At 38.4% G+C, this 72,089-nt stretch overlaps 1 pseudogene; it reads left to right on the forward strand.

The window, feature by feature from the left end:
• Positions 1-11,269: 11,269 nt before the first annotated feature.
• Positions 11,270-57,970, forward strand: LOC149168591 (DNA topoisomerase 1 beta-like; annotated as a pseudogene).
• Positions 57,971-72,089: the final 14,119 nt, after the last annotated feature.

Below are 72,089 nucleotides of genomic sequence, written 5' to 3' on the forward strand. Positions count from 1 at the left end.
ACAACCTCCGATCAGTGATTGCCAATCTATCGGGTCGGAGGAAGGCAAGCGATCGGGGCGCGTTATCGGAACCGGGCAGATGCGATTAGCGATTACGATCAACGATTGAAGGAGCGATCATATCGGCGATCGACATCGGCATCGACGATCGGTGAAGAGCCTGGGCCACAACGATTGTGATCGGTCGACGCCGATATCGGTGATCGACGGTTGGCAATCCCCACTGACAGGACCTTTGCTCCAGTAATGCGTTGATTGCGATATGGGGGCCGGACCCGACGGGTATATCAGCCCGATTTGATAAATTTGAGGTCTGGGTCTTAAGGTTTCGGTCGGGTTTTTTAGTGTTTTACGGGTATTTTATGTATTATCGTTTAAAATGATAAAAAGGCTATTTTTAAAGGGTAGTTGTGCCCGCCGATCCTTCACTCCACCGACTTCTATTCTAAACTAAACAACCCTTGATTTCAACGGCCTTTGTCCTAAAGAAGATTATAAAAGCCGATGATTGGAAAAGGCATGGGGGAGAGGATTTTCTGGCACACAGTTTGAGGCAACAACTTGTAGGAGGGTCGATTGATCATTTTGTCTGAATTGGGAAAAGTTTACATGGTTTCTGCCCCTCTCGACGCCTCGAACGTAGTGGTGCTGTCCATTTCTCCATTTGAGATATTATTTTCTCATCATTCTTTCAGAATGGAGGTATAAGCTTCTTTTTATGTAGGAGATGGTTGTATTCTCTCTTTTCATGCCATTTAATATATAAATGCCTCCCCATTGATCGAGCAGGGCCCGGAGACATAATTCGAGTTGGAAAAACTCCATTATCAAGTCTTTGTGTCTTCCTTCATGCTTTTATGTGTTTCTGCCTCTTTTCTTGTGTACACATTAATTTTTCTATGTTAAGATGCAATTTTTACATGTGATTCTTTTCATACATCTATAAGCAAAAGTATCCTAGATCATTAGATTCCCACATACCTATTTTACTAGCTTGGTTGAGGTATTGGTCTCTGTATCGACAGTAAAGTTTTAAAGGGGATTCATGGACAGAGGTGTCCTTGATTTGGAAGTCTTTATCAGCAAGAGGAAGGTGGTCCAGGTCTAGGTGAGGAGTGATAATTGGCTTGACATCCATGGCAATTGGGGCAACCATTATTAGTTCTTGTGGATTTAAGAAAGGAGGGAAAGTAAATTTTCAGTTTTTGAGATAATGGGGGTTCAATTCCAGGTGGGTTTTATGTTACTAAAGTTCCCTTTAATTTCAATTAAGAAATATTAGAGACTGGTTCGGAAATTAAAAGGGCTTTCAATGGATTCTGGCTTAAATACCTGGAATTGAAAAAAACAGGGTGTAAACCAGGTAACTGGCAATTTTGAACGGTTGAAAAGGCTTCAATCAAGCTGGAAGGCAATCTGGGAGCTTGTGGCGTCTTCAGAGTGAAAGTGTACGTGGGTTGACGGCTTTCAACGTTCACAGGCACGTGCATGGAAAATTACAGTTAAAACGATAAAAACAATGATTTGGGGCTTTTTTGGATTTATGCGCAAAAAGTCAATTTGGCGGGTACAGGTGAACAGTGACCATTTGTCGCGTAGCGAGATGAACAGTGACAGTTTTGGCGGGCAGCGGACTGGCAGTAAGCGGTTTACTTCGCACAGCCTTTGGGCGTTCAGCGGTATTGGGGGGAGGCCGCCTGATTCCACTCATCGAGCGCCACGTCGCCTTGGGGGCCTGACGGAAAACAACCCATTTCAGGCGGGTATCATTCGGACTTCGGGCCCTTCCGAAATCAACATGGGCCGTCGGATGGGGAGGGGGGAGATCGTGCAGTGGTTGGGCACGGGAGTTGCATGGAGGGTAATGGAGGGGCCTGGTGGGCATTTAAACACGATGGTTTTAATTAAATGAGGGGTTAATGCGGGGATTAAAATATCAGATGAGATTTGATTTGTTAATGGGTTGACTTTAATTAACCGCAGATCGATTAATTATGTCATTTGTCGGGGTTGGGTAATATAAAGCTTATATTTCAAGCTTAGGGGTAAGGATATTAATATTAAAGGGGTTTAATAAAATATATACGGGAAATGGTTTATTTTTCGGGAATTAACATATAAATAATGTTAAAGTTAATATGAAAATTGCGGGAGATAAATGAAGCGCGCTAAGCATAACATGTTTTCTTGTAATTCATTTGCTTTTTACATAGAAACATTACAACTTAGGCTAAGTGCATTTTTGTGGGTTTTTCATAAAAACGGGTATCCATGGGGTGATTGCTTTTCCTTAGGAAAATGGTGTTTTAACCTTAGGAAAGGGATTTATTAGAGGAAAATGAATGAATTGAAGGGGGTGAATGATTATGCGGGGATTTTAGTACTTAAAATCTATAAGTCATTGGGTCGAGGGTCCGGTCCCCCAAGAAGTCAGAGAAATGATCTGAGCCCTTTTGACTTAAGATTTTGGGTACTTCAACCTTATTGTGGGAAATTAGTTAAATAAAGGGTGAAATGAATGAGGGGAAATTAATCAATTTGACTTTGTGAACTTTATGCTAGTCCAATTTCTCATTCATACTTAGAATTTTTATGATGAGGGTGATAAATATGTTTTTGTCTAACAATCATCACAATTCTACAACCTTTCTTCTACTTACCCATCTACTCATCCTACCTTTTTTACTTCTTTTTATTAGGGTGCATTTGAGCTAGCAAACCCTTATAAACATTTTTCTTTTCTTTTCAATGGTAATCTAACTAAATCTAACCTTATTACATCCAAGGGCTCAGATTAAACAATTGAGATATTTTTTTATTTACATTACCTAATCTACTTATCTTCTAAGATTACACTGTTTGGTCAGATTTTTATTCTCTATCTATAAACATGAAATTGAAAAATGAAATAGCCAAGTTTAAACATTTTTACCATCATGGATTGTGGCATAGGTTACAAACTACACACAATCATTTATTCTGCATAAAAAAGTAAATAGTAGTGGCATTTTGACTAGCACACTTTCATGGTCTTTTATTTTCTTGGGGTTCATATTTTTTTTATTTATCTTTTTTGACCTTTTTATTCTTTTTCTCCTTTGATTTTTCTTTTAGGACATACCCTCTTTACATTTTTTAATTTTTTGAACATGGAAAACATTTGTAGAAAGCAAAGGTATGTACATATTACAGGTTTAATCTCAGTCATTAAAAAATTATGACTCCTATTGGTATAGGAACCTAACACCCACCACTGTCTCTTTTAGTTTTTCAGTTTCCTTCATTGTAGCAAAATTTACTATTTTTGGCAGTTTTTTGAGTTTTGAACTTCTAGAGTTGTTGTAATGCCCTAAACGACGTTTTTGGGAAAACTGGGGCAAACATGACTCCTTAGCTAATGTTTTCCATTCAAAAGTTGTATTCCTTGGATAGATATTTGTAACGAGGTATTATCCGCATCAAACGAAGATTGTATGCCAAAGTTATGACCCCATGAAGTTGATGTACCAATTTACCCAAATGGGGCCCATAGTTTTGGTGCTTCATCTCCTAGGGTTATATTTTTGGATGTTTAGGGTTCTCCATTGTTTATCAATAATAAATAGGCCTTCGAGTCTCATTGTAACACAGTTCAGAGGCATGTAGCCACCACATCTCTTCTCAGAGATAAGCTACCATCACCCAAGCTAGTTTATTTCCATTTTGTTTGTAAGCTTATTTCAGTATTTGAGATCAATGAAATGAAGTGTTATTTCTGCTGCATCTCTGTATTTATGGTTACATCTATAATTTGTTGCGTTCCTGTTTAATTTTGGATCATTGGTATCAGAGCGGTCTTCTCTTTTTCAATTTTTCTTTGCATGTGCCCAACGAGGTTGGGATATAAGGAGTTAGGGCTCGAATTGGTCGAAATTTTGCAAGACTAACCTCACAAACCCCGACGGCCTCCCATGGCGGAAGAAAAGAAAGACTAGGGGATAATAGATCCTTTCGAAATCTTGCTCGAAGAAGCCATCAAGTGATAGAGGAACGCGGTGATGGAAAATTTTTCCCAGATCCTTCAATGACTACCCAAAGGCGATGCATCTCCTTCCAACATCTACTTTGGAAGTGCCATACCCTCACTATTTTCAGTGGCACCCACTGGGAATTCATTCTAAGACACGATTAAGGAGCAGTACTACCATGTTGGGAGCTATGAAGATAAATACATAAAGTGGACCTTGCTGTGACAGGGAAGGGACCAAGACATGCCATAATTTACCAATGTTTTTCATACCCTTCACATAAAGTTGGGTATCAAGGATTCTGAGCGGTATTTGGTACTCAAGTACCGCAACTATCTACACAGGTACATCCAGGATGAGATGGAGTTCTTGGACATCTCCTCGCTCGGTACGACATACCGATATGCAGTCAAGATTGAGCCTAAGTTTAAACAGAAAAAGAGAGACTTTGGATCCGTGAATCCGAAGTAAGGGAAAGGTGCCCCAAAACTATAGATCAAAGGACAAAGCCAAGGCGGGGTGACCCAGGATAACCTGCCAAATCCGCAAGAAAATAAAAAAACCATGAAGACAAAGAAGGACATGGGAAAGTGGTGTGAATTCCATAAGAGCTCCACTCACAACACAAGTGAGTGTCAGCCCAAGTAGTCACTGGTGGCCGAGGTGAAGGCTTCTGAATTAGATGCAGGTTCTGACTCTGAGACAAACCTGACAAGGGGAATGACAAAGGGAAGCAAATCATTGACATGGAGCCCACTACGACCATCACTAAGATCCAGAATATTGAGCCTAAAGATCGAAAGGAGGGGGAACACCTCTTCCACTCACAAATGTGAGTGAAGGGTTCTCTGCTGCAGTTCATTGTCGATAAAGGGAACCAAAAGAACCTCATTTCAGCAGAGGTCATGAAGCGGTTGGGCCTGCCAACTACAACACATCCAGAGCTATACACCATTGAGTGGCTGCACCAAGGATGAGATCCCTGCATCATCTAGAAGTTCTGCCTTTCGTACATTATCAAGCCCTTCACGGATGAGGTGCTGTGTGATATTTCTCCTCTTGAAGTTTCTGATGCATTATTAGGACACTGATAATTGTGGAAGTGGAATGTTGTATATGAGGATAGACCTCACTCTATTATTATTTCTTTGGGTAATAAGTTATACAAGATACTAGAGGTAGCCTCGCCTACCACCATCTCTTTGATCTTTGTTAAGAAATGCAGTAAGATCATCTCCCAGACTTGGGATTTTTTTTTCTTTCTGATTCTCTCTCAAAGTAAGGGGAAGACCGTAGACACATCCATGGCCCACTGGAAGGGTTCCTCCACGCAATAGAAGCAAGTGTATAGGGTTGTGGAAGAATACAAGGACATATTCTCCTCACCTATAGGGGTATCCTTGCATTGTTAGGTCAAGCATTCGATCGATCTGGCTCTCGGAGCACCTCTACCCAACGTGCCAATATATCACCGCTCCATTCTAGAGAATGAAAAGATCAAGCAACAAATCCAGGAATTACTGCAAAAAGGGCACATACGACCATGTTACTCGCCTTGTGGGAGCCTGATTGTACTTATATAGAAGAAGGATGGTACCTGGAGGCTCTGCATTGATTATCGGGCACTAAACAAAATCAACGTCAAGAATAGGTATCCAATCCCAAAGATTGATGACCTTCTAGACCAACTCAAGGGGGCCAAGTATTTCATCAAGATCGATCTGAAGTTTGGCTATCACTATGTTCAAATAGAGCCCACAGATGTATGGAAGACTGCCTTCAAATCCAAGGAAGGCCTTTTTGAATGGTTGATTATGCCCTTTGGGTTGACAAATTCCCCTTCTACTTTTATGAGGCTAATGGATGAAATCTCGTGGCCGTTCACCAACTCATTCGTGGTTGTTTATCTAGATGGCATCCTCATCTTCAACGAGAGTTAGGAAGAACACTTTTAACACATTTGGTAGGTCCTTCAAACCCTTCGGCAACACAAACTGTGTGCCAACTTGGAGAAATTCACCTCTGGCATGAGCCAAGTCCAATATATGGGTTACATCATAGATGAGTGTGGCGTTCATGTGGATCCAACTAAGATCCAATTCATTCGGGATTAGCCAACCCCGACCGCTCTAATAGAGCTTCGCAGTTTTTTGGGCCTTACAAATTTTTATCGGAGGTTCGTGTTGGGATTCTCCCTTATCAACTGGCCTTTGAGTCAGATTACTAAGGGTAGGGCGAAAGCAAAGTTTTCCTGATATGAGTCCCAACAGAAAGTGTGTGTTGAGTTGAAGCACCGCCTCTACTTTGCACCAATACTCACACTGACAGACCTGCAACAACCATTTGAAATTGAAACAGACGCTTCTAACTATGCTATTGGTGCAGTCCTTACCAAACAAAGACATCTAGTGGCCTATCAAAGTGAGACACTTTCTGATACAATTCAGAAGTACCCCACCTATGATAAAGAGATGTATTCTATTGTGCAAGCTTGCCGTCAATGGAAGCATTACAATATGGGGAAGGAGATGGTCATCCACATTGATGACCGACTTCTTCAGTTCCTACAGACATAAGGAAAGTTGCAGAACAATCACCATTAGAAGTGGTCTACGTATCTACAAAAATTCCACTTGAACATTAAATACAAAAAGGGAAGCACCAATCATATTGCAGACTGCCTCAACTGACCCCCATTTGGAGCACTGACTATTTTTCTAACCTCTTTTGGCCACGAGGCCTCTAGATGGTCACAACCATACAAAAATGATCCATAGTTCACCTCCAGATACCAGATGCTAGTAGATGGAAAGAAAGTTCCCGATTTCCACCTCGAGGTTTGAATTATTATGTTACTTAGGCCACCTTTGTATTCATTCAAGCGAGCGTGCCAAGCTGATTTGGGAGGCGCACTACAGTCGGGTTGCATGACACTTTGGTGTTGAGAAAACTATGGTTGTAATACAAAAATACTTTTATTGGCCAAAACTCTGACTAGATGTTGGGAAATATATCAGATCCTACACTGCCTGCACTATCGCCCAGCCAATCATCAAGAATCAAGGTATGTACACTCCTTTGTCTACTCCCAGCTAACCGTGGGAATCCATATACATGGACTATATGTCTATACTCCCTTCTATCAAGCATGGTAATGATTATGTATTTGTAGTCGTGGACAAATTTTCTAAGATGGCTATATTGGCAGCCTACAAGTAGAGTATCACAATAGAGAACATTGTGAAACTCTTCTTTAAATGAGTGTGGGCACATTTTGGGATCATGTAGACCATTATATCAGATTGGGATAACAGGTTCTTGAGCACATTCTAGTCAAGCCTCTAGACACTATTGGACACCAAGGTCACCAGTCATTTGCCTTCCATCCCCAGACTAATTGCCAGAGGGAGGTTGTCAACAGGATGATAGTGCACATACTCCGCATGTACACCTCCAAGCATCCACAAACCTGGTACGAGAGTCTTCCCTATGTGCAACACCGTTATAATAGGGATCTCCATAGCTCGAATAGTCGTGGTCCCTTTCAAGTAGGTCTAGGATTTCAACCATTGTGTCTGATTGATGTTGCATTTCCTTATGTGACTACAAAGAAAAAAACCACGTGTATTGTCCGAGGCTGATAAAGCGACCAGATTTATTGAACGCATCCAACACATTCGCCAGCAGGTTCACGACATCTTGGAGAAGTCAAATTTGAAGTACAAGAAATGACATGATCCACATTGGGTGCCACACAAGTTTCATGTGGCGACAAAGTATGGTTACATTTGCACAAAGAATGCCTTATTAGAACCAATCGTAAGCTCAGACCACTCTTATATGGTGCTTAGATTATTACCAAGGCTGTGGGAGATAATTATTTTGAACTCAACATTCCCCCATTCCTTGGCTTGCACCCAATGTTCAATGTGGACCGCCTTCGACCATACTTCCTGTTGTCACCCTCTGCATTATTTGTTTTTTGTTGTCTAAAGCATTCAAAAGAGAAGAGAGGTTTTCAACCATATTCCAAGCCACTTAAGTACTCAAAGCTAAATCATACCCCCTCCAATGGATAGTTGCTCGGAACTAGCTTTCCAACGGTATACATAATTCCTCAAATTGACCCCAGAGTTATAAGTTATAGCAGATCGAATTTGCCCTTGAAAATTGGAAGCCATGGAGAAAATGCCTTAAGGGAAAATCCTGAAATCAGAGGTCTCGAGAGTACATTAATCAACCAATACAAAGAAATTATGGGGGAAAATAGGGTGATAGGGTAAAACATCGAGAGTTGCCTTGAAAAATGTGACAAAGGAATTCAATGCAAAACCAAGGGTGGATGGGCCTTTTCTCTCTCCTCAAATTGGACACGTGGCTGCATAGGGTTAGCTCCGATAGGTGACACATGGTAGTATGGAGGACATGTGGCATGCTAATATGGAATTTTTAGGGTCCTATGGGGGCATATCTAGGTGACATGTGTCACCACTCACGAAGCGACATGTGGCAGTGATGACGTCACCAATCGACAATCAACGATCGATAGTAGAAACATATTGTGCGTCAAAAGGAATTCACCGATAATGAATTTGCAATTGGGGGGCTCCAATATGGGATATGGCCCAAGGTTACAAGAAGAGCAAGGAATCAAGGGCTAAGAAAAAGAGGTGATCAAAAATTGGCAATTGCAAGTTTTTAGAGGTCATACCAATGGCATGGGTTAGAAAATTCCAATTGTGATATTCCATGTGGGCCAAATTGGCGATCGGTGATCACAAGTTTTTAGAGGTCATACAAATGGCACAGGTCAAAAAGTGTCTATTGCGACATTCCAAGTGGGCTGAATCGATGATCGACATGCACAATGTCGCAGAGGTGGTCTAGTGTAAAGGTCGATGATTTCGCTGATAAGCGGGATTTCATGTAACAAAGGAAAGGGTCTCTGAAACACACATTCAAAGGCTTTATCTCCCCAGGACTAAACACTTGGTTATAGCCCCCAGTCATATGATGAAAAAGGGGAAGGGATCAAAGAACAAGGGGGCTAAAGGGGATCATAATTCACAAATTTGCAAGGTTTTTCAGTGTAAAGTAATAGTGCGGGGAAATCCCTGATATTGCACCATGGATGTTTTAAAAGGCAGTTGGGGCTCCGATAGTGTTATACAGGGAACTCGAAGGGATGAATGAGTCAGAAACTATGATCCACGAGTAGCACAGAGACCATCATGATGATCGCTCTCGGTCCCTACAAGTGGAAAACTAAAACTGTTAAGACTAAAAGTGACATCGAACAAACCTAGAGTGGGTAGGACATGATGCAATAGAATGTGGCTAGATGAGAGGCCATCTGAGGAAGTGGAAAGGAGATATTTTCATGAAGCAACATTTAGTTTTCATGATTGTTATTTAGTTAGTTTGGAAGTTTGTCATTCTGTTTATTTGTAACCAATAATATCATTATGTTGTAATAATTGAAGGTGTTAGAGCATGCACATCGAGACAATTAGTCATTCAGACAACTGGATGCTCAGGATAAGATATTTTTGTAATGGATTTTCAAGCTCTCCCTTTCCTTATAAAAGGGAGGAATAAATACTTAGATAAGGTTCAGAATTTTGGGAAAGACAACTCTTCTACGAGACCTTTCCTGTTTTCATAAAGGCCTTCTTGAAGCTTGTTGTATTTTGGTTTTCCTGAAGAGATTAATACAAAGTTTATGGTGATTCCAACTTATTTGGATTGCAGTATGTTCTTCTCTCTTTGTTTTTCATATATGTTTTTAATTCTTCACAGATTGCATGTCATAGTAGCAAATAGCTGTGTTTCCCTTTAGATACAGATTCATTTAAATCAGAAACGCTAGTGGATAATGCTTATTTCAAGGTGGAAATCAAGTCTTTAAAAATCGTTCCATGCATCTCAACAGTTCATAGAATCCCCTCTTTTCTGTTTCTCTCTGAGTCTTGATATATAGGATTCTTATGTATTAAGCCCTATGTGATGGATTCCTCCATTATTATCTCCCTCCATTTACATATGTTTTAACCACTAAAGCACTGCAAGCTCTAGATCTTATTTAGCCACCTTAAATTAAATATTATTTTCTAAGTACTCCTGTATATCAACAGCATTCCATTTGGTATCTTTAGGAATGGTTCTAGATCAAATTCATTTGTATTTGTGTGACATAAATGAAGTGCCACAAGCCTCTACTCTAAAATTTGTTGAGCACTCTCTTAAGATGTCCTAGGCACTAGTCTACAATCAACCCAAAGTTTGTCTCTAGGAAGATTTTCTATTTCCTGAAGTACTTGTGATCCTAGTCTTAGAAAAAGATACAACATATTTTTGGCGCCGTTTCCGTGGAACGAATTAGAATATTTTTCCCTAGGTATGACAAATATTTTCATTCCCTCTATTAGGTGAGCAAGGTAAGAATGGGTTGAAGATCTCTCACCTTGGCGACTTCACTGTTTCAATATTATGATAAATACCTTAGCGACTTCACCATTTCAATATTATGGTAAATACCTTGGCGGCCCCACTGTCTGAAATTCTAGTTAATCATTCTGGCGTATCAGAGACCCCATACTCGCTCAGATACCTCACTATAAGGTACTCCGTCCATATCTGACCCAGAAAGAATAATCTCTAGAAGAATTTGGAAGGAAAAGACTCCAAACACTGATATGACTATCTCTTCATTTCCTAAAACATTTTCATCCAGTTCATAGTGGGCAGTAATCCATTGTACTGAACTTCCTCCTAGAATTCTGGTATATCCTCCAGAAGGTGGTCATTTGTTTAGTACTACGTCCATAGAGGTCAAAGAAGAAGTTGAGGAAATAAAAGACACACTCCAAAGCAGCCTCACCCACAATGTGAACAGTTCCTCATTCCACTATCAGTCCACTGTCTTACCATTGTTTATCCCTCAAGCTCCTTCATTAATTCAAGCAACACCTCCACCTCTAATCCAAATGGCTGTCCCAGGCTTTTTGTTAAACACGTATGCACCCTTAAATATACCTCAACCCCTAAATTCAATGCCACAAGACTATCTCAAGCTCCTGCCTAGGTATAATGAAGAGACCATCACAACACAGAGACACATAGAGATATTCAGTGCCTTTATAGAAAATCAAAATGTAGAACATCATGATGTAGTGCTGAGACTCTTCATCCAATCCTTGGACAAAGAAGTTAGGAAGTATTTCAAATCCTTGCCCAATAATTCTATTACCACTTGCGAGGAGATGGAGAATTCCTTTCTTCAAAAGTTGGGAGAGAAGAGAGACCACGGATACATCCTCACAGAGTTTAATGCTATCAAGAAGAAATCTGGTGAGGATATCTATGATTTTATTAAAAGATTTAATAAACTGTATAACAATATGCCTGTTGAAATTAAACCCCCACAGGCCATTACCAGAGTAGTCTTTGCTGGGGATTTTGATTCAAAATTTGGTTTCACACTAAGAGAGAGGAAGTCTCCTTCCTTAGATCAAATTCAAATTGACGCTCTCGAGGTAGAAGTGAATTATACCTTGACCGGAAAGTTTAGAGGCAGATCCGATCTGGGAGAGAAGAAAAAGGGGAAGGAGGAGACACCTTCCTCAAGTGGAAGAGAATTCCAAGAACAGAGGATAGAGGAAATGGATAAGTTGATAAAGAACTTATCCAACAAACTGACAAGGATGGAGTTGGAGAATAAAAGCCTTCAGAGACAGAACTTCCCAGCTTCCAATCAGGGATACAATCCCCAATATAGAAGGCCTCCCCTATAGTTAATGTAAAGGGAGAGGAAAGAGCAACAAGATCATATTCATCCTCCATTGTACATAGAAGATGATCCGGAGGAACCATCACAGGATGCAAGCAATTTTCAGGGAAACTTGTACTCCTCTTTCTCTGATGAGGAACAAGAACTCAAGACATATGAAGAGGGGAAGAGATTCATGCCACACTGGATGATGAGGAGATCGATGACTACTGCAAACAGTTCGCTGACTTCATGCAGGCTCAACTGCACAAGAAGTATGATCTATGATCATCTAGAAAGAGATCAAGAACACCAGATCAGAATGAAGGTAATTCTTCCCAGGAGCCCCCTAAGTCTGCTGACAAGGGAAAGAGACATATAGACCCAACTATCTCAAGAAAGGAAGAGTCCTCTGACCCAAACAACTGTCAGCCTAAAGTCATTAAAGAAGGTAAGTCACCTCCTCCCACTAAACCTATTGCCGAAAGAGGAAACAAGCCTGTAGAAACTAGCATGGGAGAAAAAGGCCATGCACTCTTTAACCTTTAGAAATAATTTTAAAAGGTCAAGATCCCAGTCCCATTGTCTGAGCTCTTGAAACAACCCACTTACAAGGCCCAAGTCTCTTAGTTTTTGTTTCCTTCCACTTCAATCCAACCCCTTGACAGTCTAAACCTGTAGGAAGAAAGGCCTATGGTAGTCTTTGGACCACATGTTGAGGAGAAAGATCCTTCCACCCCACCTTTTTATGTCACTCTGGTAATACATGACCTCCTACTTCACAATTGCATGTTAGACTCCGAGGCTTCTCATAATTTGATGCCATTATCTATAATGGAGTAGCTGGGTCTAGAGATAACCAGACCCTATAAGGATCTCTATTATTTTGACTCTAAGAGGGTCAAATGCTTGGGGATGATCAAAGACCTAGTGGTAAATTTGGCCCAGATCCCAACAAAAAGTGTGGTAATGGATATTGTAGTTGCTGACATCCCAGCAAGGTTTGGTATGCTGTTGTCCAGGTCCTGGGGATCTAATATTGGAGGGTCTATCAAGTTGGATCTGACTTATGCCACCATTCCTATCTTTGGTGGAGAGGAAAGGAGACTTTATAGAGAATCCATATTTGTTAAAACAGTCACCAGAGCTGATTGTTCTGACAATGCACCTATGTATGGGACAAAAAGGGACATCTCCTACTTTATGATGGAAGAAGATGAATTCATTATAGAGGAAACACAGATACAGCCTGCAGTCCAATCAGGCTGATATCTGAAAGAATGTAGCAAGGTATGGAAGTTGTATTTTGATGGGGAAAATTCAAAAGAGGGAAATGGGGTAGGGGTATTATTGATATCCCTAGAAGGTAACTTAATTCCTCTTTCTTTCAAATTAGATTTTGAGGCCACCAAAAATGTGGTAGACTATTAAGCACTGTTGTTGTGCCTGCAAGCGGTAAAGAATCTAAATATTGAATTCCTGATCATATTTGGAGATTCTGAATTGGTAGTCAAGCAGATCAAAGACCAATTGCAAACCAATCACCCTCGGCTGAGGGCTTATAGAAATGAATTTTGGGACTTGATCGACAACTTCTTCTTGGAATTTAATGTCCAATTATTTCCAAGAGAAGGAAATAGAATGGATGATTCTTTAGCTATAGCTGCTAGCAACTTCAAGCCACCCCAAAATCCTCTGCTCAGATATGAAATTGAAGTTAGACACAGACCCTCGGTGCTTGACAATGTGAAACACTGGCAAGTGTTTGAGGACAATGAGAAAATCAAGTGATTCATGGAGGTCATCGGGGAATTCTCAAACTCTGTGATTGATCAAGAGGAGGAAGAAGTGACTGAAGAATAAACAACTGCATGGGAGGAAAGTATCGTCGGACACAAAGTTCTACAACTGAAGGGAAATGCTATCCCATAGGGACTAGTTCCTTTGGAGAGGATTTTCAAATCAAATGATGTGGCTGCTAAACCTACTGAAGAAGACAATGAGGAACTGGTGGAAGATTGCAACATAGGCTCAGAGTATGAACCAAGAATGATGAAGCTATCAACAAAGATCCCTCAGCACTACAAACAAAGGTACTTAAATCTCTTGAAAGCCTATAAAGATGTTTTTTCTTTGTCTTATGATGATTTTAAAACTTTTGATGTAAATATTATGCAACATAAGATCCCTTTGAAGAATGATATGAAACCATGTAAGAAAAAGATAAGACAGATTAAACCACTTCTACTTCCATCCATTGAGAAGGAAGTGAAGAAGTTGCTTCAAGCTAAGATCATTATACCACTGAGATACTGAGAACGGGTTTCCAATCTAGTTCCTGTTAGAAAGAAGAATGGAGAAATCAGGCTGTGTGTAGATTTCAAGAACCTGAACAAAGTTTCTTTGAAGGACAACTACCCATTGCCTAAAATGGACCACATTTTACAGAAGGTAGTTGGCTCTTCTAGGATGTTAATGATGAATGGATTTTCAGGGTATAACCAAGTGGCAGTGAAACCTGAGGATCAAAATAAAACTACATTCACCATTCCATGGGTGACTTTCATGAACACAAGCATGCCCTTCAGCTTAATAAACATAGGAGTAACATTCCAGAGGGAAATGGATATAACATTTGTGGGGGAGAAAGAGAAGTTTGTGGTGGTTTATCTGGATGACATCACTGTTTTCTCCAAAACAAATGAGGAGAAAATCAAACATCTAAAACTTACCTTTGTAAAGTTGAGAAAGTATGGACTGTCGTTGAATCCCAAGAAATCCTAGTTTGCTTTGAGCGAAGGAAAGTTATTGGGGCACATCGTGGTGTAGGAAATGGTAAAGATAGATCATAAGTGGGTGGAGGCTATCAATTAGATTTCCTTGCCAAGGAATAAGAAGAAGGTCCAAGTATTTTTGGAGAAAAATAATTTCTTGAGAAGGTTTGTACCTAACTACACTGAAATAGTGAAAGGTATTATCGAAATGTTATAGAAAGAGAATGAAGTCAAGTGGAGCCCAGATTACCGGGAATCCTTCTCTTGAATGAAGAGAGCTTTTGCAGAGGCTCCAATGCTAGCCAACCCGGACTATTCGAGGCCATTTTATATCTTTTCTTTTGCCTCCGCCCATACTGTAGATGCAATGTTACTTTAGAAAAATAAGGAAGGCCATCAGCAACCCATAGCTTTCTTCAGCCAGGTGTTGCAGGATGCTGAGTTGAAGTATAATATAATGGAGAATCAGGTATATGCTCTAGTCAAATATATGAAGGCTTTCAGAGTTTATGTGTTACACTCGAGCATCGTGGCTTGTGTCCCAACAACAACGATGAAGGACATATTGGTACAAGGAGACAATGATGGTAAAAGGGGTAAGTGGATTTCAAAAATCCAAGAGTACGACATGGAGGTAAGACCCAATAATCTCAATAAAGGACAAGGATTAGCAAAAATCCTATTAGATTCAAATTTTCAGGAAATGGGGATCAATTTGTTAACAAAAGAAGGTGAAGAGGGGACACAACCCATGATCAAAAGTGTAGTCCAAAAGATTCATATCAAATATGAAACTTCGGCTTGGTATCAAAATGTCACTCACTATTTGTTGTTTTTGAGATGCCCAACAAAGGTGGAAAAATCCACGTACAGAGCATTGAGGGCCCAAGCCCAGAAGTTTGTTATATCTAATGGGAAACTGTACTGAAAAGATATAGTGGGGATTCTGCTATTGTGTTTGGTGGAGACTGAAACTCAAAGATTGACGAAGGACTTCCATAGTGATGTTTTTTGGGGGCACTACAGCTGGAAGACCACTACACATAATATACTGAAAGCAGGGTTCTATTGGCCCACGCTATTTGGAGATGTTCATTCTTATGTTAGGTCCTATTAGCAGTGTCAAGTGTTTGCTGAAAAGAAAAAATTGGCTCCACTCCCCTTGATCCCTGTTATTGTAGAAGAACCCTTCAGACAATGGGGACTAGACTTCATCAGAGAGATACATCCTCCTTCTAGTGTCCAACACAGGTGGATCCTCATAGCCACAGAATATTTCACCAAATGGGTGGAAGAAATCCCAGCTAGGAATGCAACTGTCACAATGGTGATAATTTTTTTGGAGGAGAATACCTTGGCCTAGTTTGGATGTCTTGCAAAGATTGTGATTGATAATGCCCAGGCATTTAAGTATGCAAAATTCTACACTTTTTGTCAGAAATTCAATATCACAGTTGGTCACTCCACTACTTACTATCCTCAAGGAAATGGGCTGGATGAGTCTTCAAACAAAATGGTGGTGAGAATCCTAAAGAAGGCAAATGCAGAAAGTTATAGGAACTAGGATTCTCAACTTAAATTTTCACTATGGGTGAACAGGGTCACTCTAAAATATCCATAGGTAAATCCCCTTTCGATTTGGTTTATGGAAAAGCTGTGATATTCCCTATTTAGCTTGCTATGCCAGTGGCTAAGATGATACAAGATGCAGAAGAAGAACCCAACTCCCTAACTAGAAGGATGCATCAATTGGTGGAGCTCCAGGAGACCTAAGAACATGTAAATCACTGGTTAGAAAACTACTAGTAAAAAATGAATTCCCTATTTGATAAGAAAGCTAGGGACAAGCCTCTTCAACTAGGAGATGTAGTCATAAGCTAGGATGTGAGGAGAGAAGACAAAGGGAAACATGGTCAATTTGATCCCTTATGGTTTGGACCCTTCAAGGTTAATAAGGCTAAAGAAAACAATAATTTTATGCTAGAGAACTTGGAGGGTGACATGCTTGATTTGCCCATAAATGGGCAATTCCTCAAGCTTTATTTCCAGCATTAAGAGGGTCAATTCTCACCCATTGTACATATCGGTGAGTTATTGTAAAATATTAGTAATGATTTCAGTTCTTTATATTTTTGTTTTTATTTTTATATGCATGAACAAATGAATCCATGCCCAATAGATAGAAGGCTTCTAGACTGCAGGTTCTCGACACCTTACAAGCAAGGCATTGTTCCTAGGTGGAGCCAATGTTGTCACTCTCTGCATTATTTTTTTTGGTTGTATAAAGGATGTAAAATAGCAGAGAGGTTTGCAGCCATATTCCAAGCCACATAAGTACCCAAAGCTAAATCAGACCCCCTCCAATGGATATTTCTTGGAACTATATTTCTAACAGTAGATGGAACTCCTCAAATGGACCCCAGAGTCAGAAGTTAGTAGATCGAAGTTTCCCTTGAAAACCAAAAGCCATGGAGAAAATGCCTTAAGGGAAAATCTTACAATCGGAGATTGGAGGTCCCGACAGTATGTGAATTGACCACTATAGAGAAATTGCAGGGAAAAACGGGCCGACAGGGTAAAATGTCGGGAGTTGCCTCGAAAAATGTGACAAAGGAATTCAATGCGAAACCAAGGGAGGATGGGCCTTTTCTCTCTCCTCAAACTAAACATGTGACTGCATAGGATTAGCTCCGATAGGTGACACATGGTGGTATGAAGGACACGTGGCATGCTGATATGGCATTTTTAGGGTCCTATGGGGGCATATCTGGGTGATATGTGTCACCAATAAGGAAGTGACATGTGGCAGTGATGACATCATCAATTAGCAATCGACGATCTGTGGAAGCAGTGTATTGTGCATCAAAAGGAATTCACTGATAACAAACCTCCGTTTGGGGGGGCTTCGATATGGGAACTGGCCCATGGTCACAAGAAGAGCAAGGAATCAAGGGCTAAGCAGAAGAGGTGATCGACAATCGACGATTGCAAGTTTTTAGAGGTCATACTAATGGCACAAGTTAGAAATTGCTGATTGCGGTATTCCAAGTGGGCCCAAACAAAAATCAATGATCGCAAGTTTTTGGAGGTCATACCAATGGAATGGGTCAGAAAGTTTCGATTGTGATATTCCAAGTGGGCCCAATTGACAATCATCTTGTGCAGTTGTTGTGGCATTTTTTGGTTTTGATAAGATAGAATATTTGAAAAAATGTTAAGTTAGGATATGGACATAACAATAGTGAATAAAATGTTAGTGAAAAAATCTTGATGATGATGTCCATATCAAAGAAAATGTTAGGTTGGATGTCCTAAAAAATCAAGACAAAAATAAAATGTTAGGTTAGAAAGAAAAGAAAACAAATAAACTTTGAAAGTGAGCAAGTCTAAATGCCACTACTATTGTTTCCGCAAAATAATGGTTGTGTGCAGCTTGTCATAAATTCCACAACCCATGACAGTCAAATAGTTTAATCTTGATTTCTTCATGCTTTAAATTTGATGTTATAGTTAGAGAATAAAGATCTGGCCAAACTGTTTAATCTTGGCAGATCAATAGTTAGGTAGAGAATAAAAAGGTGCTCATCAGTTTAATCTGAGCCCTTGGATGTTATAAGGGTTGATTTAGATAGTTTGCTTTTGTAAAATAAAAGAAAGGAAAAGGGTTTGCTAGCTTAAATTCACCCATTAAGTGAAGAAAAAATGATAGGATAAGCAAAGGGTAAGTAGAGAAAGGTTGCAGAAGTATGATGACTTTTTGGACAAAATGTACATTTATCATGTTTTATCATATGTTTCTATGTCCATGAGGTAATTACACAAAGCAAATGAAGGTCTACAAGATAAATTAATTAACTTCCCATTCATCCTCATTCATCCCTATATTTGCTAATTTCCCCTTCCTACCCTCATACATTCATATTCATTCATTTTCCATAAAAACCCCTTTTCCTAAGGTCAAAACCCTTTTTGCCTAGGAAAAGTAAAAACTCCCATGTAAAATCCCTTTTTACCGTGTTAAATCCCATTTTACCCACAAAAAGGTGTTTAGCCCAAGTATTAAAGTATATATAAAAAGCAAATAACTCATGATAAAGATTTATACTTCGTATATTTCCCTTCTTCTGCTCATATTTCGTATGATCGCTAACTTAGCATATTAAACCCCTAAAAGTCCCTTTTCCCGTATATTATTAACTCCCTTTAATAAAATACCCCGAAACCTTAAGTTTTATTATAAAACTATGTATTTTCATTAAAACATCACATTGGCAGATCATAAGCCTTTTAACATGAATGCACCCTCCTTGCATTGCGATATGCGATTGCGATGGGCCCGGACCCGACGCAATATATTTCATAACTCATTGCCATTTCACATCCGCCCTCATTGCAAGTCCTGATTGTATCACTCAGGTTGTTCCCTTTGACTCCCAAGTGAATACCGCCGAGGTAACCACTAACCAATCTTTTAGCTACAGGTCCTAGCGTACCTGCAACCAGAGAGGGCTCTCTCTTTATGATTTAACTTTGTTTTGGTGTAATTTTAGGCTAGTTATGGTGTACATGGGTTTTGTTTTGATTTTGGTGGGAAGGATGATGTTTTCAAGCAGAGTTGGGATGCATAGTGTGAGAAGTTCAAACCATTGGGCATGGAGTCATGGATTAGGGCTTGCTGTTGCGTTTTCTTGGTCACAAGAGGAATACAGAGCAGGATAGCTACACATAGAACAATATCAGGCTGGAATAAAGATGGAATGAAGGTCAGAGATGAAAGGAAACTAAGAATCTTTCATTAGCTAACCGAGAGGGAAGGTGAATGAAAGTTTGTCTAGGAGCAGTCAAGAATTCCTAAATAACAGTCATATGTGAAAGAAACAGGGTAAACATGATCATTTAAGTATGCATATTCATAACCATTTCTGAAGAAAACATATAGAAATAACAAGAACTGAGCATAGAGTGCAGTCAAGCAAAGCCTAAGCTATTCTTCTTTCTTTCTATTTAGATGGTAACACAATGGTGGCGTAAACATATATAAACTGTAAACAGAGGTAAGAAAACACTTATTGAGCCATGTAGTAGCACAAGAATTCCACAGTCACTCTTTGGCCATTAAATAACACAATAGACAGTTCTTCATCCAAAGCATTCCAACAGTCTTTGATTATAGAGCTCTCAAAGTATACAACGCAAGTCTAGAATGAAGATTATCAACCAACCCCAAATACTTTCTATGGGGAGGTATATATACAAAAACAAGATACAAAATATCTAGGTAATGAGTCTTCAAGCAATAAATTACATCACCAACTCTTGCGAGGGAGTAAATGAAGAATTAAACACTGCAATTAATATTGGCTTGCTAGCTGTCTATTTTGTCAGAAAACTTTGACTTTCTGGGCTGAATGAGTCGGTTGCCTGCTGCACATTTATTCCGCGTGTGTTGCCCTGATGCTGGTACGCTGCCTGTTGCTGTCTGGGTCTTCATCCTGTGTGCTCGGCTTCTTAGCATTTTGATGAGCTGTAGTTATCATTTCAATTCTGCATTACGCTGATTTACCTTTGACAGGTGTATCGTGCCATCTGTATATGCTGAACTGTAGCTTGATCAAAAAGAATAATAAACAAAATCACCTGAGCAATGTCTCTATCATCCCTTTCCACCAATCCTCTGTAGGTAGCTGATGCCTTTGTATCTTTATCAATGTTTCATAAGCTTCTGTGTATCTATGAAAAGTGGGCTGGAATTCGAACAGGTGGTTTATCTCATGTGCAATGTAGAATATATTTTCTAATTTATCAAAGACACTCTGTTATGATGGAGGCCCTGTCTCTTCTAATGCGCTTGAGGAAGCTGTGATTTGATTAGCAGCATAATTGTTCACCCTATTGGCATAATGGTCATGTGACAGCAATCTTCTAGCACTGGTTAATAAACTTGGTAGCCCTCTGCTATGTAATGCCATGATCTTTGTCTTGAACTCATCCAACTCTGTTTGCATTTCTTGGCATTTTCTGTCCAATGTCTGCACCAAATTCCTAAGGTTTAACACCCTTTTTATTAGCAAGATAGTTTCAGTCCTGTTCCTGATTCCTAATGCTGCCAGCTGCCCTTTGGTGCGAGTATTCAAAAATTGGATCATTCTATTTGTTTGCTCGGGCATATTTCCTAAAGATGCTCTAGCCTTTTGGTTTTCAAACTGAGCCAAGTTTATCAAATCCATTTGCTCATGAATGGTTTCAATGGATTTCCATTGGTTTGTAATGGATTGGCCAATTTTGGCCCACAAAATTTTCTTGATATCTGCTAGAGTTTTATCGAAGGTAAGCTCCTTCTCCAGCTCCTTTATTCTTTTTTCCAAGGCTTTGATTTCTCTTGTCTTCTCAGCTACATCCTGCTTTGATTTGTCATATTTTCCCTCAATTGTAGCCAGCTTTTCCCTAGTTTCTTTCAATTCTGCCATTTACAATTCCAGAGCTTCTATTTCCTTCATCATATTGTCCATTTTCAAGCTGGTGCCTTGCTCTGTAGGTGTTGAAGTAGTGGCTGAAATTGGTGCAGAGCTTGAAGCGCCTGCTTCTGATGTTGTAACAGTGGGAGGGACTGTTGTGGTGGGCGTGGGAGGAGCAGCTATAAGAATCTGAGCTGTTTGAATTGGCTGAGAGGCCAACTCTCCTTGTCTTCCTTGTAATGATGCCTCCAAGGCACTCTCTGTCTCTACCAACCTTTTATGTAAGGTTGTAAGCAAAGCTACCACATCCTGCTCCTCTTTTTGTTGTGCCACCTCTGTAGCTTGAGGATGCAATGTGGGTGACAACCTGATTTGTCTTCTTAGGGCAGCTATGTCTTCATCCTTCTTTTTTATCAAAGCTTGTACACCCTTGGGATCAGAGGGATCATGTCCCAGCTCTATGATAATCTCCTCCAAGGACTTGATTCTATTGTCCTTGGCCTGTGACGAAGCTTTCTCCAACTCAAGTTGGGCAGCAGTGTTGTGCAAAGAGTTTTGCAATCTGTGGGCTAACAATGTCTTATCTGCTAGAGTAGAATATACCATCTCCCCAGTCTGCTTGTGCAATTCAATCTGGTCCATCGGATGGATATTCTTGGCAAACATTTCCAGATTAGTTCTAATGTAATCAACAGCTGATTGGGGTTGCTGAGTTGTAGGTCTGAAGTGACCGAGGGTCATTCTTCCTTCCTGGATGTCATAGGCTGCCATTAGCCTTTGTTGATTGGTAGGGGCCATCCTTATTAGCTGGTTGTACAGCTGTAGTCTCACTAGTTCATTCCTAGCCTTGATATCAGTGAATGCTTTTTTAATATCAGAGGCCTGTCTGCCCTGTTGCTTTGTGGATGTTACTTCCACCCCCTGCTATCTCTCTTGCTCCTGCTGGAAGGAGCTGGCCAATGTCTCCATGCTTGGGGGAATTTGTTGTTTTGTGGGCCCCTCTGGCATTTCTTCCTCTGAAAAAGGATTTAACGCTTGTCTCTTCTCTCCTTGCTGCTCGGTAGATGTCCCTGGAGGGGTCTCTTCCTGCCTATCTCTCTTCTTTACCCTTTCCTCACTAAGAGGTGTTTGTAGCACAGGAATTTCAGTCAATTTTGCTTGAGTTAAGGGGTCTTGCCCTTGACTTTGTCCATCTATAGAAACCGGTTGATCTACCATTGTTTCTTGTTGTCCAAAATTGTGCACTTGTTCTTCTGAATGGTGCACCTCTTTTCGTTTATCTGTTGCTGCAGGTGAGGTACTTACTTGGGCAGGTTGCTGGTGGGCCGTGGCAGAAGAGGTGCCTTCTCCAATGTGCCGAGGAGCTGTAAAAAACACCTGTCCACAAGATTCCAAGTCAACAGATTTTTCCAGATTCTTGATTGCTTTTTCTGTTATTTCTTCTTCAGTGAATTCTTCAACTAGAGTGCCCTTTACCCACTCTTGTTGATTAGCAAATTGCTCAATTTGAGGGATAGTGCAGTGTTCATATGCTGCAAGCCTGTATTTGATTCTTCTAAGGCTTATAAAGTGATTGGGGTCATATGGTGCCCAATAAAAGCTTGTTTTTAGCTTGAGTTTCTCCCTTAGAATCTGGTCAACATCCTTCCATGCTTCTTCCCTCTTATTGAAAATAAAGGGACCCAATTGATGTCTGATTTTTAGCTGTGCCTTTTTGCTTTTGCCAAAGAAATGAATCATATCTGCATTACCAAATTGCCGAAAGTATTCTAAGGCAAATAGTCTCATGGGGACATATTTGGGCAGTCGGTAGGGAGCTAATTCACAGCCATAAACCCTGATTACTGTGTGGTTTTGGTAAAAATACCAGTCACCAATGCTGTAGCTTTTGGAAAGCTGTAGAATCTTTTGCATCTCATCAGTGATTTTGGGAGGAGGATCTGCTGATAATAAGAAGGTAGCTGGATAGATAAAAAGGTCAATGAACTCATAGTATGTGTATGGGGAGTAACTAATATGATGGAATACTGATGACCAAAATATGACTGACCTCCTCTTCCCCATAGCATCCAATTTTTTGAGGAAAACTGGGAAACTTTCAAGCTGATAATATAGCAGCAAACGATAGATGTATGAGGTGTATTTAAATACCCTTTCCCTTTCTAGGCTCATGAATTTCTCATGGATCTTGTCAGTAATGAAGGTAGCATAATCATACTGGACAGCAGGGGGCTGTCCTGGAGTGAAGATAGACATCAAGGCAAAGACAGTGCTGTCCACAATCTCACTTGTTCTGAATCCCAGGATGTAGGAGATCATATCTATAAGCATTTTTCCCTCCTCAGTGAATGCAACATGGAGATAAGGAATTGTGAATCTGGAATAACAGTCTGGGGGCATAAAAAATTTAGCAATTCGGTCAATCTCTGCAGGGGGCAATTTTGATGCTTGATCTAGCAGATTCTTCATGGAAAGGGGCACCAAAGGCTGAGTTGGTTTGAAGTGCAACATCTCATTGATAGACTGAGGAATAATGTAGAAGAGGACTTTACCAGCAGGGCTCATCACTGCCCTCTGAGAAGGATCATAATTGGAACAACAGTGATGGATAAGGTCAGGAAAAACATTTACTGAGGGCAAGTAGTACATGGGCATGTTGGACTCCCATATTCTTAATGGATCAGTTTTGTTTCTGAACTTATTCCTTATCTTACAAAAGGCTTGAAGATGAGGCTTCACTCCTTCCATATCATCGATTTGATAATCTCTATTTGCCAGTGGAAGCCATTCTAGCTGTCTACGGGGTGCATTTAGTGGAGCAATGTTAAGGGCAACTGGGGCCTCCATGTTTTGACAATGATTACAGTTGGATTAGGCTTGTATTTCAGCAGAAAACAAAGTTATGATAATGGTTTTCTGGGCAAGGAACTCACAGTTTCAAGTTTTGTGCAGAGCTGTTTTTGAGGAGTAAAACTTAATGAAATGAAGACTGTGCAAGGCTCTGCAATTAGTACACTGGAAAGGGAGAAAAATAGATGGTTTTAGCAAATTGTCCTTAGTGGTTCTGCGAGAAAATTGGAGCTGGAATTCGAGATAGAAATGGTAATTTTATCAAGGGGGCAGAGATGCTGGGTTTTGGCCATAAATTGGGTTACACAGTGAGGCAGAGAGGAGAAGCTTGTGAGTTCCAACATTTTTCAAGTGAATTTTTAGGATTATTGGCGATTTTTGCAGAGAAACTATAAAAACCAGGGTAAGGGGTGCTTCTTCGGGTAAATACCTGTTATATTGAGAGATTTCTGTGGTGGATAGCTGCAGGAGGAGGCCGAAGAGGTTGGGTTGCAGGTTGAATAGGCCTTGGTGGCTGACGGGCACGTCGAATGCGAACTGGACGTGAGTTGCATGCAATCGCTTGCACCATTCATTTGCATAAAAAACAAACGAAAACGACGTTTTCACGATTTTTAACACAAATTTGGGCTTTTGCGGAATTTTGGCGCTTTTTTGTTGTGACGTCATCGGCGGGTCCCGGGTACGGCACGGTGATGTGGCAGTTGACTGGGCCGACGACGTGGCACAAGACACAATGGCAGGGTGGGGACGCCCGAGGATGAGGTGGCAATGACAAGGGGCGAGAATGGGTCGACGCAAGAGTGACGTAAGAGGCGACGTGGTGCTGACGTCGGGGGCGGAGAGACAAAAGGCGGTTTGTGGTTTTATCGGACCGCCTTCTGTACGGGGGCGGTATTTGTCAGAGGGGCTCCGATACAATCGCGTGGAGACACGCGTCTTTTGTACGGTGGAGAAACCGCTAGGCTATCAGAAGCTAACTGTCGGATGTCGGGGCGGCTCCGAAATCGGTGAGAGCCGTCGGATGGGGAGGGCCCGATCCGACGGTGGACGGAACTGTGAGCTGCGGGTACGATAATGTACGGGGGCCCGCTATATTATATTGATTTATTTATGTGGTGGGGGTTCAAAAACTTTGGGTTTATGGGTTAGGGTTTTATATGGTTTATGCGCCGGTGGTTATTAATTTGACCGAATATCAAATTAATCCCAAATAACATGTATGCGTGGAGGATATTGCTATAAGGTTTATGTGTGAGAGGGGGGGGGGGTTTAATTTGACCGAATGTTTAAATTAACCCCAGGTTTGGACTCAGAAGGGCTAATAGCAGTCCCAAATGGACTATTATTTCCCAAGACTTATATTATATGGCTATAGTGACAAGGGGTGGGAATAGTTACTATTTTGGGTTTTTAATATGACTTTTGTAGAAATAGGGACGGGGAAGTAGTTTTAGGGAGCTATATAATAGAATTAGGGGTTAATATGAGTTTATGGATTGAAACTGAATGGATGAATGCTAAGTCCATAGTATGAAAACTTAGAGATAGGAAGATGAAAGGAGTATAGAATGATTTTTACACAAGAAATGTGGCTTCTTTTCATTGAAGAAAGTCAAAGCTTGACTTAGTATTTTTACAAAAATGAAGTGATAACAGGACTGGTTGGGCAGATCCCAAGGTCCTTCAGGGGTGTTAGTAAGAAAATTTTGGGGGGGGGGGTGAAAGGGAGTTAGACATGCTTCCATAATTCTGCCATCAAACAACTGCTTTGGCATTTCTTTCATTGATGAGACAAGCTGTAATTGACAATACATCAGGTGATCAAAACCTTGCTTTCTGCAACCTCAAACTACCTACCTAGCCTAATACACCTAACATTTTTCTTCCTTTTGAATTGGTGCACTTAGACTTGCAGACCCTGATTATCCTCTTTTCTTTTGACTGCCCTCCTATCTAAATCTACCCTTATCTCTTCCAAGGGCCCAGGTTAAGCAGTTGGGCTCCTTAATTTCTCTACCTAGCTACTGATCTACCAAGCTTGAACTGTTTGGACAGATATTCATTCTCTAGTCTAGAACAAGCAATTTAAACCATGGCATGGTCCAGATTGAACTGTTGGGCCATCCACCAAGCTAGCAGTGGCATTTTGGCTAGCCACTTTCCTGGTCTTTCTTTGGGGTTCATTTTTGTCATTTTTTCTGACCAATTGATCTTTCTTGCCCTTTGATTTTTCTTTTAGGGCATACCCTCTTTACATTTTTTAACTCTCTCTAATTCTTTTACAAAATATGGAACCTTTGCAGCATGAAAAGATGAACATATTTGGCACTTCCCAGGTCAATCATGAAAAATGAAACCTATTGGTATAGGAACCTAACAGTGGCTCCACTTGGGGATGGCCTTTCCTTGTAAAAGGCCAAGAACAACAGGTCAGATTTCCTTGTTTTTTTTTTTAATTATTGCTGTAGCCTGAAAGTTCCTTCTCTTGAATATCAAGGATCTGAACCTCTGTATCCTGTATATAGTCCTTATGAGCTGATCTGCTGTGAAATTATAACTCTGTATTTGCTGATTTCTCTGAGTATTTATCATCATCTTCATAGTTCCCAAGTGCTTTCTCTTGATTTCCAATGATAGACTCAAAACATATATCAAAAATGGTGCAGTACCCTGATTTTTCTCAAAATTTGCTTCACTTGCTTCCTTATCTAACTGCTGTAAATAAAAATGCTGGAATTACATATATTTATGTACAATACACAGTGGTGTTATGCTGATTACATGGAATCAAAATAGTGCTTGAGAATTCACCCATTGACTAGGCCTTCTTCAGTATTTGAGCCATCCAAACTCTTCAGAAAATATGTGTTATTACCTTGTACAACATGAATGACATAAGGTCCTTTCCACAAAAAATCAAATTTGCCATGTTTCCCTTTGTCCTCTCTCCTAGAATCCCATCTCAACACTTTGTTTCCTATGAAGAAATCTTCAGCCTTGGTTCTTTTGTCAAAGATCTTCTTGAGTTTATCTTGTAGAACCTGGGTTCTTTGATATACTTCTTCTCTTGTTTGCTGCAAGTGGATAGTTTGATTGATCCTTCTTTGAATATCATTAGGCTCTGCTTGTATTTCTTGTAGTAGCTTGATTACAGGGATTCCCAAAGATGAAGGGAACCTTGCTTCCATTCCATAAACTAGTTCATATGGACTTGTACCAATGGATCTTTTAGTGGTCAATCTGTCTGCCCACAGTGCATTTACCAGCTTCTTATGCCAATTCTTTTTGTTCTCCTCCAAGACCTTTTTGATGATGTTGATAAGGCTTTTGTTGGAGGACTCAGCTAGGCCATTGCCTTGAGGGTAATAGGCTGTGGAATGGCCTAAGGTAATATGGTACTTATGGAAAAAGTTGATCATTCTTTTGGATTTGAAAGCAGCAGCATTGTCTGTAATGATCTTTTCTGGAAAGCCAAACCTTGACAAGATGTTGGTTTCTAAAAATTGCATAATGATTGAGTCATTGGCCTGCCTACAAGGGATGGCTTCTATCCATTTGGTAAAGTAGTTTGTGGCAGTCAAAATCCACCTATGTTGGCCGGAGGATGAAGGGTGAATTTCACCAATGAAGTCTAGACCCCATTGCTGAAAAGGTCTTTTAGTTGAAATAGGTTTAAGTGGTAAAGGTAACAACTTTCTCTTGCCTTCAAAAATTTGGCACTTGTGACAAGACATTACAAATTTTTTCACATCAGTAAACAAGAAGGGCCAATAAAATCCAGCCCTTAGGATTTTATCAGTTGTTGATTTCCAGTATAAGTGTCCTCCATAGTCACCTGCATGAAATTCCTTAAGGACATTGTCAGTTTCATCTAATGTTAGGCAATTAAGTAAAATTCCTTCATGATTTTTCCAAAACAAAGAACTATCTATAATACAAAACTTTGATGCTTTCATTTTCAAGAATCTCTTTTTGGTTCTGGACAACCCTGGAGGAGCTTGCAGGTTTAACAATACAAAACATATGTCAGCATACCACGGGGATTGTAAAAAGGCTTGATTGATCTGTGGAGTCGCCATCTCCTCTTCGTTGTCCAGTTCATTGATGTCAAGGGCTTGGAAATTGGTTTCAGTCATCAGTTTGGCTAGCCCTTGTCCTTTTATCAGTTTTGTAGGCTTGATTTCAATGTCATATTCTAAGATATTGGCAATCCATTTGCCCCTTTTGCCTTCAATTCCTTCTTGGGTTAAAATGTCTTTAACCACAACATTTGGGACATAGGCAATCACATGAGAGTATAGAATGTAAATCCTGAAATCTTTGATGGCCTTTACCAGGGCATAAGCTTGCTTTTCCATAATCTGATATTTTAAGGGAGCATCTCTAAGAGCTTTGCTGAAGAAGGCAATGGGTTTCTCACACCCTTGGTCATCTTTTTGTAATAGGACAGCAGCAATTGTGTGCTCAGATGCAAAGGAAAAAATGATGAAATCTCTATCAAACCTAGGACTTGTGAGGACTGGTGTGTTTGTCAAAGCTCTTTTGATGTCCTCAAAGGCTTGTTTGGCTTCCATGGTCCACTTGACTTTAGAATCTTTCTTCAGCATATTGTTTAATAGTCTTATGAGCTCGGCCAAATTAGGAATGAATCTTCTCAAAAAGTTAATCTTCCCTAGAAAAGCTTGTAGTTCTTTGATGTTTCTCGGATGAGGCACTTGAAGGATAGCTTGAATTCTGTCCGGGTCGATCCTAATGCCATCTTTTGAGATTATATGACCTAGGAGCTTGCCTTCCTCTAGGCCAAACAGTGATTTCTTTGGATTCAAAGATATGCCATATTTTCTGCAAATTAGAAACACTTGCCTTAAATGTTCTAAGTGTTCTTGGTCTGATTTTGAAAAGGCAGTGAGATCATCAAGGTAGACTACTAAGAAATCATGGATTTCTTTGGCAAAGGCTATGTCCATTGCTCTCTGAAAAGTAGCCCCTGCATTTTTGAGTCCAAAAGGCATTTTCACATATTTAAAGGTTCCCCAAGGAGTTGTAAAGGCAATTTTGTCTTGGTCATCCGGGTGTACTAAAATCTGATTGAATCCCGAGAACCCATCTAATAATGAAATCCTAGAGGCTCCCACTACCCTTTGTAGGACATGATCCATTTTTGGTAAGGGGTAATGGTTTTTGAGAGAGACTTTGTTCAAATTTCTTAGGTCAAAACACAGTCTAATTTCTCCCGTTTTCTTCCTAGTAGGCACTAGATTTGAGATCCACTCTGAGAACCTGATTGGAGCAATGATTCCTGCTTCATACATACGTTTAACTTCTTTTTCAATTAGGGGAAGGAGGACGGGATTCACTCTCCTAAGCTTTTGTTTAAAAGGTTTTTGATTCTCTTTCAAAGGTATAGTGTGTTGGATGACTGAAGTATTATAGGACTTGAGGTCCTCATAACTCCACACAAAGATATCTTGGAACTCTTTGAACAATTCAATGTATTTCAACTTCTGATCAGCGGGTAATGCCTTGGATAGTTTTACCATTTTGGGATTTTCTGTGGTTCCAATGTTGCAGTCCTCAATTTCAGCATTTAGTGGTTTCATTTTTGGCTTCCTTGAGATATCATTTCAATCGAATAAATCCTCCAAAGGGGTTAAACCTATGGGCAGAAAATTATCTTTTAGATCAATTACTTCAGCTTCTACTTCATCTATTTCATCAAAATCTATTTGCTTCAGCTCCTGTACATTGTTGTGATCAAAAGTAGTTGGATGCAACATCAGATTTGCTGTTTTAGCTGATATGTTTTGTTCAATTTTGTGCTTTTGTTGTTGGTCGTCCACAGTGCTTGTATCAATGTTCATGTTGGAGAATTCCTCTTTCAAAGTGAGGAAGTTATTTATCTGTGTATCATTTTCAAAGATCTGCCAATTTTTAACATTATCAGGGACAATAGGTCTATGTTTGATTTCGGCAGTGAAACGGTGGTTGGGTTCTAAAGGTAGCTTGCAAGTGCTGGCAAAGGTTGCCAAGCTATGTGCATGTAGATTGAGCTTTTTGGAAATTTTAGTTAACTAAGATTCTGAGAAGGTGTCAAGTATTTGAATGGTTGCCCCTCTGTAAGCCCTAAACCTAAGATCATTTGTGACAAAATTTCCCTTCATCTGCTGTATGATCAAATCTGAATCCCCTAAAATTGAGACTTTGGTTGCACCTAGGTTTTTGATGAGTTTGAGACCTAACAAGAGGGCTTCATACTCGGCCATATTGTTTGTGCATCTGAAGTTTAACCTATATGCATGACCTTTAGCCTGGTCATTTTGCATGTTGTGAATCCAAACCCCTGCCCCTGCTCCTAATTTGTTTACAGATCCATCAAACTCTAAATACCATAAGGTTTCATGATCAAGGTTTGCATTGAGAGTTTTAGAAAGTTGCACCATGGGCAGATTGGGTTCTTGTAAGTCATTTGATGTATCATTCTCCTTTGTTGTATCAATCATATCAATTTTTTTTTTATTTTGAGCAGCAGATTGTTCATTCAAACCCTCTGTCTGTGCTGCTACTAGTAATTTGGCATCAGTTTTGGTACACATATCAGCATTATATAAGATGAATGAGTCCATATCAGAATGTATTGAGTAGATGGGGAAGTTTTGGGGCTTTTCTTGACTACTCACCACGTATTTCATTAGTGTTTCTCGGTATAATCTCTTTGGTTGCCCAAAGACTGAAATAGTGGCATAGGACATGTCTAGTTGCAAGGATCCTTGGAGTTTGGCCCCCCATGATCTGGATAAAAGCATACCATATTTGGGTGGAATATCAGCTACCACCACATCCATCAAAATTGTTTTGGTTGGGTATTGGACCAGGGAAACACACAAATCTTTAATTAGGCCTAGACACCTGACTTGGCTTGAATCAAATGAGAACAAATCTTTGTATGGTCTTGTGATATCTAGGTCTAGTTTTTCCATCACAGATTTGGGCATTAGGTTATGTGAGGCCCCGGAATCAAACATTGCATTGTGTAACACCTTGTCATGAATGTTTAAGCTGACATAAAAGGGTGGAACTCCTCCATTTGCTGTCTTTCCGTTAACCTCAGGACCAAACAGTAATTCAGGTTGATCATCTAGAACATTCACAGCATCCCTATTGTCTGATATTTGGAGTGACCTATTGATTTGTTGTCTATACACTTCATGTTTGGCCAATTCAGAAAGAGGAACAACTATCTTCAGCTTACCTATTTCTGTTTCCAAGTTGAAGGGTTTCTCTATCTGAGTCTTTGTATTATGGGCAATAGATTTTTCCTTTTCAGCTGAATTTTCAGTAACCTTTTCTTCATCATAGGTATGATTTTGAATTGAATCTGTTTTGAATTTATTTTCAGGAATGCTGTTTGAACTTGATTTTGAGGGGAGGGATGAGGATGGCTGATTTTTAGAGGGTTGTTCATCTGATATATCCTCCACAGTGACTTCTCTTGGGTGTAGGTCTGTTTTATCAGAGGATTCTGGGAGAACAACTTTGTCTTTTGCTTTCTTTGGTTGTTTAGCATCCTTTGGTTTGATAGTTTCAGGCACATCTATAGTTCTGCTCCTCAACTTGTATTGTTTGTGGACTTCATAGACTGCTGCATCATAGCCTTCTCTAAAATCAAATGACTCTCCTGATTTGGTTTGAAATTGGTTGCAATTATGGGCCTCTTGATCCTCTTGTGTTAAAAATACTTGGTGTTCACTGTCCAAACCCATCAAGTTGATGTGAGGGTCCTCGGTTGGTTCACTAGATGTTGAGGCCTCGGCATAATTTTCTTGAAAAGGAGGTCTGATGTTCTGATCAGGACCAGCCCTTCCAACATTTGGATTTTGATTCTTTCTAAAGTTTGGGTTTCTAGCAGCACTTGGTTGACCTTCCCATGATGATTTTCTCTCGATGGTTTCCACCCTATCCCCAAGTCTATCCATACCTTTGATGATTGCATCCAATTTTTGTTCAAATGCTGAAGGTTCTTCTTTAAAAGTAGTTCTTCTCTCAGCTCTTGCCCGATTTCTTTTAGCAATAAGGTTTGCCTCTACACTAACAACTATGTTTTGCATGTCTGCTAAGGTTGGCGGGGCTCTTTCCCTCAGTTGATATGCCATGTCAGAATCAAATCCATCAGGGAATTTGATTAAGGCTAAGTCAGGTGGAGGTCTAAGGTTTTGAGGGATGGCATTGTAAACATTGTTGAATCTTGCACAGTAATCTAGGACAGTTTCTTGTGGGCCTCTTTTTATGGTGTCATACTCAGATAGAATGTGCAGTGGATCTTTTTTCTTTTCCCATCTGTTGAGAAATGTTTGGTAAAGAGCATCTGGATTGGCTATGGAATTTGCAGCAAGTGCTCTAAACCAAGTTCTTACTTCACCTGTTAAACTTTGGACAAAGATTTTCATTCTCACATCATCATCGTCTATCTCATAATTCTCAAAGTAGTCTTGCATTTTCTTTGTATGCTGTAGGGAAGTATAGGTACCTGTACCATCAAAATAAGTGATCTTACTTTGGTAATCCTGAGGCATAGCCCCTGGATTTGCAGGTAGCTGCAAAGGGGCATATCTATTTGCCATATTGACAGGGATAAATGGGACAACAGGAAGGAATGGAACAGCTGGGATAGCAGGGACATCAATGGAAATTTGTGCAGTGGATGGAGGTGTGGAGAATTTGTTTTGAGAGGTGGATGAGGAAGAAGGGGAAGAAGGAGCAATGTGAGGACGAACTGAAGGTTTAGCAGGGGTTGGAATATAGTTTCACGGAACTGTTTCAGGGCTTGAATCAGCAAACTATTCTTGTTCCTCTTGCTTCCTAAGGATCTTTGGGATTAAGTTGGGATTGTCAAAAACAGATGGAGGGTCTGGGTCAGGATTTGACCTGGTATAACGAGTTTTCTTCTTTGGAGCCAGCTTCCGAATTTGTTTTTGGTATTTTATGAGAAATTTCTGTTTTTAGGAAGGAACTGATAAATTTTTTGGAACATCTGTTTAAAGCTTAAAACTAGAATGAAGATTGACTGAAGCAGATTTTATTTAATCCTGTAAATGCAAAGCAAGAACAGTTTCAAAGGCTTCCTGGCTGACATTCAGGCTTCATCTGTAGTTTCAAGGAATAGACAGCAATTGAAAAATTCGTTCTGTCCCCAACAGAGTCTCCAATGATGTTATCACTCAGGTTGTTCCCTTTGACTCCCAAGGGAATACCGCCAAGGTAACCACTAACCAATATTTTAGCTACAGGTCCTAGCCTACCTGCAACCAGAGAGGGCTCTCTCTTTATGATTTAACTTTGTTTTGGTGTAATTTTAGGCTAGTTATGGTGTACATGGGTTTTGTTTTGATTTTGGTGGGAAGGATGATGTTTTCAAGCAGAGTTGGGATGCATAGTGTGAGAAGTTCAAACCATTGGGCATGGAGTCATGGATTAGGGCTTGCTGTTGCGTTTTCTTGGTCACAAGAGGAATACAGAGCAGGATAGCTACACATAGAACAATATCAGGCTGGAATAAAGATGGAATGAAGGTCAGAGATGAAAGGCAACTAAGAATCTTTCATTAGTTAACCGAGAGGGAAGGTGAATGAAAGTTTTTCTAGGAGCAGTCAAGAATTCTTAAACAAAAATCATATGTGAAAGAAACAGGGTAAACATGATCATTTAAGTATGCATATTCATGACCATTTCTGAAGAAAACATATAGAAATAACAAGAACTGAGCATAGAGTGCAGTCAAGCAAAGCCTAAGCTATTCTTCTTTCTTTCTATTTAGATGGTAACACAATGGTGGCGTAAACTGTAAACAGAGGTAAGAAAACACTTATTGAGCCATGTAGTAGCATAAGAATTCCACAGTCACTCTTAGGCCATTAAATAACACAACAAATAGTTCTTCATCCAAAGCATTCCAACAGTCTTTGATTATAGAGCTCTCAAAGTATACAGCGCAAGTCTAGAATGAAGATTATCAACCAACCCCAAATACGTTCTATGGGGAGGTATATATACAAAAACAAGATACAAAATATCTAGGTGATGAGTCTTCAAGCAATAAATTACATCACCAACTCTTGCGAGGGAGTAAATGAAGAATTAAACACTGCAGTTAATATTGGCTTGCTAGCTGTCTATTTTGTCAGAAAATTTTGACTTTCTGGGCTGAATGAGTCGGCTACCTGCTGCGCATTTATTCCGCGTGTGTTGCCCTGATGCTGGTACGCTGCCTGTTGCTGTCTGGGTCTTCATCTTGTGTGCTCGGCTTCTTAGCATTTTGATGAGCTGTAGTTATCATTTCAATTCTGCTTTATGCTGATTTACCTTTGACAGGTGTATCGTGCCATCTGTATATGCTGAACTGTAGCTTGATCAAAAAGAATTAATAAACAAAATCACCTGAGCAATGTCTCTATCATCCCTTTCCACCAATCCTCTGTAGGTAGCTGATGCCTTTGTATCTTTATCAGTGTTTCATCAGCTTCTGTGTATCTATGAAAAGTGGGTTGGAATTCGAACAGGTGGTTTATCTCATGTGCAATGTAGAATAGATTTTCTAATTTATCAAAGACACTCTGTCTTGATGGAGGCCCTGTCTCTTTTGATGCGCTTGAGGAAGCTGTGATTTGATTAGCAGCATAATTGTTCACCCTGTTGGCATAATGGTCATGTGACAGCAGTCTTCCAGCACTGGTTAATAAACTTGGTAGCCCTCTGCTATGTAATGCCATGATCTTTGTCTTGAACTCATCCACCTCTGTTTGCATTTCTTGGCATTTTCTATCCAATGTCTGCACAAAATTCCTAAGGGTTAACACCCTTTTTATTAGCAAGATAGTTTCAGTCCTGTTCCTGATTCCTAAATCTGCCAGCTGCCCTTTGGTGCGAGTATTAAAAAATTGGATCATTCTATTTGCTTGCTCGGGCATATTTCCTAAAGATGCTCTAGCCTTTTGGTTTTCAAACTGAGCCAAGTTTATCAAATCCATTTGCTCATGAATGGTTTCAATGGATTGCCATTGGTCTGTAATGGATTGGCCAATTTTGGCCCACAAAATTTTCTTGATATCTGCTAGAGTTTTATCGAACGTAAGCTCTTTCTCCAGCTCCTTTATTCTTTTTTCCAAGGCTTTGACTTCTCTTGTATTCTCAGCTACATCCTGCTTTGATTTGTCATATTTTCCCTCAATTGTAGCTAGCTTTTCCTTGGTTTCTTTAAATTCTGCCATTTGCAATTCCAGATCTTCTATTTCCTTCATCATATTGTCCATTTTCAAGCTGGTGCCTTGCTCTGTAGGTGTTGAAGTAGTGGCTGAAATTGGTGCGGAGCTTGAAGCGCTTGCTTCTAATGTTGTAACAGTGGGAGGGACTGTTGTGGTGGCCGTGGGAGGAGCAGCTGTAAGAATCTGAGCTGTTTGAATTGGCTGAGAGGCCAACTCTCCCTGTCTTCCTTGTAATGATGCCTCCAAGGCACTCTCTGTCTCTACCAACCTTTTATGTAAGGTTGTAAGCAAAGCTACCACATCCTGCTCCTCTTTTTGTTGTTCCACCTCTGTAGCTTGAGGATGCAATGTGGGTGACAACCTGATTTGTCTTCTTAGGGCAGCTATGTCTTCATCCTTCTTTTTTATCAAAGCTTGTACACCCTTTGGATCTGAGGGATCATGTCCCAGCTCTATGATAATCTCCTCCAAGGACGTGATTCTATTGTCCTTGGCCTATGACGAAGCTTTCTCCAACTCAAGTTGGGCAGCAGTGTTGTGCAAAGAGTTTTGCAATCTGTGGGCTAACAATGTCTTATCTGCTAGAGTAGAATATAACATCTCCCCAGTCTGCTTGTGCAATTCAATCTGGTCCATCGGATGGATATCCTTGGCAAACACTTCCATATTAGTTCTAATGTAATCAACAGCTGATTGGGGTTGCTGAGTTGTAGGTCTGAAGTGACCGAGGGTCATTCTTCCTTCCTGGATGTCATAAGCTGCCATTAGCCTTTGTTGATTGGTAGGGGCCATCCTTATTAGCTGGTTGTACAACTGTAGTCTCACTGGTTCATTCCTAACCTTGATATCAGTGAATGTTTTTTAATATCAGAGGCCTATCTGCCCTGTTGCTTTGTGGATGTTACTTCCACCCCCTGCTGTCTCTCTTGCTCTTGTTGGAAGGAGTTGGCCGATGTCTCCACGCTTGGGGGAATTTGTTGTTTTGTGGGCCCCTCTGGCATTTCTTCCTCTGAAAAAGGATTTAACCTTTGTCTCTTCTCTCCTTGCTGCTCTGTAGATGTCCCTGAAGGGGTCTCTTCCTACCTATCTCTCTTCTTTGCCCTTTCCTCATTAAGAGGTGTTTGTAGCACAGGAATTTCAGTCACTTTTGCTTGAGTTAAGGGGTCTTGCCCTTGACTCTGTCCATCTATAGAAACCAGCTGATCTACCATTGTTTCTTGTTGTCCCAAATTGTGCACTTGTTCTTCTGAATGTTGCACCTCTTTTCCTTTATCTGTTGCTGCAGGTGAGGTACTTACTTGGGCAGGTTGCTGGTGGGCCGTGGCAGAAGAGGTGCCTTCTCCAATGTGCCGAGGAGCTGTAAAAAACACCTGTCCACAAGATTCCAAGTCAACAGATTTTTCCAGATTCTTGATTGCTTTTTGTGTTATTTCTTCTTCAGTGAATTCTTCAACTAGAGTGCCCTTTACCCACTCTTGTTGATTAGCAAATTGCTCAATTTGAGGGATAGTGCAGTGTTCATATGCTGCAATCCTGTATTTGATTCTTCTAAGGCTTATAAAGTGATTGGGGTCATATGGTGCCCAATAAAAGCTTGTTTTTAGCTTGAGTTTCTCCCTTAGAATTTGGTCAGTATCCTTCCATGCTTCTTCCCTCTTATTGAAAATAAAGGGACCCAATTGATGTCTGATTTTTAGCTGTGCCTTTTTGCTTTTGCCAAAGAAATGAATCATATCTGCATTACCAAATTGCCGAAAGTATTCTAAGGCAAATAGTCTCATGGGGACATATTTGGGCAGTCTGTAGGGGGCTAATTCACAGCCATAAACCCTGATTACTGTGTGGTTTTGGTAAAAATACCAGTCACCAATGCTGTAGCTTTTGGAAAGCTGTAGAATCTTTTGCATCTCATCAGTGAGTCTGGGAGGAGGATCTGCTGATAATAAGCAGGTAGCTGGATAGATAAAAAGGTCAATGAACTCACAGTATGTGTATGGGGAGTAACTAATATGATGGAATACTGATGACCAAAATATGACTGACCTCCTCTCCCCCCTAGCATCCAATTTTTTGAGGACAACTGGGAAACTTTCAGGCTGATAATATAGCAACAAATGATAGATGTATGAGGTGTATTTAAATACCCTTTCCATTTCTAGGCTCATGAATTGCTCATGGATCTTATCAGCAATGAAGGTAGCATAATCATACTGGACAGCAGGGGGCTGTCCTGGAGTGAAGATAGACATCAAGGCAAAGACAGTGCTATCCACAATCTCACTTGTTCTGAATCCCAGGATGTAGGAGATCATATCTATAAGCATTTTTCCCTCCTCAGTAAATGTAACATGGAGATAAGGAATTGTGAATCTGGAATAACAGTCTGGGGGCATAAACAATTTAGCAATTCGGTCAATCTCTGCAGGGGGCAATTTTGATGCTTGATCTAGCAGATTCTTCATGGAAAGGGGCACCAAAGGCTGAGTTGGTTTGAATTGCAACATCTCATTGATAGACTGAGGAGTAATGTAGAAGAGGAATTTATCAGCAGGACTCATCATTGCCCTCTGAGAAGGATCATAATTGGAACAACACTGATGGATGAGGTCAGGAAAAGCATTTACTGAGGGCAAGTAGTACATGGGCATGTTGGACTCCCATATTCTTAATGGATCAGTTTTGTTTCTGAACTTATTCCTTATCTCACAAAAGGCTTGAAGATGAGGCTTCACTCCTTCCATATCATCAATTTGATAATCTCTATCTGCCAGTGGAAGCCATTCTAGTTGTGTATGGGGTGAATTTAGTGGAGCAATGTTAAGGGCAACTAGGGCCTCCATGTTTTGACAATGATTACAATTGGATTAGGCCTGTATTTCAGCAGAAAACAGAGTTATGATAATGGTTTTCTGGGCAAGGAACTCACAGTTTCAAGTTCTGTGCAGAGCTGTTTTTGAGGAGTAAAACTTAATGAAATGAAGACTGTGCAAGGCTCTGCAATTAGTACACTGGAAAGGGAGAAAAATAGAGGGTTTTAGCAAACTGTCCTTAGTGGTTCCACGGGAAAATTGGAGCTGGAATTCGAGATAGAAATGGCAATTTTATCAGGGGGGCAGAGATGCCGGGTTTTGGCCATAAATTGGGTTACACAGTGAGGCAGAGAGGAGAAGCTCGTGAGTTCCGACGTTTTTCAAGTGAATTTTTAGGATTATTGGCGATTTTTGCAGAGAAACTATAAAAAACAGGGTAAGGGGTGCTTCTTCGGGTAAATACCTGTTATATTGAGAGATTGCTGTGGTGGATAGCTGCAGGCGGAGGCCGAAGAGGTCGGGTTGCAGGTTGAATAGGCCTTGGTGGCTGACGGGCACGTCGAATGCGAACTGGACGTGAGTTGCATGCAATCGCTTGCACCATTTGTTTGCATAAAAAACAAACGAAAACGACGTTTTCACGATTTTTAACACAAATATGGGCTTTTGCAGCATTTTGGCACTTTTTAGTTATGACGTCAGCATGATGTCATCGGTGGGTCTCGGGTACGGCACGGTGATGTGGCAGTTGACTGGGCTGACGACGTGGCACAAGACACAATGGCAGGGTGGGGACGCCCGGGGATGAGGTGGCAATGACACAGGGCGAGAATGGGTCGATGCAAGAGTGACGTAAGAGGCGACGTGGCTCTAACGTCGGGGGCGGAGAGACAGAAGGCGGTTTGTGGTTTTATCGGTCCGCCTTCTGTACGGGGGCGGTATTTGTCAGAGGGGCTCCAATACAATCGTGTGGAGACATGCGTCTTTTGTACGACAGAGAAACCACTAGGCTATCGGAAGCTAACTGTCGGACGTCGGGGCGGCTCCGAAATCGGTGAGAGCCGTCGGATGGGGAGGGCCCGATCTGACGGTGGACGGAACTGTGAGCTACGGGTACAATAATGTACGGGGGCCCGCTATATTATATTGATTTATTTATGCGGCAGGGGTTCAAAAACTTTGGGTTTGTGGGTTATATGGGTTTTATATGGTTTATGCGCCGGTGGTTATTAATTTGACCGAATATCAAATTAATCCCAAATAACATGTATGCGCGGAGGATATTGCTATAAGGTTTATGTGTGAGAGGGGGGGGGGTTTAATTTGACCGAATGTTTAAATTAACCCCAGGTTTGGACTCAGAAGGGCTAATAGTAGTCCCAAATGGACTATTATTTCCCAAGACTTATATTATATTGCTATAGTGCCAAGGGGTGGGAATACTTAATATTTTTGGGTTTTTAATATGACTTTTGTAGAAATAGGGACGGGGAAGTAGTTTCAGGGAGCTATATAATAGAATTAGGGGTTAATATGAGTTTATGGATTGAAACTGAATGGATGAATGCTAAGTCCATAGTATGAAAACTTAGAGATAGGAAGATGAAAGGAGTATAGAATGATTTTTACACAATAAATGTGGCTTCTTTTCATTGAAGAAAGTCAAAGCTTGACTTAGTATTTTTACAAAAGTGAAGTGATAACAGGACTGGTTGGGCAGATCCCAAGGTCCTTCAGGGGTGTTAGTAAGAAACTTTGAGGGGGGGTGAAAGGGAGTTAGACATGCTTCCATAATTCTGTCATCAAACAACTGCTTTGGCATTTCTTTCATTGATGAGACAAGCTGTAATTGACAATACATCAGGTGATCAAAACCTTGCTTTCTGTAACCTCAAACTACCTACCCAGCCTAATACACCTAACATTTTTTCTTCCTTTTGAATGGGTGCACTTAGACTTGCAGACCCTGATTATCCTATTTTCTTTTGATTACCCTCCTATCTAAATCTACCCTTATCTCTTCTAAGGGCCCAAGTTAAGCAGTTGGGCTCCTTAATTTCTCTACCTAGCTACTGATCTGCCAAGCTTGAAGTGTTTGGACAGATATTCATTCTCTAGTCTAGAACAAGCAATTTAAACCATGGCATGGTCCAGATTGAATTGCTGGGCCATCCACCAAGCTAGCAGTGGCATTTTGGCTAGCCACTTTCCTGGTCTTTCTTTGGGGTTCATTTTTGTCATTTTTTCTGACCAATTGATCTTTCTTTCCCTTTGATTTTTTTTTTTCAGGGCATACCCTCTTTACATTTTTTAACTCTCTCTAATTCTTTTACAAAATATGGAACCTTTGCAGCATGAAAAGATGAACATATTTGGCACTTCCCAGGTCAATCATGAAAAATGAAACCTATTGGTATAGGAACCTAACACTGACAACAATAACCCTCCGCCGTTGTGATCCCCGATTGCGATAAGAAGCCCAGACCCGACACATTATTATCTATGATCTATTTTCCACGTCGCGTTCGGCCCTTATCGCATTCCTTTGTGATGGGCCTTCCTTTTCTAAACCCCGATTGCGATATGCAATGAACCTGGACCCGATATCATTTATCCTCTCGAATTCATAATTTTTCATGTCTGCCATACCGTTTTTTGCAAAGAATTTCTTTGTTAAAAGGTTTTTATGTTTCAAACGAAGAAATAACCTAAACTCTATTTAAATGCTAATCTCAGTTTTAACTCATAATAAATCCCATTTCCACCATAATTAATCGTTGGGACCCTCTGCATTGCTCCTTCGCTCCACCATCGTCTGATCTAATGCATTCAAATCCAACGGCTCTCAACATTTTCGGGTTGGCTCTCTGTACGAGCATTACCCGGTCGAAAAGCGGTATTCAACTGACCTCCCTTTGCTACGTGTCATGCTCAAGTTATTTAAGGTGACCCCTCCCAAAACCACCCAAGTCTTATAAGTGGTGCGATGAAAACAAAAACCACCTCCCACATAATGAAAAAATAGCCACTGTTCACTTCACCCCATATTTCAAAAAGAAAGCCGTTTCTCTGTTTAAATGCAAAAATCACCATTTTGCCTTTGTTTCGCTTGTTTTCACAGTAAACCCTCCATAAGCCTCTGTGACCAATAAAGCCATTGTTTTACCTTCCGATATGCTATGGACTCTTTCCAATATCCTTTCGAGCTCAAAAAAATCCTTTGATGTCCTCCTATGTCACCTAGGTTTTCTTAACAATTTCTGTGTTTTGCAGGAAAAGAATTATGTTCCAGGTTTACAAAGAAAAGCCTGCATACAGTTTGAAGACAAATCTAAAGGGATTTGCTGTTTAAAAAAACAGTAAAGAAAAAAAGGAACACAGTAAAGGTTAATCAACAGGGTCAAATGATATTCATAGAGTTTAAAAAGTATCAGATGAAAGATCAAATGAAGAAATCAACCAAGCATAAAGGATTCAAACAGTCAAGCGGCTTAAAGGGGAAAAATATAAAATAGCAAAGCCAACACAACCTGAATAAAATGGGACAACAAGAAGTAGTTCAATAGCTGCCCCTATCTTCTTGTATGAAGATCTTTCCTTTCCTAGAATAAATCTTAATCAGTTTTAGGATATTTTCTTAGTTTCATTATTGTATAAATAACTCTCTTCTCGAGTTATTAAGGGTTCGAAGTTCAGGATTCATTGTTCATTGCTTGTTAAGTCTTGACTATTAATTCTACTTTGAACCTGGAAGCCACCTTTGAAGGAAGCTTTTCTAGACACTTGATGTACTCAGTTTTTCTGGAACCTAAATACAAAGCAGAGGATTCTGAATTTGGTTTTACATAGTTTTTGTTATCCTGTAAGTTTTTTCCAGTTATCAATCATTATGTTTTTCTTCATATGCTTATGACTTATAGAGATATCTAGGTAGGAAGAATTGTGTTTCAATTTATTCCTATAAGCTCCCGAAGTGATCATTTATTAAGAGAATGGATTAATGAACTGTTTGTTTAGGTAATCCCCTCTAATCAATAAATCATCAGCATCTTGTGTAAGCTTAAGTATACTACCTTGAACCTTTGTAACATAGTTTAGAAGGTTTTCCTACTTATGATTGTTCAGTTTTACAATCTGGAAACTGTGATAATCATATTATTTTTTGTCTTCTTCTCACCACTATTTTGATCTATATCACCGTGTAATGCTTTATAGAAGCCCTTTGCTGAGATATTAATATAACCCAAAGGATTAAGTATTTCAATTCTACATCTGTCTTCATTCATTGGTCTTCCAAAATTAAAACCAAAAACCCCAAAACAATAATTTAGATGCTCTGGCATTGGTAGCTGACCTACTACTATCTCAGAGGTACAACAACAGTGTCGCAGAGGTGGTCCAGTGTAAAGGTCGATGATTTCATCGATAAGTGAGATTTCATGTAATAAAGGAAAGGGTCTCCCAGACACACATTCAAAGGATTTAGTTCCCCAACACTAAATGCCCGGTTATAGCTCCCAGTGATATGAATAAAAAGGGGAAGGGCTCAAAGCACAAGGGGGCTAAAGGTGATCGGAATTCACAGTTTTGTAAGGTTTTTCAGTGTAAAGTACCAGTGCGGGAAAATCCCTGATATCGCACCATGGATGTTTTAAAAGGCATATAGGGCTCTGATAATGTAATACAAGGAACCCAAAGGGATGAATGAGTCAACAAATACGATCCATGAGAAACAAAGAAACCATCATTATGATCACTCTCGGTCCCTGCAAGTGGAAAATTAAAACTGTTAAGACTGAAAGTGACAGGGAACTGGCCTGGAGTGGGTAAGACATGATGTAGCAGAATGTGGCTAGATGAGAGGCCATCCAAGGAAGTGGCAAGGAGATATTTTCATGAACCAACTTTTAGTTTTCATGATTGTTATTTAGTTTGTTTGCAAGTCTGTCATTCTATTTATTTGTAACCAACAATATCATTCTGTTGTAATAATTGAAGGTGTTAGAGCCTGCACATCGAGACAACTGGTCGTTCAGACAGTTGGATGCTCAGGCTAAGATATTTTTGTAATGTATTTTCAAGCTCTCCCTCTCCTTATAAAAGGGAGGAAGAAATACTTAGATAAGGTTCAAAATTTTGGGAAAGACGACTCTTCTATGGGACCTTTCCTGTTTTCATAAAGGCCTTCTTGAGGCTTGCTGTATCCTAGGTTTCCTGAAGAGATTAATACAAATTTTATGGTGATTCCAACTGATTTGGATTGCAATATGTTCTTCTCTCTCTGTTTTTCATATATGTTTTTAATTCTTCACAGATTGCATGTCGTAGTAGCAGCTTGCTATGTTTCCCTTTAGATATAGATTCATTTAAATCAGAGACGCTGGTGGATAATGCCTATTTCAAGGTGTAAATCAAGTCTTTAAAAAGCACTCCATGCATCTCAACAGTTCATAGCATCCCCTCTTTCCCGTTTCTCTCTGAGTCTTGATATATATGATTCTTATGTCTTAAGCCCTATATGACGAATTCCTCCTCTGTTATCTCCCTCCATTTACATATTTTTTAACCACTAAATCACTGCAACCTCTGGACCTTATTTTGCCACCTTAAATCAAATATTATTTCCTAAGTACTCATGTATATCAACTGCATTCCATTTGGCATATTTATGAATAGTTTTGGATCAAATTCATTTGTATTTGTGTGACATAACTAAAGTGCAACAAGCCTCTACTCTGAAATCTATCAAGCACTCTATTAAGATGTCTTAGGCACTAGTCTATAATCAACCTAGAGGCTCTCTCTAGGAAGCTTTTCTATCTCTTGAAGTAGTTGTGCTCCTAGTGCTAGAAAAAGCTACAACACTTCCCACCATTACTAGACACATCAGACATTGCAGAACAACTCACACCAATAGAGTTAAAACCAGACTGCATGGAACATACCACAACTGATAAGATTATGGACACACAGATGAAGAACACACGCCAGCGGAAGATCCAACTATATCGGGTTGACAAAGCTGACCAACTCTTGCACCAAGGCAAGTGACTCACCAGGGACCAAGTTCAGCAGAAGTTTCCCCATCTCATGGAGGGACTCAAGTTAATGGGGACATTGTTTCCTAAGTGGGGGGGACTAATCTAGGTGGATGTTGGTGGCCACACGCCTATTCCACTTGGACCCCCACCATTGTCTCTTTAAGTTTTTCAGTTTCCTTAATTGTAGCACAATTTACTATTTTTTGGCAGTTTTTCGGGTCCTGAACTTCTAGGGCTGTTTTGAGGCCCTAAATGATGTTTTTTGGGAAAAACGGGGCAAATATGAGATATTAACTAATGTTTTCTATTAAAAAGTTGTATTCCTTAGACATATCTTTCTAACAAGGTATTGTGCGTGTCAAATGGAGATCGTATGCCAAAGTTACGACCCCATGAAGTTGATGTACCAATTTATCTAAACGGGGCCCATAGTTTTGGTGCTTCATCTCCTAGGGTTATGTTTTTAAATGTTTAGGGTTTTACATTGTTTCTCAATAATAAATATATCTTCGAGCCTCATTGTAACACAATTCAGAGGCATGTAGTCGCCACATATCTTCTCAAAGATAAGCTACCATCACCCGAGCTAGTTTATTTACATTATGATTGTAAGCTTATTTCAGTATTTGAGATTAATGAAATGAAGTGTTGTTTTTGTCGCATCTCTATATTTATGGTTATATCTGTAATTTGTTGCGTTCATGTTTAAGTTCGGATCACTATCAAAGTCAGGTGACTTGGGCTTAGGAATAACTTGGCAGAGCTTAGTTGTAACTGAAGCTTGAAATAAACTTGAAAATATGAATAAATATTGGAAAATCAAATTAAAAATAAGAGAGTTTTTCATTCCAAGAAATACCCACTTCATAGACAATAAATAAAAAAAAATGAATCTAAAATTATTAGTATTAGATTGGGAAAAAAATGAGTGCAAACTATCCTCGAGTGTGCTTCAAATTAAGCTGCAAAATTACAAAGTCACAAGTCGAGAGCATGTTATTCTAACTCAACAAGTCTGAATTATGAGTCTCACAACTGAGACTAAGTCATTTGTCCAAAAAAGAGAATATGAAAAGAGAATCACACATTTTTCTTGTTTTCCTTCTCTGATTCACAACAGATAACAAGCAGGTCTATCAAAGTTTTTTTCTATCCCTCTTTCACACTTCGCTTTCATTTAATTTCCCTAAATTTACCATTTCCATTTGAACTTTAAATACTTAGCCTCATAGAGTCATTCTAACATCTGTGGGCACTTATTATAGTCTAATGTCACTGAGTAATGAGTTCAAAATATATAACTCTAGGATGTAGTAAAATATACGTGGGTACTTGCTATAGTCTAATATACGAGGGAGTCTCAGTGTGGTAATTTGCAACCATTCAAAAAAGTGGTTTCCTATGTCATATGCCACAAGATTATAGCTTACATATTCATAATCATGCATATAATAAAAGAGATATGTAAGTACCTTGGAAACTAGGATAAAATGAGAATTGTAGATTTTCCTTGGCCACCAAAATGTTTCCAATTCAACACGATTTCCAGAGTTAGGTGTTATTTCTAATCCAATCCATTCCAGAATTGTGGCAACTAACTGTGCATTGCCATCCCTCACGATTCATCAATGACGTTTCTTCTTTGTCTGCAATGTGACTATATTGGTTTTTCTATTATCATTCTCGACATGATATAACAGATAATACTTAGGCATTTTACCCCAATTTATGAATGACATCTTCGAGAAAAACAGAAGAAGAAATAGATGAGCATAGAGGAAAAGCAACTCCGAAAGAAAAGAAGCAACAACATGAGGAGTACATGTGGAAAACTATTGATGGAGTGAAAGATAAGGTTGGGAACTTCATAGTTGATCCACCAGGGCTCTTTCGTGGCCATGGGGAGCATTCCAAAATGGGTAAATTGAATAAGAGAATTTATCCAAAAGATATTAGAATCAAAATAGGGAAAGATTCTGCCATCCCAAAGTGTACAATATTGACTAGGTGGAAGGAGATTAGGGATGATAAGGCTGTAACATGGGTGCCTTATTGGAATGATCCAGTCAATCCCAAAGAATTCACATATTTATTCTTTTCTCCTAGTAGTTCTTGGAAATGCCAAAGTGACAAAGAAAAGTATGAGAAGGCAAGAATGCTCAAGGATTACATAGATAACATTTGAGAAACATATACCAGATGGTTTAAGTAAAAAAATGAGACCAATAGACATATTCTAGTGGCAATATACCTAATTGATAGGCTTAGTATGAGGGTTGGCAATGAGAAGGATGATGAAAACGCTGATACAGTGGGTTGCTACACAATGAAAGTAGAAAATGTGACATTAATGCCTCCAAAGTCCTTGCAATTTGATTTACTAGGTAAGGATTCCATTCACTACTTCAACACAGTTGAGGTAGATGAACGAGTCTTCACAGCCATTGGTGACTTCAAAAAAGACAAAAGCGAAGGGGATGACTTGTTTGAATGATGAGCACACATTTGCAGCTTCTTGATAGTCCAATTTATATTATATGAAGATTTTGGGTTTGAACATGGCTCATTATCAACCCAAAATGAGATAAAGGGTGCATGCACAACCAACAATATCTCTAGTAAAGCAATAAAACATAAATAATTGCGAAATCAGAAGTATTTTTTGAACTATAAAAGCGCCAGACCATATAACTACACCATTATCTATATTACCATTCTGAGTGTTTAATGCTTGGAATGGAATTAGCCTCTGTTAATAAACTCCCTTCATCATTTATAAAAATAGTTGAGCCTTTGTTAATAAACTAACTTCATCATTTTTCAAAATGACTGAATATCCTAAGCTAAATATAGAAAAGGGTCATTATGAAACAAGTTGATTATTTTATATATTGTAGATTGTTGTAAACAACAGTCCCAATTATATACAATTCCCATCTCTTTCACTGCATAGATATGGTTTGTAAGCACATGTTAAGGTCACATTTCCCTTGTTCTCAAAATATTTTTCTATATACCTCATAATGAATGCTTTAATATTTGTATTTTGGATTTTGGTGAATATTGTTTATGGAATTAGGCATATTTTATATTTTTTTCTCCAAACTTATACGTTTGGAGAACAAGAAGGGATAATTCATATTTGCTCTAAAATAGGGTGTCATAATGTAGTCACTTTATATGGTAAGATAAATTATTACACAAAAACTCACGACCTCCATTACCCCACCTTATTTTCTTGTTCTGTCCACACAACCTCATGACCTCTAGCTCTCTACATGGCTTGTCGTAACCCTTTGTTGGTTTTTGTTGTTTTTCCTTGCCTTCGTCTACCATCACTTACTTATTGGAGTGGAGAGCCCATTCAAGCATTCCAATTTTAATTGTTTTTTCTCTTAATTTGTAAAATTTCCAGTCGCAAGAGTCCCATGGATTGTGAAGAATGATATCTAGTCCCTAAAAAATGTAGGGGGATAATAGTCTTTAGTGAAAATGGATTCCACCAAGAGCACGAACTCAACTACGCCATCGTTTCCCATGGATGTCAAAAAATCATCTTTCGGAAACTATAACATTCTGCCCAAATTTTCTTTCATGTGGGCGATGGTGCATGCAAGCAAAAACGAAGAGCTGAAAATATCTTGAATCTGCAGAACATCTTAATGGGCGACAAAATCGAGTATAGTCACTCCATAAATTTTATATGTATCTGCAAATGTATATTCGATCAAATGGATAAGAAGTGAAGGATCTTGATGTTGCAATCTTCCTAATTTGCAAGAGGCATACTTCCCCTCATCACCAAGAATTAATTCAAGAATCTGAAATCTTTTTACAAAAGTTTCAAAGCTATCATCTGCAGGGGTCTTACTTGGAATAAAAAAAATATCAGTTCTTTGGTTATGAACATGGCCTTGTTCATTTCTCTGGTAAGAGAGTCAGCTAAATAATTGGAAATACCCGACACCCATTCAATATCAAAATCATACATTTGAAACCATATTTGCCATGCCAAAAGTCTACCTTTTGCGAGCTATTTTGATATCTTGGCTGATAAGAAATATTTGAAATTCATTGAGTCTGTTCTTATCAGGAACTTGGCAGGGGCCAAATATAATTCAAATTTTTGTATGCCATTAAAAATGGCAAGAGTTTCTTTTTCTGCTGGAAAATAATTTTTCTGGTGAATCAGAAATTCTCTAGAGGCATATGCACATAAAATTTCTTCTCCCGTCTCTTCCTTTCTTTCAAAAAGGATGGCTGCCCAAAAATTATCGGACGCATCAGTCTGAAGGATGAGAAATCCATTACCTGGTGGTTTGAGCTCGGGGAGATTTTTGCATTCAGCTTTTAACATTTGAACTGCTACTGTGGCTTCTTGTGACCATCCAGAATGCAAATGTCTTCTGATTGGAGCAGTTTTTTCTGACAATCTAGGAATGTATTTATGCACATAGTTGAGTATTCCTAGAAATCGCTGAATCATTTTAGTATCCTGTAACTGATCGGGAAATTCAGATAATTTTGTTAAAACATGGGGTTGCATCTGAATTTTACCATTGATAACATGGATACTATCTTGAAACAAAAGAATTTTCTTTTTTGACAAAACAATACCATGCTGCTTTGCTTCTTCAAGAAATATCTGTAAATGCTTCATATGTGATTCAAGATCTTGACTGCGAATCAAAATGTCATCAATATAGACAACAACAAAATCATATTTACCAAAAATATAGTCCATTCGCCTTTGAAAGAAAGTTGGAGCATTCTTCAGTCCAAACAAGACTACTCTCCATTGGAAAAAACCTGCGGGACATGTGAATGCAGTTTTGTGATGATCTTCTTCTTTGATTTGTATTTGGTAATAACCAGACTTCATGTCGAACTTACTAAAGATCTTGCTATTCTGAATTTTTTGCATAATTGTTTCCTGGCGGGGCAGAGGATAGTTGAAGCCCTTCGTGATTGCATTCAATGGTTTATAATTAATGACCATTCGATCTTTTCCTCTGACTATCTCTGAGTGATTTCTTACCAGGAAAGCAGAATAGGAATAATGAGAAGAACTCAGTTCGATTAACTTGAGATTTAAGAGTTCTTCAATCTGCTTTTTGATTTCTTTTTCATCTATTGGAGTACAGGGTATAAGCTTTCCTGTAACCCCATTGTCATGCAGAGTAATTATTTCTTGCTGAGGACTTTCTTTAGTCCAGAATGCTTGAGGATTTTCAGAACAACATTTCAATAATTCATCATAAATAGTCATTTGTTCAGGAGACCAATCAAGATTTCTGTTTGCCTTTTGTTTTGATTTTGTTTGACTCCTTTCTTCATAAATCTGCAATACTTCTTGCCAATTATGAGAAGTATTCTGGGATTTTTTCATGCCGGCCTTCTTTTGGCTATTTTCTTTTCTGGCTTCTGAATTAGCCAAAGTCAATCTTGGAACTGAGATTGCCTTCTTTTTTATATTTAGAATAACTTTGTCATCACTAATTGTAACTGGCAACACAAAATTAATAAATGGCATTCCAAGAAACAAACTTGCAGAGGCATCGTAGTGCTGAATTGCAGAAATTTTTACAATACTCCCCCCTACTTTTAAAGATATGTTATCAACATAGTGGGTGAGATTGATAGAGCCACCAATGGTCTCAGAAATCAGAATATTTTGTAAAGGCTTCCATAATCCTTTGAATAAAGATGGGCGTGCTAAGTTATTGGAGCCACCTGTATCAATGAATGCATCCATAGTGATCCATTCACCTTTAACTTGGACTTCAACAAGAATATAGAGAAGATTGTTAGTTTTAACAATATTTTTGAGAAAAGAACTTTCATTGAGATTAACAGATGTGGGAACGGGCAAAGATGAAGATGACTGAGAAACTGTCTTTGGGTAAGGACAAAAAGAATTCAATGTGGATTGTGGAGGCAAAGAATTTAAAACGGAGTGTGAATTCTTAGTATCTCGATCGGTAGATAGAGAGGGAACAATAGAGATAGCATCATCTGAAATGGATTCAGATGTCTCATCAGTGTAGTCATCGGAGCTATACTCATCACTAAAATGCAAGTCAGTTTCATTCTCAGATTCAGAACAATCATAGCAAATATTCATTTTCTGGCATGTGTCGGGAACTGACTCAGTATCTGACAAGGAAGCATCAGTTAAAATATATACATCTGATACTTCATCTTGGGAATCAACAATTGACCAATTATCTACAAAATCATCAATCTCTATACATGCTTTCAACTTGTTGGAAGAGCTTTTGGGACATTTTCTGGCGAAGTGACCTTCTTGTTTGCATATAAAACATGCATTGTCTCTTTTTGGTTGCCTGCGCTTTTTTAAATATTTGAACTTGCGGAATGGCTTTCTGGGATTGGCTACTCTCTTGGGCCTGAATTTTCCATATCTTCTAGATTTTCTCTTTTTGAATGGTGTCCATGGTAATACAGAATGACAAACATCAAGACCAGGAGAAAAATCTTGAGCTTTCTTCTGCCAACAAAGATATTTAACTTTTTCTTGACACCGAAATAAGAGATCTATCCAATAAGTCTGTTCAATATTTTTCCCTTGAACGTCCAGATCTTTCATTATCATATCACCTAGATTACCAGGCAATTTTGACAGGAATGAAATCTTTTGAGTAGAATCATTGGTAAGATTAGCTTTATAGATCTTGGCCATATAATCATTACCAAACTGATCTAAAAACTTTAAATCCTTCAATTCCATTCTTGCTAGATCTGTTATAATCTGTTTCTTTTCATCTGCCAGTTCGGGGACAAATTGGGTTTTGAGTAGCAATTCTAATGTAGCTAATCTTGCAGCAGCTACATGCATCCATTCTTCTTTTGATGGTCCCATCCACCAGTCATATACAATTCCGGCCATTCGTTTTTCTGCTAAGGCAAAAATAGATAGATTATCTAATTTAGAGACAATTTGCATTTGATATAGGGCACCAATCCAAACTCTGATGGATTCAGCTGGATTTGTAGATTTGTCTAAGTCTAGAACATATCTAGTGGCATTGGCTGCAAACAAGTCTTCTTCAACCCTTGGGTACTTATGTACTTCACGAAGTACATTGGCTTTTTGGAGAGATGGCAAAATGAAGGAAGGGAATTTAGAGGCAACATTTTCTAAAGTGGCTATCTCACTTTTTGATTTGTGAAGATTTAGTGATTTTGTTGGCTCTAGTCTATGTTCAGCTTGGGTGCTGGATTCAACTTCACTGCCCTCTTGATTTTCATCTATATCCCAATAGTTAGGAGTATCCATGGAGATAGAAAATTTGGGAACCTTTGATTCTCTCCTTTTCTTTTCTTTTTTCTTTTTCTCTTTTGCTTCTCTTCTTGCTTTTTCTTCTTGCTGTTCATCATGGAGAAGCTTAAGATTAGCTAGAATTAGCTCAGACTGGGATCCTAAATCATCCAGAACTTCCTCTGCATGTGCACACCATGTGGTAAGGTAATTACCAATCTGACAGGTCTAATCTAGGTCAGTGGTGTTTAATGCATTATGCTCTATCAAGGGAGCACAGTCAGCTCGGATCGACAACTGTTTTGACATAGAAGAGGTGGTGCAAAATTTTGTCTTAGGAGGCCATTTCCCACCCTTTACAAAACGATGATTTGCGTATTGCCATTCTTCAACAGGAGGAAACTAGGTATGAGAAATACGATGCATTTTATTTACAGCTAAAAAAGGTTTAGATTCAGGTATATACAGTTCAGTTGACGATAATTATGGTTCAGAAAGGCTGACTTCTTCAACTAGAGGGAGATCGATGTGTCTTGAATAGAAGCTTCAGTAGAAGGTACAGGGATTACATAACGTCGTGGCCTGACGATAGGTCAAGGAATCTGTGGTTTTGCAGGAATAAGCTTTACTTGACCATTATTAATCGAGATTCTTTTGAGTTTTGACTCAGGCTTGCGATCATCTGCAATTGACTTATATTGAAAATACCAATTGCTTGGCAATTCAGTTTGATCATACAGAACACCTTCAACTTGAGCATTTGAAAGACCAACAGTAACACAGTCTTTTAAAACGGGTTGTTTGAGTTTAGGGTGAGCTGTGTTGGTTAACTGAAAAGAAGCTTGAACCAGTGTAGAAAGATACTCAGTATCTTCTATCATTTGAAGTCCTTGAACTCCTACCAGGAGTTTCCAACAATCTTTAAGATGGATATCGGCCAAGCTGATTGAATAATCAGGAAATATTGTACCATATTGACACCCAGTAGATAGATTACCCAAAATAGTTCCTATTCTTGCATGGTCATAAATCTGGTGACGGGTATCAAAAACTTCAGCAATGCAGGGAGTATTTAATCCATGTCGGAACAAAGGAGCAAGACCAATTCTAATACCACCAAAATGAAGATAGGAATACTTCTGATCCTTTACATACTGTCGAAATTTCTTGATCTCATCATCAGAAAATAGATTTAAAGCGACTATTTGGACTGCGGGACCAGAAATTTTTATAGTAACTTCCACTTCTTTCAAAAAAGATTTTCTTTTAAAAACAAACGACATAGGCAATTTATAGACATCAGTAGCATGGAGAGCAGGAGGATTCCAGCTCTCAGGATTCTCAATTGCTTCGAAGTTTTCAGTAGATGCAAGGTCAGATTCAATAGTTCGAGAAGAGACTTCAGTTATAACTTTATGATCAATAGACGAGAAAGAGCGTAACAGATTTGCCATAATTACAAACTATACCAGAGATTGACTAAAGTAGCGTTTATCTACTCAGAAATTGTAGAACAAGAGCTTTTCAAAGGCTTCCTGGCTAGCTTTAGACTCTGTCTGTAGTTTATAACTTAGGACCAGAACAGGGCTCTGATACCAATTAAGATGATGGACTCAGTAACTTACTTGAACCTCTGAAGAGTATGCTGAAATTCCTCACACCATCCACCACGGGCTCGAGAAATACGAGGACACACGACTCCTTCGGTCTTCAACTCACTTTACAATCCCGACTTAAGGCGATCTTGGAACAAATTGTCCTTAGACAGGCGGCCAAGCAGGCTTCAGAATTAATTCAAATAAAAATGTTACATACCAAGTTATGCCTCAGAGTAGAGCTTTTTGGTCTCTGATCTCTTAAAGTACAGAATACAAACACTCTTTCACACACTCACACATTCACTCACAACACAGACATGTCTCTCTACACACACAAGACTCATACTTATAAGTTTAGAAACATATGAGAATTATTGAAGGTCTTGTCAGACATTGCTTAGTCCAGACGGTGTCTATTCAATATTCTCGAGTACAATAATTAAAAGAAAACGCACTACCAAGGTCCCATCGGACTTCGATCACTATCATAATCAGAATCAGGATCATGTGTTTCTGATGAAGATGAGGGAAGCTTTTGATTTAACCATGATTGATTTAACCACTCCAAATATTCTGTCTCCCATGTGTGGTCTTGTTGCTCTTGAGCATCTTGGTACAAATCCACGAAAATAGTTTCTTTTTCGTCGGATACCTTCTCTTTTCCTTTTGCCGTAGCTGCTTTTTCTTTTGTCGAGACTGTAGAAGATTCTCCTTTTAGTGGTGCCTTGGATGATTGTCCTGTATCAAACTTTATTGTGTCAGTCGTAACATAGAGATTCTTTTGTGGAAAGAGATATTTATTGTCCTCTTTCGTCCACCGATTTACATAAGCCATTGGATCTATCTCAATGTCAAGGAAGGAATCTTTTTTGCTTTTACGGAATTCAGGCATTGTTTGAACTGACAATTTGACTCCATCTAATAATTCCCATTTGAAAATTTGAAACATGCTGACAGAGCGTTCTATGGCACATTGGACCCATAGCTTGTAGTTATGATTGATATTCTCTTGTTGCTGCCAACCTAATTCAAAAATCATAGATGAACAAACCTTGGTTGACAATAATAAATTTATCAAAAAAACTACATCATCACTCCAATTTCCTGCCATAACACTAATAGTAATTAATGCCTTTGAGTTAATCAGTAATTTGATTACTCCAAATCTTCCTTGAAGTGTTTCCAAAGTTTTGATCATAGACAATTTTTCAGGTAACTTGAGGCTGTGAAATTCTTTAAGCCAGAGAGTGATTTTCTTAATTTCTTCATTATTGTTGGCTATCACAGAGGCAGCAACTCATTCAGGGCCATATAATTGTGCAAAAGGATTTGGGATAATAGGATTTCTGAACTCTAAACTTTGATAATCCCAAGGTGTCGAGAATGTTCACAGATATTGCAATGTCCTTTCAACACATTGAGAAGCTCTTGTCTGTGGCTTCTTTTGACAATGGCCATTTTTTATTTCCCAATCTGCAAATGGTTCAAAGAGTTCATACTGGGGAAATGAATTTGTTCCTGCAAAATTTTCATCATTTCTTTGAAGAAATGCAGCATCAAGTTCTTCAAAAAGATCAGGAATTCTTAATGACTTTAGAAACCTTCCTACCTTTTCGGTCATATTTATTTCATCCAAATCCAACATTTTAGCAGAAGTATAAACAACAAAAGAGAAATCTATACCTCCAATGATCTAATAATAATTCAAAGTTTGCAAAACCTTGATCATGGATTCAGTATATTCTTTAGTCCAGTAATCATCAAGAGTCTTGAAATAAAGTTTTACCTTCATATTTGGCAGAGGATATACCTTTACCAATTCTTCATCTAGACCCAACAGAACACCAACATTTTTGGACTGCCAAGCTTGACATCTGTGTATCCATTGATTTCTTCTCATTCTCAGTCCAATAACCTTTTTAATTTCTTCGACCACATCACCAAGAATTAATTCAAGAATCTGAAATCTTTTTACAAAAGTTTCAAAGCTATCATCTGCAGGGGTCTTACCAGGAATAACAAAAATATCAGTTCTTTGGTTATGAACATGGGCCTTGTTCATTTCTCTGGTAAGAGAGTCGGCTAAATAATTGGAAATACCTGGCACCCATTCAACATCAAAATCATACATTTGAACCATATCTGCCATGCTGTTTTGATATCTTGGCTGATAAGAAATATTTGAAATTCATTGAGTCTATTTTTATCAGGAACTTGGCAGGGGCCAAATATAATTCAAATTTTTGTATGCCATTAAAAATGGCAAGAGTTTCTTTTTCTATTGGAAAATAATTTTTCTGGTGAATCAGAAATTCTCCAGAGGCATATGCACATAAAATTCAATAGTAAAATTGGGTCCTTCGCACCTATACACTGACATATGAAATTCCAAGTGGAGAAACCCTAATACACCGTCTGTTTTAATAAAAAAAAATCAATTTTGATTTTCTTGTTGTGGGGAGCTGAACTTGTCAATGTCAGGTATGTAGAATCGGTGAAATCTAGAGAATAAATGTTCAAAAAATAGAAGATAAAAAAAGAATCACACATTATTCCTATTTTTCCGTCTTTGATTCAGAGCATACAACAAGCATGCCTATCAACTTTTTTTTCTATCCCTCTTTCACAGTTTGCTTTCATTTAATTTCCCTAACTTTACCATTTCCATTTCAACTTTCAATACTTGGCCTCATAGAGTCATTCTAACATCTGTGGGCACTTGCTATAGTCTAATGTCATTATAAATCTCATTGAGTAATGAGTTCAAAATATATAACTCTAGGATGTAGTAAAATATACCTGGGAACTTTCTGTAGTCTAATATGTGAGGGTGTGTTAGTGTGGTAATTTGCAGCCATCTCACAGAAGTGGTTGGGTATTTCATATTCCACAGGATTATAGCTTGCATATTCATAATCCTAGATAAAATACAAGAGATATGTAAGTGCCTTAGAAAATGCTGTAAAATGAGAATTCTATTTTTTTTCCTTGGCCAACACAATTTCCAGAGCCAGGCGTTATTTCTAATCCAATCCATTCTAGAATTGTGACATCCGACTGTGCAATGCCATCCCTCACGATCCATCAATGAAATTTCCTCTTTGTCTGCAGTGTGACTATATGAGTTTTTATGTTATCATTTTAAACCTAATATAATTGATCATATTTGGGAATTTCCACCAAAAGCATCAGTGCCAAAAGCTCCATCAACAAAACCTGCACTGAAAACGATTGACAAGGAAGAGGTAAAGTGGGCAACATTGGAGCAGAATAGAGTAATTTTTCCTCCCCCTTACTAACCTCATGGAGTCAAGATGCTTCAAATTGGAAAGTTAGTTGTTCTTACTCCTGGAGAAGAGGAGATGGGCACTATGTTTGCAATCATGAAGGACATAGACTGTGCCACAAATCCAAAATTTATAGAGAATTTTAGGCATGATTGGAAGTAAGTTCTCGGGACTAACCATGTCATTCACAAGTTTGAGCTATGTGATTTTACCTCAATTTACAAATGACATCTCAGAGAAAAAAAGAAGAAGAAACAAATGAGCATAGAGGAAAAGAAGCTTTGAAAGAAAATAAGCTTTGAAAGAAAAGAAGCAACAACAAGAGAAGTACATGTGGGAAATTGTTGATGGAGTGAAAGAGAAGGTTGGGAACTTCAGAGTTGAGCCACCAGGGCTCTTCCGTGGCTGTGGAGAGCATTCCAAAATGGGTCAATTGAAGAAGAAAATTTATCCAAAAGATATTAGAATCAATATAGAGAGAGATTCTTCCATCCGAGAGTGCACAATGTCGGCCCACAGGTGGAAGGAGATCAAGCATAACAAGACTGTAACATGGATGCCTTATTGGAATGACCCAATAAATCCCAAAGAATTCAAATATGTATTCTTGGATCCTAGTAGTTCTTGGAAATTCCAAAGTAACAAAGAAAAGTATGAGAAGGAAACAATGCTCAAGGATTACATAGATAACATTCGAGCAAAAGTGAAGGGGATGAATTGTTTGATAAGCTTGACACCAGTAAGTTGAATGCCCATCTCAAGGAAATTATGCCAAGCCTTAAAACAAAATTCTTTATAACATACAATGCATCCATTACATTGGACAAAATTCTACAGGACAACTGGTGTCAGTTGTTTAGAGAACATTGTTGAATATCAACGTGCAAACAAGGAGGTTGCAATTCTGTGTAACCATCAACGATCTGTTTCAAAGGCACATGGTACCCAAATGGAAAGACTTGAAAGAAAAACCGTAGAGTTAGAGAGCGCGCTCATGGAGCTGGAAATTGATCTTGATAGGGCTAGAAAAGGGAATCGACCATTCTCCAGTTATCCAAAAGGGAAGCCTTTTAAGAGAAACCAGAGTCCAGAAACATTGGAGAAAAAAAATGTAGATACCAAGTTGAAGATTGAGAAAATGAAGGAAAACATGAAAAAAAGAGATGATTTGAAGACTGGCGTTGGGAAAATCAAAAATCAATTACCTGGACCCAAGAATTTCAGTTCTGCTGAGGACAAATCCTGCGAAAGCAATGGAAGCGAGGAAGGGATGTATAGGAGGTTGCAATTCTGTGTAACCATCACCAGTCTGTTTCAAAGGCACATGGTACCCAAATGGAAAGAATTGAAAGAAAAATTGCAGAGTTAGAGAGCGTGCTCAGGGAGCTCGAAATTGATCTTGATAGGGCTAGAAAATGAACCCACTAATATAGAAGGGAAGAATTCTAAGAGAAACCAAAGCCCATAAATGTTGGAGAAACAAATTGCAGATACCAAGTTGAAGATTGAAAAAATGAAGGAAAACATGAAAATAAGAGATGATCTGAAGACTCTGGCGTTGGGAAAATCGAAAATCAATTACCTGGACCCAAGAATTTTAGTTCCACCGAGGCCAAATCCGGAAAAGCAATGAAAGCGAGGAAGGGATGTAAGGAACATGGTACCCAAATGGAAAGACTTGGAAAATAACTACAGAGTTAGAGAACGCGCTCAAGGAGCTGGAAATTGATCTTGATAGGGCCATAAAAGGGATCCACCACGCTCCAGTTATCGAGAAGGGAAGCCTTCTAAGAGAAACTAGAGTCCAGAAACGCTGGAGAAAAAAATTGCAGATACCAAGTTTAAGATTGAGAAAATGAGGGAAAACATGAAAATAAGAGATGATCTGAACACTCTGGCATTGGGAATATTGAAAATCAATTACCTGAACCCAAGAATTTCAGTTACACTGAAACCAAATCCCGCGAAATCAATGAAAACGAGGAAGGGCCGTATACAGTTTTTTCCCTAACTGGTTGTATACAGTTTTCCGTTTACGGTGTAAAAATTGTGAAAATGTCTAATTTGCGAAAATGTCTAATTTGTATGATTAGACATTGGAACCATGTTTAAAAATGTTCTCAATATTTTTGTATTCTGAAAACCAATTTCTAATTTGTATGATTAGATATTGGAACTATGTTTAAAAATGTTCTCAATATTTTTGTATTTTGAAAACCAATCAATAAATAAATTACAATAAATCTTAGATCAATAATAATTTATGAAGACAACACAAATTTTACTTAGAAAACCTAAAGAAAACCATGAGAAAGGATCAACAATTCTTTTTATTAATAATAAAATATACATCAAACTTCACCTCCACTCCAATGTCCTCTACCTTCTGCTCTCTATTTATTTTATAAAATCCATCCTATATTTATATAGTCTACACAAACAAATACTACAAACAAATACTACAATCACAATACCATGTACAACCAAAACCATGGATCCAAAACCATGTGCAAGCTATAAACCTAAATTATTATTTTTACACTGAAAACATAGACATCTCACTTTATTTTATTTTATTATATTTGGTCTCACATAGAACAAATATAACATTTAATTATTATCAACATGAATTATTTCAAATATATAATTTCTTTTCTTCGTTAAATGATTTATTTCAATGATATTTATAATGATAATTTGAAAGAAATCTATTGTTATAAATGATAATATATTGAATTAAATCAAAGCTAAAGGAAACATGAAGTGTGAAAAGATTATCTTAATCAAAATTTCAAAAAAATTATTAACCTAGTAATAACTAAAAAAAAATCTTAATGTGAAAAGAGTGCAAATAAATATTTAAAGATTATGACAACTATTAATGTAACTTAATTTTGTTTTATATTTTAATTTTTAACCTAATATATATATGATTTTAGATTTTTTGTTTTGTTTTTTGTTATATATATATATAATATAAAGTTTAAATGTAACTCCAAATTCTAGTCATTGTTTAAGCAAATTACGTTAAAAATTCGTGAAAACTTCATAATTACATTTGTTTATGTACATTGAATTTATATTATAGTTATTAATTGACAATTGAATACCAATAAGAGTGACTTTAGAATGCATTAGTACAAATTTGCATAGATTTTTTGGATTTCACATACAGTTACACTATATATATATAAAATAAATTACATTTTAAAAATTGAAAAATATTATAACACAAAGTTAAAATTGACTTCTCGGTTAATGCCATTTCCACAACTAGGTGGACATTGTTATACAAGTAGTAAATTGCAATGTTAAATGTTTAATTTAAATGATTTTTATTTGAATGTTATTTAATTGTTTTGATTTATTAGGAGCTAATTTTTTTTGACCATCAAGTCGTGTGAAATTTGTTTTTATTAGTCATAAAATTTCTCTTGAAATTAAGTGTAGGCAAACCAACTATGTACTTGACCAAGGGTGTCATATCATTCTTCAATGCATGACCTTTCTTTATTACTAGACCAACATGTATGCATTCATCATGGCGGTGCATTTGTAATGTGCATGGTAATATTTTTCATTGGACATCATTTGTAATGTGCATGGAATTATTTTTCATTCATATGTGTATTACTTGATATTGGTGAGGTGTCCTTGGAAAGAGATAATGCTTGTGGCCATTTCACTTCATTCTTATATGTAGAGTGAGCTAATCACTCCAATTTGGAATTGGATTACAACTTGATGACCATGACCTAGGACCAAGTAAGCTTGTTTTGTTCCCTGAACAAACAACAAACACATATAAAATATGATTCTTAATTAATGCCATGATGTTAACTCTAGGTCCACATGTTTAATATTTAGGAAGTTCCATCTACATGTCTCACATGGAAGGAATTCCTTCTATGTTAAGAGACACAAAGGGAAATTTTGGATAAGCCTCTCTTATCGTATGTTCTTAGTAATGCCCTTAGTGCTGAAAATGACTCAATGCTCAAAGAGTAGAAAAGGATATGCGATTCAACTAATTTCATAATGATGTACAAGTAAAATCTTCTGTATATGCAAAACTTTTGTATATGTGCACATCTTCCATATATGCACATATCTTCCATATATGCACAAATTTTCATGTATCCACAACTTTCGTATATACACTTCCGTATATGCGCATCTATGGAAGTTGCACATATACATAAGATACGCGCATGTACAAAAGTTGTGCGTATATGAAAGATATGCAATAAAGAAGATGCACATATATAAAAACTGTGTGACTTCCATATATACACAACTTTTGTATATGTGCAACTTTCGTACATGCACAACTTCTATATACACGTATATCTTCCATATATGCATAAATTTTTTATATGTAAATATCTTCTATATATGCACAACTTCATTATATGCACATATCTTCTGTATATGCGCATATCTTACGTATATGCACATACTTGCATAATTTCAATTTTTGTATATACACATCTTTTGTAAATGTGCATATCTTTTGTATGTGCATAACTTTTTCCTTATATACACATATTAATTTTTTTGTATATACACATATATGAAAGTTGAGCACATATGAAAGTTATGCGTATGTATGAAATATTTGCGCATATATGGACGCTGCACATACACGAAATTTGTGCATTTATGGAGGTTTCCGTATATGCATATTACGGAAGTTGCACACTATTTTTATATGTGCATATATGGGAGATATGCCCATTTACAAAAATTGCATATATACCGAAGATATTTGCATACACGAAAATTGTGCATATACAGAAGATATGCAAATATATGGAAGTTGTGCATAACGTCAACCTATGTATAAGCACAACTTCCATATATATATATCTTCTGTATATGCACATATCTTCCATATACTCGAAAATCAATATGTGTATATATAGAAGTTGCACATATACATAATTTGTTCATATACAAAGGTTGTACATCTATAGTGGCCGAAGTTGCACATAAATGATGTATATGCACAATTTCTGTATATGTGCATCTTCCGTATATGGGCAACTTCCATATATGTACATATACAAAAACTATGCATATAGAGAACAACTTCAACCTCCATATATACATAGCCTCCACAAATGTACAATTTTTGTATATGCACATATATGAAAGTTGTGCATATACAAAATATATGCGCATATATGGAAGTTGCACATATACGAAACTTCTTCCATAGATATGCACATATCTAGAATTTGCACATATATAGTAGATGCGTGTATACGAAGGATATGTGCATATACACAAGTTGCACATATACGGAAGATATGCACATATGCGAAAGATATGTGCATATATGAAAGTTGAGTATATACAGAAACTATGCATATATGAGGACTACCGTATATGCATATTACAGAAGTTGCGCACAACTTATGTATATGTGAAACTTTTGTTTATGTACACATACACGTAATATATGCACATATACAAAAGATACGGGAACTTCCGTATATGCGCAACTTCCATATATGTGCATATACAAAATTTGTGCACAACTTCAACCTTTGTAAGTATATAACATGTAAGTAAGTATAACATGTCAATTTCAAGCTTATTGATTTTTACGAAGCTCATTGAGGTAAATTGAAAAATATTATAACATAGTTAAAATTGATTTCTAAGGTTAATGTCATTTTCCACAAACTAGTTGGACATTTTTATGCTAGTAGTAAATTACAATGCTAAATGTTTAATTTAAAGGATTTTAATTTGAATGTTATTTAATTGTTTTTATTTATTACGAGTTAAATTTTTTTGACCATCAAGTTGTGCACAACTTGTTTTTATTAGTCATAAAACCTTTCTTGAAATTAAGTGTAGGAAAACTAACTATGTACTTGACCAAGGGTGTGATATCATTCTTCAATGCATGACATTTCTTTATTACTAGACCAACATGTACACATTCATCATGGCAGTGCATTTGTAATGTGCATGGTAATATTTTTCATTAGACATCATTTGTAATGAGCATTGAATTATTTTTCATTCATAAGCGTATTACTTGATATTGGTGAGGTGTCCTTAGAAAGATATATTGTGTGTGGCCATTTCACTTCATTCTTATATGTAGAGTGAGATAATCACTCCAATTAGGAATTTGATTACAACTTGATGACCATGATCTAGGACCAAGTAAACTTGTTTTGTTCCCTAAATAAATACATATAAAATAAGACTCTTAGTCAATTCCATGATGTCAAATTTAGGTCTACATGTTTAATATGTAGAATGTTCCATGTACATGTCTCACATGGAAGGCATTCTTTCTACGTTAAGATCCACAAAGGGAAAGGTTGGATAGGCCTTTTTTACCATATGTTCTTAGTAACGCCCTTAGCAATGAAAACGACTCAGTGGTCAAAGAGTAGAGAAATATATGCAATTCAACTAATTTGATACACAACTTTTGTATATGCACATATATTTCATATATGCACATATCTACCCTATATGCACAACTTTCGTATACGCAACTTTCGTATATGCGCATATATGGAAGTTTCACATATACAAAAAATATGTGCATATACAAAAGTTGTGCATATATGGAAGATATCGAAACAAAAGGTGCACATATATAAAAATTGTGCGATTTCCACATATGCACAACTTATGTATATGCACATATCTTTCGATATGAGAAACTTTTGTATATGCACAACTTTAGTATACCTGCATATCTTCCATATATGCTCATACCTGTGAACAAATTCAACCTCTGTATATACAAAACTGCTTTATGTGCGCAACTTCCATATATACACATGTATGAAAGTTGCGCACATACAAAAGATATTTGCATATATGGAAGTTTCACATACACGAAATATATGCACACATACAAAAGTTGCGCATATACAAAAGTGCATATATGGAGGTTGTCGTAAATGTGTATTATGGAAGTTGCGCATTGCTTCTGTGTATATGCGCATATACAAAAGTTGCACAAATATGGAAGTTGCATATATACAGAAAATATGCGCATATTCAGAAGTTGTGCATATATAGAAGATATGCACATATATGGAAGTTGTGCAAAACTTCAACCTTTGTATAGGTGTAGCTTTCATATATGCGCATCTTTTGTATATGTGCATATCTTTCGTATATGCATAAATATATATGCGAATATATAGAAGTTGCACATATAAAGTGGCTCAAGTTGCACATAAATTATGTATATGCACATCTTCCATATATGTGCAACTTCTATATGTGCATCTACCGTATATGTGCAACTTTCATATATGTGCATATATGGAAGTTATGCATATACAGAATGTGTGCACAACTTCAACATCCGTATATATGTAGGCTCTACATATGCGCAACTTCTGTATATGCACAACTTTCATAAATGTGCATATCTTCCATATATGTGTTATTTTCTCTATATGCACAATATCTTAAAGTTGCGCATATATAATAGATGTGATTGTACGAAAGTTGCACATATACGGAAGATATGCACATATATGAAAGTTGCGAATGTACAGACAATTACACATATACAAAAGTTTTGAATATCTGGAAGATATGCACATATACATAAGTTGTGAATATATTGACAATGTCATATATTTATATTATGGAAGATGCGCACAACTTCTATATATGCGTAAATTCTGTATATGTGCATATACGGAAGTTGCATGTATACAAAAGTTGTGCATATATGAAATATATGTGTAACTTCTGTATAGTGTAACTTCCATATATGCACATATATATAAACAGTGCACAAATTCAACCTCCATATATATACAGTCTCTATAAGTATATAACATACAAGTAAGTATAACATGTCAATTTCAAGCTTATTGATTTTTGTGAAGCTCATTGAGGTAACTTGTCACCTAAACAAAATTGTCATATTAAAATTCAGCTTGTAAAGACTCAATATTACAATTGTTTTATACATTTGAGTTAAGGTAGAGTGATATTAATTTTTAAGTATTAAGACAAAGGAAAACATGGTTTGTTTTAACTCTTTTTATATACAAAATCCCAATTTAATTATATAAATTTGTTTAGCTTTACTTCTTTTTTTAAATTATATTGTTTTTGGAAAATTTAATATAAGTTTGTTTTAAAACTATTATTTAATTCGTGTATATGATCTTTATTGTGTACATGATTGTATTTTTCTTTCATATAAATATTTTGGAGTTGATATTGATCATAGATTTAACTTGACTTATAGTATTGGAAAAAAAATAATGGAAGATGGAAAACTTAGTTTGATCTCAGAAAACAACTTAGTTTTGTCATAATTACTTGCCCAATAACTTATTCATGGCTTATGAAGGTCGATAAAAGATCAAGATATAGAATCTTATGATTATCTTTTTATTACAGTAATTTAATAAGGATGATTTGTTAGATATTTAAAGATGACATGTTCGATATCTAAGGATGATGTGCTTGATACTTAAGGATAATGTCTGATGCAGAAGCATCCAGCTAGGGGCGCCATGACCGGGTGTTGGTCACAGCCAAGGAGGAGAGGTCATCAACAATTAGAATTTCATTTTTGTTTATTAATTAAAGAGAGCATTAGGAATCTGTTTATGTTTTGGTTTCTGTCTATTAAAGAGTAGTTAAGGATAATACAGTTAGGGACAATACAATTAGGTAGAAACAGTTGCAGACAATTGGTTGTCTGGCCTTTTGTGAAATTTAATTTTCTAGTTGTTTACTTTAGATAAAAAATAACAAAATAACCAGAAAGAAAATATTGTCATTGTATGTAACAGAACGAAAAGATCAAATAGCAAGATAGTTAATAACTGCATAACAGTTTGCTAACTGTATTGCAAGGAATTATAAACAATTGTACACAGCATGGACGGGGTTCGTTCTTTCCGAAACAGAGAATAATAATACAAATAGAGACATTTTTCTTCACATTCTATTTTTCCTGAATCCATCTGAATTGATACTTTATCTCCTATAATCTATTATTTTTCATGCAATGTAAAAACAGACAGATTGTCAAATTCCTTCCTGAACAGAAGCACGTTCCCAAATACAGAGTCAGGCAGAAGCATAAGTAAAGTCGAGACATAGACATATGAATTGAAGACAAGCACATAGACCTGTGCACGCTAAAGAAGCTACAGAGCCACGAACCTACAGTAAAGCATTACCAACAATACAATTCCAACATCGAGCATAAACAAGAGGTAACTCTATATACGAATACACAATTTTTTTTTCATTAATATTTCACAAATATTATTACAGTCCACATCGTGGCATCAAACCCATGAATACAAGTCTACAGCCAACAGTTACGAGGGCATGGAAACCCTCTTCAGAAACAAAGCATAGGATGAGGGTTAGGGTTTCAAACCCTTAACAAAGTTCTATACAGCCTACGACCAAAGCTACACTATACAACCAACGGACCAAGAAATTGGATTTGTTTACAAATCGAACGCATTGCAAACGAACAGGCCGAGCAAGACAATAATACAAGCAAAAACCCTCGATAGAAAAAGTCTACAAGGAAAGATCCTACCAGGTCTATCCGAAGAACGAGCCGAAGGTTACACTCACTGGAGACCAAGAACCTGCAAGAGAAACAAGACCAGGTGTTAGTATGAGGGTTTGAGAACCGAAAAACAACTGTGGAAATTAATAAAAAGAAAATGGGCTTGTAGAAGAACTCACCTTTTTGACTGCATAACTGAATGAGAAAAGCTACCATTGAACGCGACCATTACTGAATCAGAACCCTACTAGCAAGGAGCCGAGTTTGTTAGCACAAAGAAAAGTTGAAAACATAACTTGTAGCAGAGAAAGATAACTTACCTTGCGAGAAGAAGCAGTCGCGAATGGAAGGGTCTCGTTGAGGCCGCGTCTTGAGCAAAAGAAAATGCATACCCATTAAAAAATAATGTAAGAAAGCAAGTGGCAACAGAAATGTAATGTAAAGTCAAGGCTAGAGAGCAACTAGAAAGAAGCAATAACAACGAGCACCCAAAAACATAAGAAAACCTCGCACAATTTGACCAGAGATTAGCGAAATCGAGCCAGCAAGGGAATGAACCAGTGGAAAAGCAATATCATTGTACAACTGAAACTTACCAACAAAATCCACAGTTAACGCAGACATAGATAGTTGTCGAACAAAACCCTTACTGAGTTGCAGAGCTCACAAAACAACAACGCAAGTGGAAAATGATCGGGAGAACCTAGCCCCAAGGGTTTAGCCAAATGCGGAACATAAGCCCGAGGTCTGGACACTTGTCGTCTCGGCGTACCAAAACATTAAAAACAACAATAAAGTTCTAACCTAAATATTTTCCCTAACACTGATTAGTGATATCATTACTCATAAATCATTGTAATCAACAACTGCCTAATTAAAGTGTGATTAGCAACTAATCGTAAGCCAAACATTTGTCGTTAATTAACACTAGATGGACATTATTAAGGTTTGTACAACATGTTGTGGGCTGGTCCCATCATAGTGGTATCAGAGCAGGTTTTGAAATTGGTTTGAGAAATGGAGGTAGGAAGACGAGGTCATGGAAGAGGTGTTCGAAGGATAGCAGAGGAGGGATTGAGAGAGGAGATCAGGATCCTTACTTCTCGTTTCGAGGCAGTTGAAGCAGGGAGAAGAAGGGATCCAAAGATAGGATATGATAGCGAAGAGGAAGTTGTAGCGACAACAGATGGATCGAATGAAGAAGGACCAGAAATGAGATTGTTGAGGTTAGTCTTAATGGCAAGCAGCAAACCCAAACCAGAACTCCCAAATTATGACGGCAATTTGTCCACAGAGGTTCTGTTGGACTGGATCAGTGAGCTGGATAAGTATTTCGAGTGTGAAGAGGTCAGTGAAGACTGTAGAGTTAAGTTTGCTGCGACAAAGTTGAAGGGACACGCAACCCTGTGGTGGGACAGTGTCCAAACAGAGAGAAGGAGATTGAACAAGTTGCCGATCAAGAAATGGTCTAGGATGGTGGCCAAATTGAAAGGCAGATTTCTACCTAAGGATTACCATATTGCACTACACAAGAAAGTGCAGAGTTTGAAGCAGAAAGGGATGATAGTAAGGGAGTACAATGAAGAGTTTTACCGAGTAAACTTAAGGGCCGGTTATACAGAGGACACCCCAGAGAAAACAACTAGGTATGTAAATGGTTTAAGGTTAGAAATCTTAGATGAAATTAGTATTCTTTCTCCGAAAAATATTGAAGAAGCATATCAAAGTGCTATGAAAGCAGAAGAGAAAATTGCTAGAAAACAAAATGCTAGGAGAGGACGGGGAACCGGCAGAGGAAGAGGACAGTCTTATGGCAGAGGGCGAACTGCTAGCAGTAATGAAGAAGGTAGCAGTTCTAAAGCTTTCGGAACAACAGAAAGAGGTGAAAGCACGAGAGGTGGTAGGCCATATCAGCGCGGCAGGGGAAATGGCCGAGGCAGAGGAGCTGGTTATCAATGCTACAGGTGTCACAAGTGGGGACACAGATCGTTTGAATGCCCTGAGGCAGAACAAGCTGGATAGAGGGGTGCGTATGTCGCACAACCAGAAGAAGCAGAGGCACCTCCCCAAGAAGCAGAAAATGCTCCGGAAACAGGGGAAGCCCTAGTTTTGAACAAGGTGTTGCTGAAACCAGCCAAAGAAACAACTGAACAAACTCAGTGGAAAGCTTTGTTTCGGACGGTTTGTAAGTCACACGGTAAGTGCTGTAAGCTGATTATTGATAGTGGAAGTACAGATAACTTGGTGGCCACAGAGATGGTGGAAAAGTTGGGGTTGAAGCGATTGAAACACCCCACCCCTTACAAAGTTTCATGGCTGCAAAAAGGCCATTAGTTGCTAGTAGATGAGCAATGTGAAGTGGAGTTTCATATCGACAGATATAAGGATAAGGTCATTTGTGACATAATGCTGATGGATGTATGTCACATACTGCTAGGCAAGCCATGGCAGTATGACAGGAAGGTGGTACATGACAGAAAGACAAACTGTTACAAGTTTTTCAAGGATGGGATCAAGCACACGCTTGTGCCCATCAAGGAGGAAGAAACAACAGGGACAAGTGAGACAAGAGTATTGTTAATGAGTGGGAAACAATTTCTGAAACAAGTTGAGGACAACGAGGTGAGCTATGCTATTGTTAGAAGAGTGAAGACGGTGCTGCTACACATAGAGGTGTCAGATTTGCCCACAGAAATTCAATAGATGTTGCAGGAGTTTATCGATATAGTGGTGGATGACTTTCCAGATAAACTGCCCCCCAAAAGAAGCATAAGTCATCATATTGACTTTATACCCAGAGCAAGTTTGCCAAATAAGGCAGCATATTGGATGAGCCCCAAAGACAATGAGGAGATTAGAAAGCAGGTGCAGGAACTGCTAGACAAAGGATTAATAAGGGATAGTTTGAGCCCTTGTGCAGTTCCAACGGTTCTCGCTCCCAAGAAAGGAGGAGAATGGCGGATGTGCACAGACTCGAGGGCCATCAACAAGATCACCATCTGGTATAGATTTCCACTGCCACGTATGGAAAACATGATGGATTGCCTAAGTGGGGCAACGTATTTTTCTAAGATCGATTTAAAAAATGGGTACCATCAGATTCGAATTCGAGAGGGGGATGAGTGGAAGACAACAAGACTAACGAGGGACTGTATGAGTGGCTAGTTATGCCATTCAGACTGAGCAATGCACCCAGTACCTTTATGCGGTTAATGAATGAAATGCTGAAAGAATACATCGGGAAGTTTGTGATTGTTGAAAATGCAACAAGATGATGGAGCTTAGTGAAAAGAAGTCGCCTTCACTAAGTGGGCCCGCAGGCTATTTTTGGCGCAAAGTCTATTTTTAGACTACGTATATTTTTAGACATATGGATCATGGTCTATGAGTTGCAGGATGTTGTTTATGGATGATTGGTCATGTTGGTAAAAATAGATGGACTTCTATTTTTAGACATATGGGCGGAGTCTACTTTTAGACTGCCAGTCTAAGAATAGAACAATCAAATATTATTAGCTCTTAATAATATTTGGACTATAAACATTATCTTATCCTCTTGCAGCACTTCAGTTCGAGCTACGGATGTGGAACGTGCAACTACCAGAAGGAAATACGCTTTTCTTATGGGTTAGTTGAGCTATTGCATGATGGACTTCAGTTAGAACTCAAGTGATTGAGTTTGGTGGAGTTGATTGAGGAGTTGATGGAGTTGTGTTCAGTTTGACTTAGTTGAACTAGTTGTATTTAGTCTAACTGCCAAATACACTAGTGATGAGTGATGTGAATTAATTATTAATTAATTCACTAATTATTATTTAATTCACTAATTATTAACTCATAAATCAACTAAAGAAATTAGTTAACTCAGTGCATGGACAGTTCAGTGGAGACAAGTGTTAGAGGTGGGTGAAACAGTGAGACTACTATCAGTTGTGACTATAGCTGTGCATGAGATTTGCACAATCATTGATTGAGATTGCCAATGAGGATTGCGCAGTACAAGCCAAGGAAAAACGAGCTTGGATCATTCCTATTCTTACATTGAATTGCGCAGTAGAGGCAGGCAAACAGTGGAGGAGATTTGAACCTATGACTTGATTCAGATCTGAGCTAGTTTGTGTGTAGCAGGTGGAGATAGTACTGAGTACTTGTGAGGCATATTGTACTATGTATTGTTACATGTTCTCTATCATTATAATATATAGATAGTTCGGGGTTTTCAGCTGTATGCTTTCCCCATTACACACTGTGTTAATGTGCGCATGCGATTGATGTTTCATTGTTGTTAATTCTGCAAAATTGATGATCAACGTAGAGGAGGTTATGTATTATGCATGCATTCCACAAATAGTGTATAATCAGGATAATCTCTATGAATAAGTTTTATATTATTCCTATTCTCACATTGGATTGAACAGTAGAGGCAGGCAAACAATGGAGGAGATTTGAACCTGTGACTTGATTCAGATCTGAGCTAGTTTGTGTGTAGCAGGTGGAGATAGTACTGAGTACTTGTGAGGAGTATTGGACTATGTATTGTTACATGTTCTCTATCATTATAATATCCAAATAGTTTGGGGTTTTCAGCTGTATGCTTTCCCCATTACATACTGTGTTAATGTGCGCATGCGATTTTATGTTTCATTGTTTTTAATTCTACAAAATTGATGATCAACGTAGAGGAGGTTATGTATTATGCATGCATTCTGAAAATAGTGTATAATCAGGATAATCTATGTGAATAAGTGTTATATTATTGAAAATTTCTACATGGTATAAGAGCAGAGTTGATCATTAGATCTATTATTCAGAAAGTGATTACATTTTATTTCTTCAGGCAGAGTCTGTAATTGGGCCAGGTAGCCTCTGGATTCATCCTTTTTTTGGAAGGTGAGATATCCGGTAAATGCCCATACAATCAATCTCTGTACGAGAAATACTTTGTTCTCACGAATTTTAGATTAGAAGCGGTTGAGTTTTGAGCTGGTGGAATTCGAATTTGCAACATTGTTTTCTTGGTGTCAAAGTTGAAATGTCTTTCAACGGATTGCGATTGGAGTATGCCCTTGAAGGAAGCTCGAATTATATTGCATTGGAAAGATAGGATGGAGGCGGTGTTAGATGACAATGGGTTGAAGGAGTTCATAGAGGCTGAGGTCCCAAAGCCTACTGATGCTGCTCACGTTGAGACTTGGCAAAAGAAGACAGCAAAGTGTCGAAGGATTCGATTGGAGGGCATGAAGGATCACATTGTATCCAGCCTGCATGGAAAGGATTCTCCATACTTGATGTGGAAAGAATTGACAGACTTATTCCAAAGCAAGAGCAACCAGAGGAAGTTGGCGCTCAAGGATAAACTCAGAAACATTAAGTGTGAGAAAGGAGACAGTATGCCCAAGTATTTCATGAAGTTCACCCAGTGCAGGGATGAGCTGGGAAGTGTGGGGGTGACTATCGATGATGAGGACTTGGTGAGCTTGGCTCTCCTTGGTCTTCCAAAGAGTTGGCATTCCTATCAGGACTCTGTCAATGGTCGGGAGAAATTGCTAGGATGGGAGAGACTTTGGTCTGATCTTGTGCAAGAGGAGATCATGTGGAATACCAGGGACGGATCTTCATCAAAGGCATCTGATGAAGAAAATTGTGCTTTGGCTGCCAAAGCAAAGAAGGGGAAGAACAAGAAAGCTTCTCATTCCGGTGTGAAAGGCAAGAAGCAGGACATGTCTAAGGTGAAGTGCTTTCACTGTCACCAGCATAGACATTATGCCACAAATTGTCCGTAGAAGAAGAAAAATAAGCAAGCTGCTGGATCTGCAGCGGGAGAGGCCTTAGCCTCGCAGTTTGAGCTAGATTTTTCACTGATCACATGCTTGGTATCAAGTGTGATGGGATCAGTTTGGTTCTTGGACAGTGGTGCATCTTTTCACATGACAGGAGATCGAGATTTGTTTTCTGATCTGGATGAGAAAGATCTTGGAGTGCTCATCGAGATGGGCGATGATGGTAGATACAGTCCGACCGGTATTGGTACCATTACCTTTGAGAGGGAGTCTGGTAAACCCTTCGTATTGAAGGAGGTGATGCATGTTCCAGGATTGAAGAAGAATCTTATCTTTGTGGCGATGTTAGAAGACAAGGGATATGATGTTGTTTTCAGCGAGGGAAAGGCTTTCCTGCGCAGTAAGACAACTGGAGAAACCCGGAAGATAGGGGTTCGAGTCAGGAACCTTTATCAATTGCATGTAGATGGCTGCGTAGCAATGGCATGCAAGGTAGAAGGATTGGTGAGCCGGGATGATGGCAAGCTATGGCACCAGAGATTGGGCCAGCTTCACCATGGAGCCTTGAAGATACTGCATCAGATTTCTACTAGGCTTCCTAAAGGCACTCTTGCGTAGTCAGATCAGTGCAA

This window comes from Pinus tabuliformis, chromosome 4_2 (assembly GCF_031772625.1).
Source record: "Pinus tabuliformis cultivar Carrire ecotype Pingquan chromosome 4_2, CPIR1, whole genome shotgun sequence".
Lineage (NCBI taxonomy): Eukaryota > Viridiplantae > Streptophyta > Pinopsida > Pinales > Pinaceae > Pinus > Pinus tabuliformis.